Source organism: Leucoraja erinacea, chromosome 31 (assembly GCF_028641065.1).
Source record: "Leucoraja erinacea ecotype New England chromosome 31, Leri_hhj_1, whole genome shotgun sequence".
NCBI lineage: Eukaryota > Metazoa > Chordata > Chondrichthyes > Rajiformes > Rajidae > Leucoraja > Leucoraja erinaceus.
The window spans coordinates 12780494-12852582 of record NC_073407.1 but is presented as its reverse complement, the minus strand read 5'-3'; the positions used below and the strand labels follow the sequence as shown (position 1 = coordinate 12852582).

The window sequence follows — 72089 nt, the reverse complement described above, 5'->3', positions numbered from 1 at the left end:
TGGTTTGGGGCGGAAAAGCAAGAAATTGCAGACGCTGGAAATCTGCAAAAAAAAGCTGAAAATGCTGGAGCATTCGACAGGTCGGGCAGCATTTGTAGAGAGAGAAGCTGGGTAGACACAAAAGATTGCAGATGCTGGAATCTGTCGTGATCGAGGATCTTAACCTGAAACATCGATTGTCCAGTTCCCTCACAGATGCCACTTGACATTTAACACTATCTTACAAACTCTAGGGCCAATTTTTACATTTATAACAAGCCAATTAACCTACAAATTATACATCTTTGGAGTGTGAGAGGAAACTGAAGATCTCGGAGAAAACCCCTGCAGGTCACAGGGAGAATGTACAAATTCCGTACAGCCAGCACCCATAGTCGGGACTAACCCAGGTCTCTGGCGCTGTAAGCACCGTAAGGCAGCAACTCTACTGCAGTGCCACCGTGCCGCCCAAGGATTTGACCTCATCAAAACCTTTGCATGGTGGATTAGGATCAACGCAGTGGACTAATGGAAGCCCTGGACTGTTCCTTGGGCTCCACACGTTATCCAATTATTAAAGACAACAATCGGACTGGCCCAATCAACTTGGAGAGGAAATGGCAGATTAACTTCCCATGTAAATAATTTTGACCAATGTCTTAATTAGCACCTTGAAAGCTACATAAACACGTAGATCAGGTCTCGATAAATCCAGTCTCTCTCCTGAAGGATGTAAACTCCCGTGCAGTCTCCCCGACCACCTGGATTGGAACTTGCTTTGAAAACATCAACCTTCCTGCCCAAAGGGTCAACTACATCTAATATTTATTACACTTTACTTGCAATGTTAACGTTGAGTCATGAAAACAAAGTGAGATTTGCTGTTGAGATACGTTTCATGTTGGAGCATGGAATGAGTGTGGGAAACATTCTGAAGCTGTGTTGCGGCTCTGACTGATTAGGATCTTTCATTTTGTTTAGCCACATAAGTCCTTCATTGTACTAAAGTCCTGTCACGTTTGCCAAGAATTTGCATGCTGATATCAGGATCTCTGGATGATGCAGATGAATGTGGCCAATGTTGTACCATGACCAATGTAAGGGAGACCTCATCAGAGAGAACAGAATGCAATTCCATGAAACAATAGGTACAAATAGATCCCTTTCAATTAGATAGGAATACAAAAAAACACATTGTGCATTACAGGAGACAACAAACATGCTGATATTGCAGAACCTGGTTGTACGTTCCTTAATCAAGGGGGACTGTTTGAAATGTTACACTTTGTAAATGATTATTATTGTAAGTAGTACCATCGTGTGTACTGTTTACTTCATGAACTTCGTGCAAACAAGAAATTTCACTGCACCCTGGTGTGTATGACAGCAAACTGATTAGAATCCCTTGTGACTCCAGCCCATCTTATTAGTTTAGTTTAGTTTACAGATACAGTGTGCAAACAGGCCTTTAGGCCCACCGGGTCCATGCAGACCATACACTAGCTCCATGCAGTGCAAACCTGGGGCAATTTACAGAAGCCAAGTAACCTACAAACCTGCATGTTTTGAAATGTGGAAGGAAACTGGAGCACCTGGAGAAAACCCACATGATCACAGGGAGAAATTACAAACTCCAAGCAGGCAGCACCCATAGTCAGGATCAAACCCGGGTCTCTGCCGCTGTCGGACCGTCGATCTGTCTGCATGGACGCTGCCTGACCTGCTGAGAAATTCCAACATTTTCCGCTCACTTTCTTTCAGCATTGAAAGATGATAGTCATGATAAGTCAGAGAGAGATTCAATGTGGAATCAGGCCCTTCAGCCTACTAGCAAATCAGCAACCACTTATTTTTACGCTAATTCTGTCCTCACACACATTATACTCTCCTATCCTCCCATCAATTCCTACCCCTAACCAATCAAAAGGGACTATTTACAGCAGCCTATTTAATCTACCCACGTGCATGTCTTTGGATTGTGGGGGGAAACCCAAATGCCCAGGAAGAAACCCACGAGGTCACATGGAGAACATGTAAACTCCACACAGTCAGCACTCGAGGCCAGGATTGAACCAAGGTCTCTGGAACTGTGAGGCAACAGCTCTACCAGCTGAACCACTGCTTCCATGGAGCACAGGAGGATAAGGAGTGATCTTATAGAGGCGTGTAAGATTATGAAATAAATAGATTGGGTAAATGCACAGAGTCTTTTAGCCAGACTAGGGGAATCAAGAACCAGCGGACATAGGTTCAAGGTGAGGGGGTAAAAGATTTAAAAGGAACCCAAGGAGCAACCTTTTCACACAAAGGGTGGTGGGTATATGGAACGTGCTGCCAGAGGAAGTAGTTGAGGCAGGTGCTATCAAGATTCAAGATTCAAGAGACATTTATTGTCACATGCACCAACTGGTACAGTGACATTTGGGGTCACCATACAGCCATACGAATAAAAAAAAGAACAAAACATGATAATATTTTAACATAAACATCCCCTGCACAGCGGAATCAAAGTTTCCTACTGTGAGGGAAGGCCCAGTCATCCTCCTCTTTGATGTTCTTTGATGTTCACCCGTGGTCGGGGTCTCCCGAGCCCTCCGCAGTCGCCGCTACGGGTGGCCCGATGCTCAGGCCCTCTCGCCGGGATGATGGAACTCCGACGTCCAAACGGGAGAACAACCTCAGCGGCTTGGACCTCCGAATCGGCCACTTCCTGCCGGAGCCCGCGGCTCCCGAAGTCCACAGGCCACGCCGAGCGGAGACCCATGCTGGCGTCCCTCGGCAAAGGGCCCCGCGCTGTTGAAGACAGCGCCGCCCACACTGGAAGCTCTTCAAACCACAGCCCCGCGATGTTGTTGCAGCAGGCCCAGCACTCCGGAGCTTCAAATGGCGATCCCAGGTGAGGCATCGCCCGCTCCGCGACGGAGGCAGCGCTGCGCCGCCGCTGCTTGTGCTCTGGTCTGGTCCCCGGCAGGAAAGGCCGCGCCAATCTAGTTGGTAGGCCGCGAGGAGGGGGGTGAGGACACGACTCAGAGAATAGCCGCATCCTCGCCAGGAGGTGACTGGCAATGGTATGAAGGTATCCCTCCTACCCTATCCCCTTCCCCCACATAGAAAAACTAAAGAAACCTCCTCAACATGCTTTTAAACAAACTAAAAAATAAAAAAAGATGGAAAAAACGGACAGACTGTCAGCAGAGGCAGCCTTCATGCGGCGCCCCTAGTGGCCGATATAACATTTAAAAGACATTTGGACAGGTTTAGAGGGATATGGTCCAAACATTGTTAGGTGGAACTAGTGTAGGTGGTGCACCTTTGTAAGCGTGGACCAATGGACCTGATTCCATTTTGTATGACCCTATGACTTTATGACTAGACTCTGGAGGGCGACACAGTAGAGGCAATATGGTTCAGCACCAAGTCTGCGGCATCATCAATTAGTTTTATGTTCATAATCATTGAAACGATGGAGCCCATCAGAGAACCTTTGATCTTTACCGATTGCTATGTTTAACAAAGCTTACGTGTATGCCATAAATAAATTAGGCCGTGATTAAAATAATTTATTCTTTGATAGACATCTTTTAAACTCTATTACTTTCCTCTTTCAGTTTTTGTAGTCTATTCATTCATTATAAATTCTGGAAGTACTGAGACAGTGAATCTTTGATCTTTTTTCCATGAATGTTAATGAACTGTGATAAGACTGCATGTGACGTGGACGGAAAAAACCCGAAAGAAGATTGAGTTGGTAATTAGATCAGGAACAATTTGTTTTTCTGCGTAGTCGAGGTTGTGCGTCTGTAGGCGTTGATGGTCACTTCACAACTCAGGTTCTCAGATGCTGGGATCTAGAGGGAAGTGACGTGGTCACAGGCAAGACTACGATGGCCACCCTGTGGGTCTCTACATCTCCAGCTGTCTCTAACACACTCCACACCCAGTCTCACCTCACCCCCATCTGAACCACAGCACACCATCTCTCCTGTTGCAGCTGTGCCCATTTGCCCAGCTGCCTCTGTGTTGCTGTTGTTAATGACTGCCTCAGGATTCAGCCTAGATAGACACAAAGTGCTGGAGTAACTCCACGGGTCAGTCAGTATCTCTGGGGGAAAAGGAACGGTGACGTTTCGGGTGAGGACCCTTCTTCAGACTCGAGAAGGGTCCAGTCCCGAAACGTCACCCATCTTTTATCTCCAGAGATGCTGCGTTACTCCAGCACTTTGTATCTATCTTTGGATTCACCTTCCCTGCATCTCACAGACCTTACTTCTGAAGTAATATTGTTTACAGTCACAGAAAGTAGAACAACAAAGTGGACCTTTTGGCCCAAGTGGTCCAGTTATATTCCATACAAATCTTCCCCAACTACTCTTACTGAGAAACACAATTTCACCTAAAGGTAGAACAAATGGTAGAAGCTGCACCTGAATAGTACAGCTGGGAAAACCTCGATAGGGAGCCAGGTTACAGCAGAGCTTTATCTGCTGTCGGAGGCTCAGAATATCTCTGAATACATTTGACATTCAGAAACATTTGAAAGTGACAAAAATCAATTGAAACAATTTATCAATTTAAAAATAGATCACAAAAAAAATGTCAAGAGTTTTTAATTGTCATACATTTTTAATTATCATACATTTATTAATGCTTACATTAACACTCACTTTTACCAAGTATAACACATGTAATCTCTACTGTCGGGCAGTAATTTTGTCTATATCAAATAAGTGTTCTAAATAAGAAATTAAAATGATGGCAGTGCAATAATGGAATTCTCACTTAATGAAGCAAATGCAACAAATTATAATATGTAATATGTAACTTAAAGTTGTTCTCTCGTTCAAAGCAGTCCTCTCTTTACCCATGAACAGGTTCTGCGTTCCCCAGGGATAGTTCCTGGAGGACCATCTGAAGCATAGAGCCTTATGGTTTAATTCTTATCCCTTATCCAACATGGACACTGGGAATAAAAACTAGCTTTTCTGAGCAGAATCCATTTAACGGGATCGTACTCTCTAATATACTGGGGAGTAGCTGGTTATTAAACCACAAAGGTGCTTTGTTAAATAGAAGGCTTTTCTCTATGTTGTGTTCAGCCCAATGATTCAGCTTCTAGTCATTTTTACATTAAAACTATGCACACTCAGAGAGCAGTTGGTCAATGTTATAACTCGTAAAGTGTTACCAACCAATGTGTTACACTGTAGGTCTACGTTCATGATATATGTGTATCAAAATGGTTGGACTTTTCCCGCTTTAAGAAAGTCAAGTGATTGGGTGAAGAGTTGAACTTGCAGCTTTCATCACCTCAAATCACAGGGTTCCTGTTTGAAGAATATATAGGAACTGCAGATGATGAAATCTTGAGCAAAACACCATTCAGGCAGCATTCACCCCAGAGATGCTGCCTATCCCGCTGAGTTACTCCAGCATTTTGTGTTTATCTTCGGTTCCTTCCTACACAGAGTGCTGAAGGAACACTGCGGGTCAGGCAGTATCTGTGGAGGGAATAGATAGTCTGCTGACTGATAGTCCCAACCTAATACATCGCCTATCCAGTTCCTCGTTGAGGTCAATGTAGGCTTCCACAAATCATGAAGCAGCATGATTATATTTTATGTTTTGGAAACACAGAATACGTCTCTGTGGCAAAAGAGGTAACGGCAGATCGCAATGCATGAGAAAGTCTGTTAATTAGAAAAGCTACCAGAACATGGAGGAAGCAGAAAACAGTGCAGAGGATAAGCAGAGAATATAATGTGATACCACATGCACAAATGTGACACAGAATCAATAAAATCACATTTAATAGGCACCTGAGGGGCAACTTTGTCACACAGAGGGTTGTGGGTACATGGAACAAACTGCCAGTGGAAATAGATGAGGCAGGCTTTATGCAAGAGGCTGATGAATGATCTTATAGAGTTGCATAAAATCACGAGGGGAATAGATTGGGTGATGTAGTGTATAGTATACTGTTAAGCAGTGGGCACACATTAGTCTTTGCACATCTATGGTGATGTGCAAAAGAAAATTTCCTTTGCCATTTAAGAACTGTTATGATTTGGAATGCGCTGCCTGAAAATGCAGTGGAAGCAGATTCAATAGTAGGCTTCCAGAGAGAATGCTTTAGTGTTTGGGTTACAATATTTAGCAGCACCATGCAGAGAGAGTTGCGACAGGCACTGCGAATGAATAGTCTTGTTCTAGGCAGAGTGAATCCAATGAATGGATTATTTCTGCGTCATTTCAACCAGTCTCGCAGTCTATTATGAAAAGGATGCTTTGTTCTCGATTTTTTTTTTTGTTCGGACGAAATTCCTGGATCATCCCATTTAGCTGAGTCTAAAGATTCCACTGAAACTTTGGCAGGCAGGGCCAAAGTGTACTCTGTGCTGAAATATAAACCTGCAAGTTTAATGAAGCTGAGAAATATGTAGAATTCAGCATATTCGGTGATATGTAGAAGGACATGTTGTCAGTGTCCTGTTTAATTTTAGAACCAGTTTTGCAAGATGTTTCCCTGCACAATAATGCCCTTCTGTTCCAACACAGATCTGCACATCCACTGGCTTTACAAAACACTTCTTTAAATGAAACTGATAGGAAATAAATTCTGCTCTGTAGAATTACAAAACATCTGTGAAGCTGCAGAGAGTCTATCTGAATGAGCCACTAATCCGGATGTGCCCAGGTCCATTTTCACTTTTCATGATCCTATCTCCATATGAATCCTTCTTGCTGCTAAAATTAATTCAATTTTAATCATCCAGTAGTTATTAATTCTTATTATTTTTTAATTTTTTTTAAACAAAAATGAGGGAAATGAAGAGAGAAAGAACAAGAGATGGAAAAAGTGAAAAGATAGGACCCCTAGACTACCAACGTAGTGTGGCCAAAGAGTGAATAAAGATATGAGAGAGGAAAAAGAAAAAAAAAAGTAAGATCAATAAAGTGGAGATAAACCTGCCCCTCGTCCAAGAATTCGGTAAAGGGTGGGTGTCCATGTCTTGAAAAATTGATCTGGTTTTTCTGCCAAGACAAGCCTATACAGTTACTAATTCACCCCCAATTCTGCTACATTCCCATGTACATCCGTGTGTACATGTACATAATGTGCAACCGTGATGGTTTACTCATAACAATGTATGGCACTGAAGATGGCCCTTCACCCCATTAGGTGAATACTATCTCCAGAGGAACAATCTCATCAGTCCCATTTCCGTCCCCTTTCTTCCCTACACTCCTGCAACCTGTTCTCTTTTCCACTTGCTCTTCAACTTTCCTATGATTATTTTTAACACTTAGGGGATAATTCCCAGCATCCAATTAACCTATTGGCCAATTCTCCGTTACTTTTGTTCCATGGGAACTTTCGATTTTACTCCCTCCTCTTACGACCCAATTTGAAATTTTATCTGATAATTCAAGTGAAGCTCTTTGGTGCAGTTTGATTCAGAGGCAGCCATTAATTGATATTAATTGATGTGTTTGGCAAGTGGCTTGACAATTCATAAGTGTGTATACAATAAGTTAAGATGACGAAATGGAAAAGTTGTACTCAAATACATTTCTTACTGCTGTCTGCAGTTAATTCATTGACCTGATTCTAGTAATTTTAATAGTGTAAGGGTGGTCAGGAAATTACGAGGGATAAATGTGTGAAGTGCATTGGATGTGTCTTGCAGCAGCCTTTGTGTAGATGCTGGCCATGAATGTACACGTGTTAACTCCTCCTGTATTACACATTCCACGCTCCTTGCTGCTTGCAGCTAGAAGCTTGTGACTAGGACAAGTGGGGTTAGGGGCTTTGGAATGGAGTTGGCAGGAACATGGCCAGGGGCAGGAGCAGCAATAGGTGTAGGGACAAGGGACTGGGCAGAGACATGGGCCACACAATTTGTATTCAATCTGAAAATAATTAAAGCAACATCTCCCAATGGCTCAGTGGAATGGTCTCATTTGAGTTGACTAATCTTGGCCAGGAGGAAAGTTGGGATAGTGCTCCACATCTGACAGGAGCAGATTTTCTGATGTTCAATTGATCCAGATATGACTGGGCCCCAGCATAGAGACCAGAGACAAGGTCCCAGCACAGAGCCCGGGCCCAGCATGGAGACCAGGTCCCTGAATTGAGAATATGCCCCAGCACAGAGATCAGGTCCCAGAATTGAGAATAGGCTCCAGCACAGAGACTAGGTCCCAGCACAGAGACCGGAGACCAGGCCCCAGTATCAGAGATCTAGTCCTAGCAAGGATACTTCGTCCCAGCCCTGGTACTGATCACCAGCCCCAGCAGGGAGACCAGGTTTCAACACTGGAGATCAGGCCCCAGCACATTCAAGGCCTTGTCACTGGAGCGCAGAATGATGTGATATAAAACTTGACAGTTACTTCCAGGAGGAGGATTAGCCAAATGAACTTGAACAAATCAACATGGTGACCAAACTCATTTCCACGTTTTATATGCAACCCTTTCTGTGTCAGACAACTGGGAGGATGCTGTTAGAAAGAGCGACAAAGAGCGCTATAGAGAGAGAGCACAGAGACCGCGAGAGACGGAGAGCTTGAGAGATAGAGAGTGGGAGAGACAGAGAGAGAGTGCGAGAGACAGACAGTGTGAGACAGAGAGCGGGAGAGAGAGAGAGCAGGAGAGAGAGAGCAGGAAGCACAGAGAGCGGCAGAGACAGAGAGAGAGTGCGAGACAGAGAGCGTGAGACAGAGAGCAGGAAATACAAAGACAGAGAAAGCAAGAAAAGAGTGCGAGTGGAACAGAGCGAAAGGCTGGGATAGCAAACACAAAGAAGCATAGAGAAAAAGGTCACATTATTGATATCTCTCCCCGTTGGATTGCAACCTTGTCGTATTGGGGAGCTTGTGTGTCTCAGTGACCCCCAGAGCTATGCCAGTGGGAGATTCGTTTCCTGTTAGGGTCTCCCATGCTGGACATGTCGAAGGGTAGAGGCTAGACGAAGAGCGATCCACTGGTCCTCCAGGTTGGAGATTGAGCACAGGGCTAACAACCCTGTCTCGTAAAACAAATATGTTACAGAAACAGCAACTGAAGGAATCAACACTACTGAGTGGAGGACCTTCGTTGCTGCCCTACACGCAAGGAGGCATAATAGGCAGTAAGTAAAAAGTAAGTATTAGGCAGTAAGTAAAAATTTAGGCCCAGTCTGAAGAAGGGTTTCGGCCCAAAACGTTGCCTATTTCCTTCGCTCCATAGATGCTGCTGCACCCGCTGAGTTTCTCCAGCATTTTTGTGTACCTTCGATTTTCCAGCATCTGCAGTTCCTTCTTAAACAAGTAAGTATTTATATCTGGTGGTGAAAGCATAGGTGAAGATAACTTCATGGTTATGTGATGTGACACTGTGGAAACGGCGCAGAAAAGATAAGGTGTCGATAATGGCAATTTTGCAAAGGGACTACATGATGAGTAGGAAAATATGAACAAACAAAATTCCAATTAAGAGCTCTCTAGTTGATATTGGCAAGAAGATGCTTTGTTTATTCAGTCCTTAGATGAGGAAAATTACACAAAAGAATAGACAATGGACGCAACAACTTGCGTGCAACCTTCGCATGAAAGGAGGGCCCTTAGTTTGAAGCTCAGAGACTGCCAAGCTAACAACAGACTGAATTGGGTCAATTTGTTCACTTGGGTAGTATTTGAGTCCATGCCACGAGTCTTGTGAGTTGGTGTAAGAAGTGATAAGCTGGAACAGTAAATCAAATGAGAAGTTAGTAGGTCAGTGGTTTGCATGCATGCTTCAATAATCGAGTGCTAATAAAGATTAAGTTGTACTCAGTCTTTTGTTCAGCACATTGGTCATTCCCCAATTAAAAAAATGTAGTTGAAAGAGTTCACAAGCCTTAATCTCCCCCACAGCCATACACACCCCATTCATGGCAAGATCTGGTACAGGAGCCAAATGCAGGTTCCAGCATCAATGCTGGGAATCACAGCATGACGGATTCAGGGAAAGAGCAGCAGGGAAATTGTAGGCAGTGTTCTGCCTGCTTGTTCAGGCCTTCTGCATTCTCTCAGAGACCCCGGATCTCATCAGTACCTGCCCTGAAATTTGCCAGGGTGACTGTGTGGAACTGGTGACAAAATCCAGACCAATATTTTAATACAATTGTTATCCCAAAATTAGTTAAAACTGCAGCAGCAAAGAACTTCAGACAAGAATGTCGGAGTCAGGATTATGTACCTAATAGTTGGTGCACACCACACAGGTTCACTTAACTAGGAAAAAATAAGAAACTTCAATGTTATTTGGAGCGGCACGGTGGTGCAGCGGTAGAGTTGCTGCCTTACAGTGTCAGACACCAGGGTTTGATCCTGATTACGGGTGCTGTCTGTGCAGAGTTTTTACGTTCTCCCCGTGACTGGCGTGGGTTTTCTCTGAGATCTTCGGTTTCCCTCCACACTCCATAGACGTACAGGGTTGTAGGTTAATTGGCTTGGTATCAATGTAAAATTGGCTCTAGTGCGTGTAGGATAGTGTTAATGTGCGGGTCTGCGTGGACTCGGTGCTGTATTTCTAAACGAAACTAAACTTGCGGCTGATATGATTTTCACATGGGCTGAATACCAAATTATATAATTCACTGAGCAAGACTCCAGTGTGGCAGGAGATATTAAACCAGGTCATTCTGAGGAACTGATGACTGACACAAAATGCAGGAGTAAGTCAGCGGGTCAGGCAGCAAACCTGAAGAAAAGGAATAGGTGATGATTCGGGTCAAGACCCTTCAGGCTGAAGGAGGAACAATCACAGTAAGTCTAACGAAGACACAAGGGACTGCAGATGCTGGAATCTTGAACAAAAAGCACAAAGTGCTGGAGGAGCCCAGTGGGCCAGGCAGCATCTCTGCAGAACATGGATAGGCGATGCTTCGGGTTGGGACATTAAGGTCCTGACCCAAAATGTTGCAGATCCACTTTCTCCAGAAATGCTCGCTGAGTTACTCCTGCTTTTTGTGCCTTTATGTCAAGTCTCATTCCTGATCCCCTGTCCTTCAAGCTCCACGTGGCTTTTCAGGTTACCAATTTCCCACTCACTGCCATGACGCCAACCAGACCTCCACAAAATGCGGATCTTCAGCCAGTCGATAATTTTATCCAAGACACCCACTCCAGGTAAACTCACCTAGGCCCTGATCAGGGCTTCAACCACTGTTCCACACCCCTCCCCTCCTCACTCATCTTCACCAATGCCCACAGGAAGCCCGCAAGAGAGAGAACTGGCACACTAGTAAGCCTTTTATGGTGGATGATGCACATCCAATTTTAAATATTTTAATGTAATTGTGTTAAATGAAGTGTGTCCTAAATGGACAGTACCCCAACCAATACAATTTCAACTTCCATCAGAACCTGTTTTCTTTTGTCAGGGTAGGGAATAACTAGAATTCGTAGAGAAATTAGTTTATTTGTAAGGAATGTTAATGGAAGTCTGGCGAGTCCGATAGTGCTTTACGTATACGCACTGTTGGTGTATCATTACAACAACGATTAATAATACACATGAATCATTCTCAATGACTTTGGTATAATAAGAAACTGCAGGTTCATTTAACCTTCGTAATGAGCTTTGAGGACTAGTAGCTTGAATCGTGGCCATCATTTTTTCAATGCTTATGATACATGGTTGCTCTAGGCAACTACTTGATAATGAGACAACCAGTGCCAGTTTCAGAAGGTTGAATTATATTATGGCTAATTCATTTCAAAGGCGTCCCTGGTAGTTCTGAAAGGTTTTAAGAGTTGCTCATTGGATTTTAAATGTTTCTGCAATGGCTTTGTGCTGTCCAGGCAGCCAAGTAAATTGAAGAGGAGTTTTAGAACTGTTAACAAATCCAGATCTGACAGAGGTGGTCTCAGCTAAATTCTTCCTGCTCCCCTCTCTGGTGGAAAGGTACCCTTGCTAAGATGCATCATTCTTTTTCCCATTGTTCTGAGATTGTCTCAGGCATTTGCTATTTCTTCTGGAATTTCATCCATCAGCTTTAATCTAGCTATGACAGCCAGATGAGTGGAGAGAGATGGTCACCCTAATGCTGCAGATGATTTTAAAATCTTGCTCACAGTGGCATAAGCATCAGATTTTTACTCCGCCCATATATGCAGACACATAAATTATCTGGGGTGGGAGATTGCAACCTTCACGTGGTCTGCCGTTTCCACGAATGCAATCAACCTTGTGTGCACAATTTATTAAGATCAAATAGAACATGTTGTCCTCCAACTTAAGGCTGTGCATGCCATACGCAAGAAGACAAATTATCTTTCAATTGTTGGAATGCCACTATTTAGTTTTGAACACTGTCGGACAATACACACCCATCTTATTGATTTTTATTTATGATGTTTATGCATTTTTATGCCGTTTATTCATTGCCAGGATGCAGGCATCACTAACAAGCCAGCATTTATTGCCCATCCCTAAACATCTTTGGAAGATGGTGATGAGGGAACTTCTTGGACCACTGCATTCCTTCTGAAGAAGAGTCCCACAGTGCTGTTGGACAGGGGGTTCCCAAATGTTAGTCCTGCCATAAGAACAGTAATCTAACTCTAAATGAAGATGGGGATGAAACTGGAAAGGGAATAATGGTGATGTTCTCGAGTTCCCTATGTTTCTATCTTTCGTGGTAGGAGAGACCACAGATTTTGGAAATGCTAACTCAGTAGTGTATATTTCTGTTTTGGCTGTCCTTATTATCAGCAGTTTCTCAGTGTATTTACTTCCTTTCAGATATTGCTCTCAGATTTAAAAACAAAATCTAAATGTTTAATTGCCTTTGCAATGGAAGCCATTAACGTGCTGAAAAATGGCCCAGATCACCTCTTCTGAAGACCATTACTTCTTCTAAAGACTCTCAATGGAATCGCCGTCCCATACAACTAAACCTTAATGGGAACTAATGGGTATCTAAGATGGTTCATGGCCCGAAGAAATATGCTCACTTATGTTTTCTCTTCTTAGCTCCATTAATCTTTACAAAATTGTACATTAGGGTTTTATTGGCACTGCTAGAATCAGACCAGTTGGGAATGATGAAACACAAGCTTTCTTTATTTAAAATACACACACTGATGAACATATGTGATTTTGCTCAAACCCTAACCAAGTGTTTGGTTGCATAGAAACAATCCACATTTTTTGATCCAGCATAAACCATTTAGTGAACCTGTGCATTCTGGGTCAATTGTTTTGGAACCCATCCAACTCCCTGGTTGGTGTCGTACCAAGTTTTGCTTTTAACTTACTCAACAAAACCATGGTTACAAAAATGGTGTTGTGTTTCCTTTATCAATTTAATATTTGCTCATCTAGTCACAGTGAAGTCAATTGCCTTTCTCGATCTGCTTACAATGAACTCTGATGTAGTTTCCAGAAACCAGTTGGATGGTATGAAGATCATGCAAATTCAGGCAGCAATTCAAACAGCAGGCAGCAGTGATAGAACTGAAAGTCTCGGACTTTGGAAAATGACTGCCATTACTCTACTTTCATAACAATGAACCATGGAAGTTATGTTTCCTGTCTGCCTGATAATGTAGAATGGTCAACATGATAATTGGCACTACACAAAAGCTTATTTGATATATGTGAAGATTTGGAAATTTAAAAAAGAGCTGGAAACACTTAGCAGGCCCAGTAAAGTATGTTGAGAAAGAAAGGGTTAATACCTCAAAGCATTTTTGAAGGTCACCAACCTGAATCACTATTCCTCTCTCTGACCCAATGCATTTCCGATATTTCCAGCATCTTTTATCTTTGTTTTATGGAATAGTATTTTACCCCCTCTGCCAAATTGTTTTTCCACCCACAGAATGTTGTTTTATGTTGGGCTCTCAAGGTTGTCATCGCTGCAGAATCAAAGGCGACATCTATTACCATGTTTATTAAAGACCAGTGTGTCATCCTCAATAGAACTTTCTTATTAAAGGTGTCCATGAATTCAGTACAATGCTTTGTCTCTGCCAAGGATTCCAATGGTTCACTAAATTTGCTGGAAAGTCTTTAAACTAATGCCCTCCATTCCCAATGTAGCCGATAAAATACGTTTTAATCATTTTTTGAACAATATCTGTAATTAGACATTGGAATATGTTCCTCCCAGAATGCTTAGTATCTACACAATAAAAGTAAACATTGTAAATTTAATCTGAACTTGTGATAAATATGCAAAATACAAATTTAAAATAATTCACAGTACAGTAGCACACTTCCACTTAAGAACAGAGATCATAAATACCACCTTGCTTTTCCTAAACTGTCAATTTAAAACCAACCATTATTTTCTTCTCCAAGTAGACAACGGTCACAGATGCCAGGTTATAATTTTTATAAATGTTTTAGAGAAATCTTCCACTCTATAAGCAGCCACTTCCCCTTCAACCCCAGACCTTCTGTGGTCAAAAGAGATAAGGAAGGAAAGTAACACATCCAAGAACGGCTGGAGCAGTTGCTGAGACAAAGGCAGTTTAAAAAAATGGCGGGCACAGAGCCGGTTTCTTTAAAACTTCAGTGACTAAGGTTTGCCCATTCACAACTGCACCATGACAGAAGCATACAAATCAGGTAAGGCAGTAGGCCTTTTCACACTCGGGTTAACCTTATACTGGAAATTTGAGGAAAAACACAAAGTACTGGAGGAACTCAAAGGGTCAGGCAGCATCTGTAGAGGGAAATAAACAGATAACATTTCAGGTTGGGATCCATCAGTTTGAAGAAGGATCCTCACCTGAAATGATGTCTGCCCACTCGACTCTATAGATGCTGCCCGACATGCCAAGTTCCTCCAGCACTTTTTTGCTCAAGATTCCAGCACCCGCAATCTCTTGTTTCGACTGTACAGAGAACTCCAGTTGTGGTCTCACCAATGCTCTGTTCCACTGAAGCATAACTTCCCTACTTCAGTTCTTCAAGTTAATAATTTGTCTTAAGATACTTTTAATATTGTGGAGGAAAGCCTTGATTTTTGCAGTTATCCTACACATCTTCACCATTTCCAAAAGAAGGTTGTTTGATGATTCATAAAGTGTCACATTGAAAATGAAAGAAGTGCACGAGGTCTATGAGAAGGTCAGGTAACTGAACTTCCCAATAGAAAGGAAGTCTATAATGCCGCATGGAAGATTCTCATTTCCTTCTGGAGTAATATCATATATGTCAGTGAGAAGGCTCTTCATTTTCCTTAGAAGGTCACAAGTCTTTGCACTCTCCTCGTCCAAGCGCAGTGGAAGGAGCATCAGAATACTTTTGGACAGACATAGATAAGGGAGTGGGGACAGGTTACTGGGGAAGGCAGGAGATGAGGTTGCAATCAGTTCAGTGATTATCTTATTGAATGGCAGAGCTAGATCAAGGGTCCTCCTGCATTCATGAGTGAGAAATGGATTTTGGATGGCGATCGCTGCCAGAAACATTTCTATGACAGACCTGAAATTTACAATGGCTATATTTCCATTGATAATTTTAAAGAGTCATAGAGTCAAAGATATGCAGCATGGGAACAGGCCCTTTGGCCCTTCAAGTCGGCACTGACCATCAATCTTTATCCCTTTGTACTATTCCAATATTGTGGTGGGAGATTGCAACCTTCACATGGTCCACCCTGTTTCGACAAATGCAATCAACCTGGCGTGTACAAACGGAAGATCAAACAGAACAAGTTGTCTTACAATTTTAAGCTATGCACGCCATACACAAGAAGAAGTTTCCAATATTAATCCCATTTATTTATTCTCCAGAGGTAAATTGGATTCTTGATACTCACTAGTTACCATGAACGGCTTCACCTTTGCAGTAAATAAACAAAATGTAAAAATGCAACATACTTTTCAGTTAAACTTTATTGTTTTAAAGCTATTATACGTGTCGAAGGGGTGACTAGCCCATCGCAGTCCTTGCCTACTGCCTCTACTTGAATTTTTTTTTTAAGTAACTAAGGCTGCAAACTAATATTTATCTTAACAAAATATACATGATTAAGCATTTTTCATAACGTGCATCAACAAGCTCAAGGTTTTAACTGCACAAGACAAACGCAAGCTAAAAAGCAGTTGCTTGAACAAGTTCAGATCTCTATAACAGTTTCCAATATTTTAGCACCATCTAAAAACCAGCAGATATTGATCAAACCACATGCTTTAATCAGAAAGCATTCATATTATCTATATACACCATCTGTCATTGCCCTGTACATTGTGTAGAAAAATGCAGCATTCACTCATTGAAAAAGTACCAAAAATAACCTCATAACTATAAATAAATGTAACATGAAAAAGAGAATAAAATTAAATGTGTGATTAAACTCTTTAAGATAAGTAACAAAAGCACATACTGACTACTTGGCATACAGAAAGAACAATGGAGTTAAATACTCTTGAAATCAAATCTGTAAAGCGCAAAGAATGTAGCACTTTAATGCTCCACACTCCTACTCCTTCAACCAGTTTTGCGGTTCTTCCTAAACTAGTTTCTGATAGGTCTTAAGGCATCTTATGCATAGAAATGTTGTCATTTTCTCATATATTTAGGTTCTTTATGGCTGGACTTTAAAACCATCCAATGATGGTTTTTAAGGCTCAGACAGATTCCATGTTAAAAAGAAGCTCCCTATGTTAATTTTAGATTTGCAGTTAGTATCCATTAAAGCTTTAAAAAAATGGTCCCTACTGGTATTAATTTTCTCACTGAGGCAGCAGATACAAAATATTTCTGTCTCTGTTGGTGCTGAGTCAGCCGATAAAAGGGCACAAGGTCAACTCAAAGAGCCTTTCCTGGATGTTTTTTTGAATTTCCCCACCATCTTGGGTATAAAGGGCCCAGGTTCTATGAAGCAAGTTGCTTCAACTATTCAATCTAACCAAGGAAACAAACATTGTCGTGGGGCAATGCAGAACACACAAAGTCCAATGCCCACCAGCACCGGTTATCCATGAGGTAATGCCTCTGCTGATATTTTAAACAAATCAGCTGCGAGTTCTTTTTAAAAATGTGCTCTGCAATATTTCCCCTAATCAGTCTGACACACATGAAAATGGTTCTGTTGCACATGAAATTATATCTGAGTAACTCTGAATTGTTCGGCCTCAAAGTGAAACGACATGCAGAAAATACCTGCTGCAATTAAGAAATATGTTGTTTCTCTCCATTTTTCAAATACTTCATAAGGGCCAAGTCCTGCACTATGTATTTGAATACTACAAATTTACTTTTCCAATCAACATTAGAAATATCCAAGAACATTTAATTTGCATATGTGCTGTGATGAATAGCATAAGAGGGATAAAAAAAATCAATAGTCAAAAGTGTTAAATGAGAGTTGCTTCTGGAACTGGAGAATAACTATTTCTGTTCTTTACTTTCCACGGTTAGATTTGTCCAGTGTCAGTCATGAAAAACAGTGTGTTATCCATCCAGTGATCACAATAGGAACACAGGCACAATCCAACAGTGGCAAAGGTTTTGCGCCATTTGAAATGTTGAATCCAGAAAATTGGGCCATCAAAGTGACACCAGGCCATTCAACGTCCATCTGCATTCTGCACAAAATGCCCACCACTTTGCTGAGGCATCTTGTGACATAGCTTGAACAGATCCCATGAAGGTCATTAACTCAGTTGTTCACTCGGTGGTTGTTTGATGGTAACTGATCTCCAACTGATGGTAATCTTAAAATATTAGCAGTGCTTATCATCACCCCTACCTTGTCCTCTCGAGAAGCTGAAATATGCCTGCTCCGTGCGCACGGTTCCTGCTGGCTGCTCTACATATCTCCATTGAGTGTTGCCATTTGTGTCATTCTGACATTGATTGTTCACAGCACCTTGTTCAAACCCAGTGCTGCCCTTGCTCAGGTCACTCGTGCACTTCAAGCAGCCTGGCCTCTATAACCTCAGGTGGGAAGCTTGTTGTTTTGCTCCCTTCCTAGCTCAAAGTTGCCAAAGCTATTAACACCATCAATTTAAACTATATTAACTAATATGGCCCAGGCCTAAGGATTTCAAATGGCAATACCCTTCAGTCCATTTTCTTGCCACTACTTCTCCCTCAAACAACATTTATCTTCTAAAACAATTATCTAGCTATTATGCCTACAAAGCTTTCTGATGTGCAAAGGAGAGAACTCATTTTTCCATGGAGAGTCTACATTTCAAACTATACTTAAGGGCTTTGGGGCTTTCTGCAGTCACAGAGTTGCTAGTTTTTAAATAACCAAGCATGGCAGAAGATTCTCCCCTTGACTTCAGCATATCGCTGCCATATTCAACTGAACCACAAGATTACATTTGGACTGCGAGAAATTGATGGATCAATTGAAGTCAATATTAATCACTTGTCATAATTTATCAATACTAGTGATCAGCCAATTAATATGGTAGGCCAATGCCATATTTTCACATAATTAGTTTCCAAAATATATGCGTAACAGTGGGCTGTCAGTTTGATACACTAATGAACTGTCCTTTCATTGAAAACCAGACACATTTCATCACAATGACTACTCTCTTTGAAGCACATTGTAAATTTTGACTTGGGAATATTTTCTTCTACTCATTCATCTGTAGGGCACAATGTTACCTACTTCAGCTCACATCCACCAGGAAGGACAAGGCATAGCTTGTTAAGGCAACACGGGTAAACAGTATTGGATTCTAAAGTTGAATCCACTAGCATTCAACCATTCCAGGGTGATGTTCCCAAAGTTGGCTTGAATGGGGTTCAGATCATATCTCCAGGCACCTGACTGATAGACCCATGTGGAAATTCAAACCCACTGAAATGTTCCACGAACAATTGATTATGGGTGAAGCACTTTCTTAGACAAGAACCGGATTTGAGTTTAATGTGCTAAGATGGACAAAAATACAACTCTATTGCTACACCTTGGTAGAGATTCTGTTTTGAACAAAACAGATTTTCAGGACATGTTGCCTGTGTAATGTCTGATCTTGCTACATATTCTGATTCGAGGTTGAAATTATTCAAAATAAGCAGCTCTAATGAAGAACTATTGTAGGTGATTTGATTAGAGTCCATACTAAGATATTTGCACAGTAAATTCACCAACACTAAAGATTAGTCAATTCTCAAAAGTTGTCTTCGGTATGAGAACAGTATAAACGATGCACATATCGGCCTGACAGGTGCGTTGCAATGAATGAAAACACTTACCTGCCCAGTAACCCAGAATGAAAATTTACATTGGCATTTTTCTTTAAATGACTGCTATTGTCTGAATTATGTTACAAATGTACTTACATGAAATTATGATGATATGGATTTTAGGTAACAGTGTAAATCACACAATAGCAAAGTGGTTGCACATTATACATCTCCTTTCAATTTAGTTTCCAGTGAGGAAGAGATGCCCAAGGACAGCTAAGTCAGCAACATAATTCCTGGAGTCTGGATTTCTCCCCCGTGATGGCTCACAGACTGATGTTGTGCGCTTTCATTATTATCCAAAAGTCAGCCCTTTCAAATACTTCTCCAATTCCGGTAGAACACAGATCCATTTTTCCTCTAGTTAATATTTCCTCCTGCTATCACTCACATAAGGCCTTGTGGCCGAGTTAAGCACGGACAGATTCACACAGGGATCTGAACGTCTTTGTTTGCTTCCAAACTTTCGGCTACATCCTCAAGTTGGTCCAGTAACTCGGTGAAGGACGGCCTCTTAAAGGCATCGATCTGCAGGGGATGAGAGCAGAGGGCATGGTCTGAATTGTCTTTTCTTTATTGGACACATATTTACATTTCCTTTACATACACTATCCTGATACATCCGGTGCTCAAGCCCTCCCTTGGGGTCCAGGATGACTCCCCTCCACCCCATTTCTGAACGAGTGGAAAGGGGCTACAAAGTGGCGCAGCTGGTCGACATGCTGCCTCACTGCGCCAGCGACCTGGGTTCGATCCTGACCTTGGGTGCTAAATGTGTGGAATTTGCACTTTCTCTTTGTAACCACGTGGGTTTCCTCCAGTTGTTCCGGTTTCCTCCCACATCCCAAAGCCTCCCGGGTTTGTAAATTGCCCCCAGTGGGTAAGGAGTGGATGGGAAAGTGGGATAACATGGAACTAGTGGGAACAGGTGATCGAGAGCTGGCGTGAACTCGGTGAGGCGAAGGGCCTGTTTCCATGCTGTATCCCTAAGCGGAACTAATCCCCGTGCATGAATTAAAGAGTGGGATGGCCAGTGCACAACAACCAACACATGGCCTGACAGGCTGAGGTCTTAGTGCAAAGACAAGGCAAGGAAGCCTACGACCAAACGAGACCACACACAAACGCACATGGACACGCAGATAATCTGGGCAAGCTTGCAGACACAAGTAATAATACACAATTTTGGCACACAACCTTCGTAAACCACCGTTGTGGTCCCTCCCTAGGTATACTGATGTGAAAAGATGCTGTACAAAGCCAAAAGAGATCATACATGACCTCCTTGCTGAAACTCTTTGCAGCATTTTAAAAATGATTATTTGGGGCCACTTTCTTCACAGTGCAATCTATTGATGCACAAGTCATGGACAGTGACATATTTGTCCTTTTATTGAAGCCTATATTCCAAATCCATGGATAGGAATAGATGGGAAAAGTAACACACACCATCTGACCTTCCTAACAGTCTGAAAAAGGGTCTTGACCCGAAACGTCACCGATTCCTTCACTCCATAGATGCTGCCTCACCCGCTGAGTTTCTCCAGTATTTTTGTCTACCTTCCTAAAATTCATGTTTCTCTGCCCCTTCATCTGCAGCCACGTTGGATTGAGAAGAACAGCGTCAAGCCTCATCACAGAATAAATAATACTCGTTGCTGTAAATTATCTCCATGATACCGCCTACAATTGGAATAATGCCTTCATTGAGGGGGATCTTTGTTTAACGATTTACAAAAGTTTGTCCTTTTATTTGAATCCATTTGGCTTGCTGATGTTGCACACTAAAAGGGGATTATAAATGGTCTAAACCACTTATTACAGACTGCAGGATAAAATATCCATCTGTACCATTCACCTTCCTTTCACCTGTGCATGTTCATTGAGGATATGGAACTGTCAAGAATATTGAACAATATGTTTTAAACTTTCCCTGTGAAACACAACTCTTGACAATGATAAGTGCATCATCAGTGAGACACAGAAAAACTACTCCTCAGCAGTGGCTGCATGTTCGAGATCAACGCAAGTGATGTTCAGAAGTGGAGCAAAATGCTGACAAATGATAAATTACACACACCCTGCAGCAGTTAACAGTTAGTTCCAGCACCCGCTTTGGACAGCCGTTCACCATCTCCTGGAATGCTTCAGCATTAAGCCCATAATCCTAGACAACAAAATTACAAATAAAACAATTAAAGATTGACGTACGGGTTAACTAAACATCACTAAGCCATTTATAAATACGTGGTGTCAATATTTTACTGTTTATGCAATGATTTTTAATTGCTTCACTGATTATGAATTTGCCTTTGCCATACCATTATTAAATGCGTTTTTCAATACTGTTAATTGCACTAAATCAATGTTATTTATATATATTTGATTATGCAATAATTACAGTGTAATTTATAGTACTTATAATTCTGAAAACAATTTGGCATTCACTCCCGATCCTCTATCACCACTCCTCTCAGCATCCCCCAAGTTGCACAGCACAAAAATGGGGCATTCGGCCCACCACATCCATGGCAACCTTTTTGCTCATCTGGACTGATCCCATTTGCCTGTTTTAGGTCAGTTTCCTTCTTCAAATTTCTGTCTAAATGTCTCTTAAACATAGCAACTGTCGTTAAGACCTCCTCTGGGAGTGATTTCCAGACAATAAGAACTGTGTACACAAATCATTTGCCTTCAGACCATAAAGCTATGCCTTCGTGTTTTTGATATTCCTACCATGGACAAAAGGATTCTGACTATCTATCCCATGTATGCATCTACCTCCATCAGGAGATAGCTCACCTCGGCTCCTTTGCTCCAGGGAAAACAAACAAATCTGATCCAATCTCTCCCCATAGCTACTTCCTCCAATCCTGGCAACATAACTGGTGAGTATCCACTGCACTCTCTCCAGCACAACCATATCCTTCCCCCTGTGTTACGAACAGAACTACACATAGGTCTCCAAGTGTTGTCTAACCAGTGTATTCTAAAGTTGCAATATAATGTCCCAACTTCTATATTCTATGCCCTGACCAATGAAAGCAAGCATGCTGCACACTGCCTCCACCATCCTATCGACCTAGCGCCATGCTCAGGGAATTATGGATGAACTACACAAAGTCCCTCTGTTTATCAACATTTCCTTATTTGATTTCCCAAAACCCATCAACTTGAAGTTGTTTGGAATTAAATTCTAATAGCCAATGCTCTACCCAACTATTCATCCGATCTATATCCTGTTGTAGCCTTAGACAATTTTCCTCACTATGCACAAGACCTCAAATATGTCATCTGCATCTATAATACTATAATGCCAGAACATAAATTCCACATTCAGGTATTTTCCTCTTTGCACTGCCTGTTGTACTTGTGTATGACTTGATTGTATTCATGTATAGTATGATTTGACTGGATAGGATGCAAACAAAGCTTTTCACTCTATTTGGAGACAAAATAAACTTACTAACCATATAGAATCAGAGATATAATCCATGCCAAACAAGATGCCCCATCTAGTTAGTCCCATTTGTCTGCGTATGGCAAATGCCTCGAAATCTTTCCTTTCCATGTACCAGTCCAAATGTCTTTTAATTGTTGTTATTGTACCTCCATCAACTAGTGTCACCGGCAGTAGCTCGTTCCATGTACCCACCACCCTGTGTGTGGCAATGTTCCCCCTCGGGTTCTATTCAATCTTTCTCCCCTCAGCATAGACCCATGTTCTCTGGTTCTTGATCCCCCTACATTGCATTCACCCCATCTACCCACCTCAGGATTTTATATACCTCAATAAAATCACCACTTAATCTCGTGCTCCGGGGAATGAAATCCTAGCCTGCCCAACCTCTCCTTTTAGCTCTGGCCCTTGACTCTGGGCAACATCCTCTAAAATCTTCCCTGCACTCTTTTCCAGCAAAATGATGTTCTTTCTATAGCAGGGTGACCAAAACTGAACACTACTTTCCAAATGCACTCTCACCAATGTCTTGTACAACTGTAACATAACATCCCAACTTCTATACTCAGTACCTTGACTGAGAAAGGCTAATGTACCAAAAGGCTTCTTGACTTCCCTATCTACCCGTGATGCCACTTTCAGATAATTATGTACCTGTACTTTGAGATCCCTCTGCTCTGCAACATTCCACAGTGCCCCACCATTCACTGCGAAGGTCCTGTCCTGGTTTGACTTCCCCAAAATCCAACACCTCACACTTATCTGCATTAAATTGCATTTGCCATTCCTCAGCCCACTTGCCTAGCTGATTAATATCCTGCAGAAATTTTTTGATAACCATCTTCACTTTCTACGATACCGCCCACTTTAGTGTTATCTGCAAGATCACTATCTGTGCCTTGTGCATTCTTATCCAAATCTTTAATATAAACTGTAAACAGCAATGGGCCCAGCACCACCTGCCCAGTTTCATTTATTAAGACAAGTGAAACACATGCATATATATTATATTTATGAGCACATGATATGCTTAATAATTACAGGAGTACAATTTCCCACATTGAGCTTAAGCAACTTCATTTATTTGAATCTAATCAGTTGCAAGATTCTGATCAAAATCAGCCTAAAATTTAGAACAAGTGCACTTAGCCTACATCCATCTCCTCCCCCCCCCCCCCCCCCCCCCCCCCCGCCCCGGTTCACTATCTTATATCAAAATGAACTAAAGCAAGCCACTTTAACGGAAATACATCTAAATAAATTTTGCATGTATGGGGCGTGGATGGAACGACAGTAGTATAAAGCTGTCTGTGACAGCATGTACAGTACAATGTCAAACTCAGGAAGGATTTCCAACAAAATAAGATTAAAAATCTTTTGAGCCCTGCTTTCACAATCTAGTTTCAGAGAAATGATCTTATCAGGCAAAAACAGTGGAATCATTGTACTGTTTCAATTATGCCAATCCCAAATTTACAACCAAATATTCTGCCAGCAATTCCATTGCTCTGAAAATGCCTGCAGCTACTGCTTGAAAACGCCATGGTGCTAGTGTTAATCACTCCGTTATAGCTACCTGCGTTCTGGGCAGAATTTCAGGATCAGCCGGAACTCTGCCAAGTATTTCACATAATACTATTCCAAAGGAGAAAACATCAACCTGGAAGATATACAATGGTTAAGAACAATTGTCAGCACAATGCTTCATTTGATGCCAGGCATTAACATACCTTTGCAAAGAGTCAAGCTTGTAGATAAATCAGATAATGGCATTTATAGCAATCAGCAATGTAACTTTGTGCCACAGAACATTCACCACTCTAGATTTATCGAACATAAAAACCTGGGCAAAGGCAATATTTATTCAACTGCTGCTAAAAAAATAAATCATTCTGAACATGTGTATTTCCAATTCCAAGTTATGTATTCCTAAACTTATTACTGAAATGGAACCTCCTCAGAGCTCTGGTTATGTTATTAAGATGGTACACTCTCCTGTTCCTGGTGAGGATTATATAATTTGAAAGCAATATAGATTGAAAATGTCCAACAGGTTTTCAAAAGGGGATGTGAAGCGGGTTTAGTTTGTATTGAAAGTGCGCGTCAAATCTCTGCCTAGATCTGGAAAAACTTGCCAAAATGTAGAAAGTTTATGGTAAACACTCCTAACCTTTAAGAACTTATTAAGCCACTTTGTAATCTACAACGAGAGATCATTCACTTGTGGATGGGAACTGAAGCATAATACATAAAATCAATTAATTGTATCAAAATCCTTCAGGATTCATTGGAACAAGAGCAGAGAAAGAGAACAAAAATGGGAGGATAGGAAGGAGAGCAAAAGAGAACACGATAGAGGGTAGGGTTACTTTCAACTGAAAAATTCAATGTTCATACCATTGGGTTCATAGTAACTACACACATATCAGTACCATGATCTGAAAGAATACAGAATCATAGAAGGCACTCCAAACACGATTCACTGGACTAATTCCTGGGATACAAGGATTGTGCTAACAAGAGAAGCCAGACAGCTTGGAGCTAGTAGCTTAGAAGAATGGGAGAGACTTCTTTCAAACATACAAGATCATAATGGGGATACGCCAAGGTAAATGTTGAGATGCATGCACTAATGGAAGAGTCACGAACAAGGGGACACAGCTACAAATTAAGGGCCGGGCTATTTAAAGCTGAAGTGTATAGACATTTCTTCTCTCAGACAGTAGTGAATCTCTGGAATGTGGAGGAGGCTGGATCTTTAGAAATATGTTTTGATGCAAGTTGATGGATATTTGGAAGATTGAAGAATTGGAAGTAATGGGGAAGTGGCGCAGAAGAGGAGTTGAAGCCAGCATTGATCAGTCATACAGAACAAAGCTGATAGCCTACTCCTGGTCGTGGTTTATGTTCTTGTGTGTTCTTAACTGGCTCGAATGGGAGAAATTAGGGATCCTGAGAATGGGTGCTTGTCTGTTCGGAGTTTGTACTTTCTCCCCATGACCTGCATGGGTTTTCTCCAAGATTTTCGGTTTCCTCCCACACTCCAAAGACATACAGGGTTTATAGGTTCATTGGCTTGGTATAAATGTAAATTGTCCCTAGTGTGTGTGGGATTGTGCTAATGTGTGCAGATCGCTGTGAAGCGGGTTTAGTTTGTATTGAAGTCCTTCAAAAATGCAGATCCGTGGAAAATTCAAAAACAGATCAGATCGCTGATCTGGAAAAAAACTATGTAGAAAGTGTTGGTAAACAAACCTTTAAGAACTTATTAAGCCACTTTGTTGGTGCTGACTTAGTGGGCCATAGTTTCCTGTATCCATGCTGTATTTCTAAACTAAACGTTTTACGTTTTTTTGTACCTTTTCCTCAAGCTACGCATCAAAAGACTGTACCATCTTATTGCAAGCACAATGTGAACCACTGGGACTTGACCCTTGCTTAGAGGGAGAACAGCAATTACCTTCCTGTCATACGGTTCACCTCGCAACATTTCCGGAGCCATCCAGAATGCAGATCCCACCAAAGACAACTTGCGGTCAAAGCCCTTTGTGGGCAGCTCGACCACTTCCCGCCAGTCCGAAGTCATATAACCAAGCTGACCCCTTGAGGGGTCTTCTCTCCCACGGCTCGCATGGGAGAAATTAGACGGGTGCTTGTCTGTTCGGACCCGAATCCCCATGACCTGCTGGGTTTTCTCCACGATTTTCGGTTTCCTCCCAAAAAGTACAATAGGTTCATTGGCTTGGTATAAATGTAAATTGTCCCTAGTGTGTGTGGGATTGTGCTAATGTGTGCAGATCGCTGGTTGGTGCTGACTTAGTGGGCCATAGTTTCCTGTATCCATGCTGTATTTCTAAACTAAACGTTTAACCTTTTCCTCAAAGTACGCATCAGTCCTGTACCATCTTATTGCAAGCTTCTCCCTTGCCAGCACGTGACCTCGCAACATTTCCGGAGCCCCAGAATGCAGAACAATTCTGATGAAAAAAGTCCGAATCACGTGACGTTAAAATCAAAAATTCTGTGAAAAATAAATTAATTAATTGAAATAATTATAGGATCACAGGGCCCCGAGGAGGAAAACTTCGTCCCACAAATCTCTTCATGCCATTTAATGAGATAATGAATTAAGGAATTACTATAAAATGTGTCAAAAAATAATTCTGTGAGATAGATTTATAAAATGAGAACAGAAATGCCGCCACAGTGGATGTCAGAGCAGGTAGAGCTACTGCCTCACAACGTCAGAGACCCGGGTTCAATCCTGACTTCAAATGCTGACTGTGTGGAGTTTGCACATTCTCTCATGTGACCACGTGGGTTTCCTCCGGATGCTCCGGTTTCCTCCAACATCACAAAGTCGTACAAATTTGTAGGTTAATTGGCTTCTGTAAATTGTCCCAAAATGTGTAGGGAATGAATGTGAATGTGGGATAACGTAGAACTAGTGTGAATGAGTGAACGTTGGTGGTCATGGATTGTGTGTCAAAGGGCCCAATTTCATGCTGCATTTCTAAACTTTTGAATGAAAGTATGCAGATAAAACTCGTTCAATCAAGTTGAAAATTATATTTGAAAATTAAAGTGAAGCAAATCAACAGTGAAGTAACTTAAAATTTTTGAGTGTTTGATAGTCCAAGTGAGCCAGGTGACATCAAGGTGTTTGTCAACATCTTTGTTGCGAGGCTTATTCTGGCAACACTCACTCGCCCCCTCAAAACATTGTGCAACAAAAGGTATTTGGACACTTGGGCCTCATCGCAGGGCATCGAGCCGATCCTTCATTGCAACCTCTAATACTTCGGATCACTCCATCTAAGTTTGTACTTTATTCAAATGTGAAAAGCAAACATAGGCAGCTCACTGCAGATCCTGCCGCACTATAATTATTGCTCACGACGTTTCATCAGAGACGATGGCTTAGAAAGTCAGCCCAGTTGATAGCACGGAATACATGATATGGTAGTCAATATGTACCATTCTTCTTTGAGATGTGTTCCATTGAAGGCAGTGTAATGAATTTCAGAGCAAAGCGTAAAACATTGATCAAAGTATAATACATTGATTGTGTTATTAGCCAGAGTTGGTGATGCCAAAGGGGCAAAAATTTCTACACTACGTTTAACGTTAAATAAACACAAATTCCAGGAAGACAACATCTAGTTCAAGGCTTCACGTAAATTAAAACACAATCACATACTATTTGTTATTTAAAGAAAAGGTATTTGTAAACTTAAATTATTAAAGAAAGAACAATTGATGGCAGTGCGTTCCAGGCACCCATCACCCTCGATGTAAAAACATTTACCCAAACATCTCCTTTAAACTTTGCTCCTCTCTCACCTTACATCTATTCCCTACAGTATTTGATTCTTCCATCCTGGCAAAAAGGTTGTCTATCCTATCTATGCCTCTCATCATTTTATTTATTTCTATCGGGTCTCCCCACAACCTCCAACATTCCAGAGAAAACAATCCAAGTCTCTCCAACCTCTCCCTGTAGCTAATATCCTCTAATTCAGGCATCATTCTGGTAAACCTGCTCAGCATCCTTCTTATAATGTGGCGACCAGAACTGCATGCAATACTCCAAAAGAGGCCTAACCAAAGTACAATAAAGCTGCACCATAGACCTCATGTTTGCTAAGTAGCAAACGTGGCATGCAAGGACCAGTGCCAAGTGATCTCAGATGCACCAGAAAAGAGAGAGGTAGATTGTTTGCAGGAACAACAAACGCCTGAATAACAGGGCGAGCCTATGTTGGTGGGGTCCAGCCTGACGGTGTGAAACACAAGGCTGGAGGAGTCCCAACCATGTTCACACAGAATCTCAGCTTTACAATGAGATTCACACAGAACCAATCTTTGGTTAATTCAGTTTCCTGCTAGTGATCTTAAAAAAACAACTGAGAGTAATGAATAGTGCAAAGGCTATGGGGCCTTTAATAGATCAGCCTATTTGTGTTTCTGTGCTCTAGGACCAGACATGTTCCACTATATTGTTAACACTCTCATCGATCCTGACAATGTATAAAAATGTACCATGGCATATTCTGTTCACAAAAAAAAACAGGACAAACCCAATACAGCTTACCATCACTGGTCAGCCTACTCCTGGTCATCAGCAATGTGATTGGAAATGGTCATCAACAGTGCTTTCAAGGAGCCTCCTCATTAATAACCTAGTCACTGATGCCCAATCCAAGTTTCACCAAGGTCACTTGGCTCCAATTCGAATCACAGCCTTAAACCCAAGAGATGAATTCCAGAAGTAAAGTGAGGGCTATTGCCCTCGACAACAAAGCAATGAGGCATATCAAGATGCCCAGGCAAAACTAATGGAGAGCAAAGGGAAAACACTCCAGTGGCGGAGTCATTCCAGGCACAAGGAAAAAAGATTGTAGTTTTTTGGGAGTTCAATCATTTCAGCCATAGATCATCACTGAGGAACCATTTTCAATTGCTTTATCAATATGCTTCCTTCCCTCATAAGGTTGGAAAAAGTGATGTTCATTGATGATTGCGCAATGTTCAAAATTCCATTTGGACAAGTGGAAGAGTTTCCTGCCATCAACATCCTAGGGATCATCAATGGCCATAAACCTTGACCAGGCCAGCCACATAAATACTGTGCCTACAAGAGCAGGACGGAGGCTGGATATTCCGTGACAGTCCAATGTCTTTCCATAATTTACAAGGCACAAGTGGAGTGAGATGGAATACTCTCCATTCGCCTCGATGAGTGCAGCTCTGACAATTCTCAAAGAACTCAACACCATCCAGATCAAACAAGAAAACTTAGCTGACACCCCAACACCACAAGCAGGGAAGACCAACTGCAAGCTCCAAATTCAAAGGACAACACGTTCTTGATTTGGAAAGATATCCCGATCATTCATTGTGAACACTGCCGTGGTGCACAATAACTGTGCGAATATCTTCACTGGAAGGACTGTAGTGGTTCAATGAGGCAGCTTATCACCAACTTCTTAAGGGCAATTAGGAATGGGCAATAAATGGCCTTGCCAGTGACATCCAGATTCTGAAAAATGAATGCATAACCAGATGCATAATGCCAAATGCAAAATTAAATCAGATTAATAAATAGATTTCATATCATGTAGAAGAATAAACAACACCTAAAGTTTAAATGTGGAATTTACTGATTTTCTTTTAAGAATTAAAGATGAGATCCAATTACATTTTTTTTTTTTAATTAGCTTGGTATTTGCACCTCTTGTCAGCTCGGTGACTTAATGTTCTTGTGCAGTGATCTAAGGAAGTTCAAGAAACGTTAAGAAGTCCTGTCTCATTAAAGCTCGTTGCCTAACATACTAACTCTCGCATTATAAAGGTAATCATACACTATGGATATTTTTGCCACTTCTCGTTTTTTTTTACTTTTTCCGTTGACAGTCGTTCATAAAATATCAAATGAATTTTATCATGAATTCAAAATGGTCTTCTCAATTTATATTTCTTTGATATGTTCAAGTGGCTGAATAGCATGCAAACAGAAGCATTTCACTGTACCTCAGTACACATGACAATAATAAATTATACATAAGTGATTGTTGTGTTTATCTCATTATCATTTTAATCACTCCCACCAACAACTTTAATCTATTATTGGGCTTGAGTTACTCAAAATTCCTAACAATTTATCCCCATTATATTGGGGGAAAACCATGTTCTTTCCCTCTGCACCCTCTCCTGTATCTATTGTTGGTAATAGTGGGCTGCACTTTATTCATTTTTCAGATTGTGCACATAGCTGGCAAGGTTCGCATTTACTACACATCATGATTTGCTTTTAAGATGGCAGCACATCACTTTCTAAACAGTGGAAATCCATCTTGTTAAGATGCTCCCACGTTGTTTTGTGCAAGGCATTTCAGGAATTAGACCCATCATCAATGAAGGAGTTATAATACTTTTCTACGCCAGGATGGCTTCTGACTTGCAGGTACATAGCAGGCAGTGGCATTCCCTCCCATCTGCTGCCTTTATCCTTCTTGAAGGCATGGATTGGGAGGTGCTGCTTGATTGGCCTAGAGATTGACTGCAGTGCAATTTGCAGGTGGTGAATACCACAGCAATGGGCCTACAGTCAGCAACCAGGATGTATTCATTGAGAACAAGGGGTAGGCCACTTAGAATGGAGACAAATATAACATTTTTTCATGACGAGGGTAGTAAACCATTTAGGTTTTGGCGGCATAGCGGTAGAGTTGCTGCCTTGCAGCACCAGAGTCCCAGGTTCAATCCTGCCTAAGGGTGTCTCGGTACAGAGTTTATACATTTACCCTGTGACCACGCGGGTTTTCAACGGGTGCTCCGGTTTCCTCCCACCACTCTAAAGACGTGCATGTTTGTAGGTTAATTAGCTTTGGTTAAAATTGTAAATTGTCCCTCTTGTGCAAGATGGTGCTAGTGTACGAGGTGATTGCTGGTTGACGCAGATTCAGTGGGCCGAAGAGCCTGTTTCTGCGCTGTATCTCTAAAGTCTAAAGTAAAGTCTAAAGAGTGTAAGGGAGCACTGTATAATTTGGAAGAGGGTATTGTTTTCGTGGAGAATGATTTAACAATCTTTTATAACATCACATGAAGGCAAGTGGGCGTTTGCGATATCAGAAGCTATCAATCCTCAGAGCACAAAGCCATTCAAATAATACCTTTCAAATAAAACAGAGATGGAGAATGAATAAAAGCAGCTCAATTGTGGAAAACTGAAATGTGAATCCTTTCACATGCCGCCCACACAATACATAATAAAAAGGAAATAGTCTTTATCAGACTCAATGGAGCACATTATTCATTTATAGCTAAATGAGAATTGAACAGAATGTTTATAAATATTTTACAGGAAGCTTATTAATATTTAAATATGTTCACTTTTTAGTAATGATTAGTTATATTTGGGCAACTATCCTTTTATCGCTTTGAACAAAATGTCTGTTCAACATCCCACAATGTTTCCATTCAGAAATTGCACTCATATTAAACTTTTAATTCATTCTACATTTGAAAGAAGGCATAATGCCTTGACAATTTCCATTTTTTATCAGATTTCCAGCAAGCCCAGTTAATTCCATCCAATTGCGTAGGAGGGAACTCCGGATGCTGGTTTTGACCGAAGATAAACACAAAAAGCTGGAGTAGTTCAGCAGGCCAAGCAGCATCTCTGGAGACCAGGAATGGATGACTTTTCGGATCAAGACGGAAGAAGGGTATCGACTCGAAACGTCACCCATTCCTTCTCTCCAGAGAGGCTGCTTGTCCAGCTTTTTGTGACTATATTCAATTCCACCCAATAAGTTTTATTATTGTACTTGCGTTGTTGCTGTAAATTCATGTTTATGCCTTCATACACAAAATAGCAAAGTAATTTTGAGACAAATGCATTTAACCCCAGAATATGACAATAAACAATCTCATTGCCTGTTATTTATTTGCAATATTAAATGGAATTTTATTAAAAACTCTCACATGCTGATTGAATAATGATGTTTCCATTCCCTCAGCAGCATCTGAGGTCCAAGTCAAATATTTGACTCTGAACTTTGAAGAATGAACATTGCCTAAACTACAAACTACTTTGAGACCATCCAATCACTTTGGACTAATACATCCAAAAGACAATATTGTTGCTTAGATTCAAACCTCAGTCCCTGAAATGAAATAACAATAAAATCAACCATGCTGCCAAATCATTCTTTTAAAGCAACTGTGAAATAGGAACTTTACTTTAAAAAAAAGTTCTCAATTGTTTTTCTGATAATTAATAACCTTCAAAACAATGATGAAAAACCTTGGCTCCAAATTTCAACTAAATAACCAGAAATTGTGCACACAGCTGCCTGCTTTTACCTGTGTAACTGCGCAAAGGTTTGAGACATAGAACATGGTACAGCACAAGAACAGGCCATGACTCGCAATGTCTGTAGCAAACAGGATGTCAAGTGCAACTCTTATATATGTAAGAAAGAACTGCAGGTGCTGGTTTAAATCGAAGGTAGACACAAAATGCTGGAGTAACTCAGCAGGTGAGGCATCATCTCTGGAGAGAAGGAATGGGTGATGATTTGGGTCGAGACCCTTCTTCAGACTGATGTCAGGGGAGGGGGCGGGACAAAGATAGAATGTAGACAGAAACAGTAAGACTAGTGGGAGAACTGGGAAAGAAAAGTAATGGAGAGAGAAAGCAAGGGCTATTTGAAGTTCGAGAAGTCAATGTTCATACCGTTGGGGTGTAAACTACCCAAGTGAAATATGAGGTGCTGTTCCTCCAATTTGCGCTGGGCCTCACTCTGACAATGGAGGGGGCCCAGGACAGAAAAGTCACATTGGGAATGGGAGGGGGAGTTGAAGTGCTGAGCCACTGGGAGATTAGGTAGCTTAAGACGGACTGAGCGGAGGTGTTCAGCGAAACGATCGCTGAGCCTGCGCTTGGTCTCGCCACTGTCGAGAAGTTGACCCCTGGAACGGCGGATACAGTAGATGAAGTTGGAGGAGGAGTTGCAAGTGAACCTCTGCCTCACCTGGAAAGACTGTTTAGGTCCTTGGATGGAGTCGAGGGGGGGGGTATAGGGACAGGTGTTGCATCTCCTGCAGTTGCAGGGGAAAGTGCCTGGGGAGAGGGTGGTTTGGGTGGGAAGTGATGAGTTGACCAGGGAATTTCGGAGGGAACGGTCTCTGTGGAAAGCAGAAAGGGGAGGAGATGCGAAGATGTGGCCAGAAGTGGGATCTCGTTGGATGTGGCAAAATTGTTGGAGGATTATATGCCTGCATGCAATCCATAACCCTCTATTCCCTGCATATCCATATGCCTTAAATAAGTTTCTTAAATGCCACAATCTTACCTGCCTTAACCACCACCCAAGCAGCATGGTCCAGGCACTCACCACCCTCCATGTAAAAAACATACCCTGCATATGTCTTTCAAAAGTTGTCTCTCTAACCTTAAAGTTATGCCCTTTAATATTTGATTTTTCTACCTTGGAAGAAAGGTTCCGACTATCTACCCTATCTATGCCTCTCATAATTTTATATACTTCTATCAGGTTTCCCCGCAAGCTCCGGCATTCCGGAGAAAACAATCCTAGTCTTTCCAACCTCTCACTGTAGCTAATACTCCCTAATCCAAGCATTATTCTGGTAAATCTCCTCTGAAACCTTTGTAAAGCCTCCACATCCCTTCTATAATTGGACAACCAAAAATGCCTGCAATACTCCAAATGCAGCCAAACCAGCCCTAAAAAGCTGCATCGTGTCTTCCTGGCTCTTATTCTCAAGATGCCCAGGCAATCTGCAACCTTCCATGCAGCTGAGTACTGTGCCAACCTGAGCATAATCAACACTGCATTTTCCCAGCACTTAAAGGGCCTGTCCCACTTGGGCATGCATTACGCGCGCATGGTGCGTGATGAGACGTGGCGGTGTAGATAGTGATGCGCGGTAGCGCGCGGCTCCCCAGGATTTTTGGATTCTCAAAATCCTCGCACACCACCTGCGTGACACGCAAATGACGCCCAAGTGGGACAGGCCCTTGGCCCTTAAGTTACACAGGCAAAGCTGCCTATTGAAACAGCACAAGGTTGGACCTGGTGCAGGTTCAGCAATTCCAGCCATTCCATGAAAGGGAATGGCTTTGATGGAGAAAGGTATGCTAAGTGTAATCTAAAATTGCTTCAGTGTCCTCTGCGGTTTTGTTTAACATTTTGAAATATTTCTGGGAATATATTTTTACTCCTATTAAAGTTCAGCCTGTCACATATGTGAACTGAGTGTAACATTGAAACTGATGGAAATGAATTGCAATGAGGGTACTAAGCTGCTGAGTGTTCAACATATTATATTATACAAAGTTGAATATCCACTTCCACGTTTTCACCCAGAGAGTTGTGAATCTGTGGAATTCTCTACCACAGAAGGCAGTGGAGGCCAATTCAAGAGAGAGTTAGATTTAGCTCTTAAGGCTAAAGGAATCAAAGGATATGGGGAAAAAGCAGGAATGGGGTACTGATTTTGAATGATCAGCCATGATCGATTGGCTCGACAGACCGAATGGCCTACTCCTGCACCTATTTTTCTATGTTTCAATCTGCATCTTACCTTGGAGTTTAAGTCTCTATGATAGATATTCTTTGAGTGGAGGTACACCATTCCTCGTGTAATGTCTGATGCAAGGTCCACTTTATCCTTCCAGGTCAGGTTAACTTCTTTATTGGCCAGCAGTTCTTCCAGGCATCCACCATTAATGTACTGTGAATCAGGGCATTTGCAAACATTTACAAATATAAATGAACCAATTTGCATTGGAGTTTTGAAATAAATAAATATTTACCTCAAGCATAGGATAGAGTTTATCTTCTTTAACACACACCCCGAGGTATCTGAAAAAGTCAACAGAAAATGTATTTTATACAGTAGATTGCTTCACATACTTGTGACAAGTTACACCTTAATGTCCCAACGTTTGTACTCTATCCCATAACCTTTGAAGGTAAGCATACCCAAATGCCTTCCTCACCACGCTATTCCATTATCAGGGAACTATGCATTTCGATCCCCAGCTTTCCCTTTATCATCATTCCTTGGTGCTCTATGGTGCACTCTTCATCTGGGTTCCTGATACAGCTGCAACTTTCCAATGTTTGTGCATGTTATTTAGTGGCTGCACACCAGTATCTAGCTCAACTATGAAATCTTAGATGGAAATTCAGACTGTTCACTTAGGCTCTATACTTGATTGGTTCCTTGGCAATGCCAGTCAGGGAGATTTTTCCAAGGCAAAGAAAACAAAGTTATTAGATTTGTTTATTCGAATCAGGAACAGAGAATCATTCAACAAATAAAGAGCAAATTCAAAGCATACAAGTTTTAAAATGTTGCTTTTAAACGTCTGAATATCATTTTGATGTGATAGTTTGCGTTAAAAGCTCTGCAAGAAGGTTAGCAATTACATTGCCAAATGGGGAATCCTAGTTACAAAGGGGATCACTCAAGTCACCTGCAAGCCTCAACCCTCCATTTCACAGTCACGTAGTCTTTCTTTTTACAGTTACAGTATATCAGGCAAGGATCCTGTTCCCTATTGATCAATCTCCTGGAGGTGAAATATTTAAATGGTCTTGCTTAGAGGTGTTTATGTTCTTTCCTAAGCAACTTAATGAGCTTTCACCATGTTGTGGGTGTCCTGGTTACTTTGGTACCATAATGTCATATAAAGGAATTTGTAATGATTTTAAAAGTGCAATATTCAATCAGAGAAAATGATTTGGTTAGAGAGATTGGTTTTAAAAGACTAGTCATTTGCAATTGAATACCCATTTGTTACTAATACAACATTCTTAGTCTCTGCAGTTTCAAATCACAATTCCATTAATCCACTGATATTTCACTCTGGGCACAGTTCCAAACACGAGAAATTTTAGGTCAAAGGATTAACATGAAAATTGACATCTCATATGCTCAGCTGCCTGTTTGGAAAGTCGTGAATAAGTACTGGCATTGCATTACTTTTAAGTTATTTTGCAAAAGGGCTGTAAAATTACCAGATCCATCAGAATTGCCACTTCATGGAGTATGATGTATTTTACATCAATGCTATTTTCTACAATGTTATTATGTGTGTGATGATATACACATCTATCACTAAGTTTATAAAGTGTCAAGTTTTCCATCTATGTGTCAGCTTGCTATGGCTTCACAAGAAAAATCGTTTTTTTCATTGAACAGGGACAATAGCAACTGCCAGCCTTTAAAACTCACATTCAGCTTTTTAACCATATATCATTTTAATAGGATTTCTAAACAAAAGTTATCTTCTTACTGTTGGGACAAGGGATTTCCATTTGTTATTCAACTCAGATATGATGGAAGGTAAAACTGAAGCCTGTCTGAACCAACCATAATGGCTGGAGAGTTAGATTCTCAACATTAGTGGTGAGAAAGTTACTGGAGGGGAATCTGAGAAACTCAATCGATCTGCATCTGGAAAGGCAAAGACTGATTAGGGAGAGCCAGTACGGGTTTGTGCGTGGGATAACAAATAAATAAAATTGTGTCTCACAAATATAGCATCGACTATATATATATACACATAAATAACCAGATAAAGTGCAAAAGTGATGGCGAGTTTAATAGCCTGATGGCTGTGGGGAAGAAGCTGTTCATGAACCCGGATGTAACAGATTTCAGGATCCTGTACCTTCTACCTGATGGCAGCGGAGAGATGAGTTTGTGGCCAGGATGGTGTGGGTCCTTGATGAGGCTGGTAGCCTTTTTGAGGCAGCGACTGCGATAGATCCCTTCGATGGTGGGAAGGTCAGAGCCGATGATGGACTGGGCAGTGGTCACAACTTTCTGCATTCTTTTCCGCTCCTGGACGCTCAACCAAGCCACGATGCAACCAGTCAGCATGCTCTCTACTGTGCACCTGTAGAAGTTTGAGAGAGTCCTCTTTGACATACCGACTCTCCGTAATCTTCTCAGGAAGTAGATGCGCTGATGTACTTTCTTTATAATTGCATCAGTGTGCTGGAACCAGGAAAGATCTTTGGAAATATCTTTGGAAACACCCAGGAATTTGAAGTTCTTGACCCTTTCCACCATCGTTGATATAAACAGGATTGTGGGTCCCTATCCTACCCCTTCCAAAGTCCACAATCAGTTCCATGGTTTTGCTGGTGTAGAGAGCCAGGTTATTGTGCTGGCACCATTTGGTCAATCGGTCGATCTCACTTCTATACTCTGACTCGTCCCCATCAGTGATTTGTACCACAACAATGGTGAACTTGATGATGGAGTTCGTACTATGTCCAGCTACGCAGTCATGAGTACAGAGTGAGCATGCAGCCTTGAGGTGCTCCCGTGCTGATTGCTATCGAGGATGACACATTTCCACCAATACAGACAGACTGTGGTCTGTGGATGAGGAAGTCGAGGAACCAATTGCAGAGGGATGCGCAGAGACCCAGATCTCAAAGCTTGGTAACCTAAAGAACTGATTAGGTCAGGGCAGTAGATATTGTGTACATAGACGTTAGCAAAACCTTTGACCAGGAGTGCCGCATGGTAGGCTGGTTTTGGTTAGACCACATTGGGTCCAGTTTGAGCGAGTTAATTGGACACACAATTGACTTGATGGTAAGAGTCAGATGGCGGTACTGGAGGTTGTTTTGCAGATTGGAGGCCTGTGACAAGTGGTGTGCCACAGGGATTGGTTTTGGGTCTCCTGTTGTTTTCATACACACACACACCCACATGTATATATAGTAAGTAGCATGATTAGTAAGTTTGCGATCAACACCAGCATTGGTAGTATGATGGACAGTGAAGGTTGTCTAAAGTTACAACGTGCTCTAGACTAACTGTGAAAGCAGGCAAAGAAATGACAGATGGAATTCAACTCAGACTAGTTTTAAGTTAAACCAGCACTGGATATGATAACGAATGGGAAGGCCCTGGGAGTGTGGAAGAAAAGAGAGACCAAGTGGTACAGGTTCATGGTTCCTTGAAAGTGGCAACACACGGTAATTAGAGAGGTGGTGGCAGTGTGTGGTAAACCTGCCTTTATTGGTGGGATATAGAGTACAAAAAGTGGAATGTCATGTTACAGCTGTAGGAGATTTTGCTGACACTCGGAGTATTATGTGCAGTCCTGGACACTGCTAAAGGAAGGATGTGGTTAAGAGAGGATGCAAAAGAGATTTACAATTATGGTAGCCATGACAGGAGAGCTTAAGTTACAAGGAGAGATTGGAAAATGATCTGACTGTTTTCCCTGGAGTGAAGGAAGCTGAAGGACAATGTTATTGATCTTTATAAAATTATGTGCATAGGAAGAGACGATAAGTGTAATTTGTTTCTAAGGTTAGGGGAGTCTAAAACTAGAGCTTAAGGTAAGAAGGGAAAGATTAAAAGGGGACCCAAGGGGAAAACAAGGTTTGAGGGCACGGGGAACAAGCTGCCATGGAAATGTTGGAGGTGGGAACAATTACAATGTTTTAAACAATATTTGGACAGGAAATATTTCAAGAAAAATGGGTCCAATGCAGGCAAATGGGATTAGTTCAGGTAGGCACCTTGGTTGGCAAGGTCAAGTTGGGCCGAAGGGCCTGTTTTCTTGTTGTATAACACTATGATTACATGGCCTCAAGAAGACCCTGTAGACCAGCAAAAAAAAAAGAAAAACTCCCCCTTCTTAAACTACAAACCATTTACAATAACTTAAAAGATGTGATAAGCAGAATTTGAGCAAGCACCTAATAACAAGAAGTTGAATACATCATATTTTATTCTACAAAGTTCACAATCCCCTTCAAAAATTCTTAATCTCTTCACTTCTGGAAAAAAATATGTATATCTGAACACTTTAGGTTATAATTCGTGCAGTATATAAATGACAAATTTCAGGTACATCCTATTAAAATCCAATTGCATGTCAACGACAGTAGGAATTTTCTATAAATGAGCATGCATCTGCCAAGGGAGGTGGCTTTTACAATCAGGATCAGAAAACACCAATGTTAAGTAATCATTCCACCTTTGTTACTTTGGAATTATGTAATAAGCACAAGAGATATACATCTGTACTGATTGAAGGCGTGTAGAAATTGAAAAGATAATTATAAAGGAGAAAACTGCAGTTGCTGGAAAAAAAGTCTGAAACAAAAGCAGAAAATTCTAAAAATATTAAATCTGATTAAAGGTCACTGACTTGAAATACCAACTTTGTTTTCCTCGCTCCACGGCATTGCCTGACCTGCTGAAGGTTTCTAACATTTTCTGCTTTATAAGACTCCGAGATATTAAGAAGATGGTAATAATGTTACTCTGTAAATTAATCAGCATATTGCGAAATTAGGTGCAATAAATAACTAGTGTTCTTCAGGAAAAGGAGCCTGTCAATAATTTCCAGTTTAAATTAGTTTAGTTTACTTTTATTATTGTCATGTGTACCGAGGTATAATGAAAGGCTTTTTGTTGTGTGCTATCTAGTCAAAGAAAAGCCTATGCATGAATACACTCAAACCGTCCATAGTGCACAGACACTGGACAGTATAACGTTTAGAGCAAGATAAAGTCCAATAATGTCTGATTAAAGATAGTTTGAAGGTCTAATGAGGTAGATTGGAGGGCGGGACCGCACTCTAGCTGGTGAGAAGGGAAGCCTGATAACAGCTGGGAAATAATTGTCCCTGAATCTTAAATACCGACTCCTTAAAATCCACTCAATTGGTCCCACAAGCTTACAGGTTGTATGTAAATATCTGCTACAGCAACTGAACATGAGCAATTTTCAACATCATCAATAATATAACAACTTAAAAACAAATGAAATCCAATTATGTTTGTTTAGCAACTTCTGAGACAAGCAGATTTGATTGCATTAAAAAGATGGCAATTATAAAATTCAATCTCCATTACTAAACTTTGTAATAAATCATCAGGATAGTTGCAAAAAAAATTAACACACTTTTACCTGACAATGTTAGGATGAGAGAGTTTCTGGAGAAGACTAATCTCGCGTACAATGACATCTTGGTCAACGTCCTTCTTGTAAATTTTTACCACCATTATTTTTTGAGTTGTGTTGTGAGTCACCTGTTGTACAATGAGATAAAACTTATAAGATAGGTCCCACTAAAGAAATAAGAGTTGATTGACAAAGTACTTTATACCCATGTTTTTCGATGCCTGGGACAGACACTCATTGGCATGTTCACTGGACATGAACATTCTTCTGTATTGTTTTTAACCTTGTTACTCAGCAACACAGTTGTGGTGAAAGATGGTTTTGGTTAAAAGCCAGCATCCCCTGCAGGGAATCTACACCTGCAAGAATATGGGAAACAAACTTGCAACTCTTGAACCTGTCAGACTGAAAAATCCTTGTTCTAGTAAGCAAAGTGTGAATGAAGAAGAGCAAGTTTGAATGCTTCACTTTATTACTGAATAATGTTCTGTAAGTGAGGGAAAACAAAGGTAGTACTTTGGATCTGAAAGGAGAGGAGGGAAAATGTGAAAACAATATTTAGATATTTTAATTTTAAAAGATTATTTTATTGGTAACCAGTCAAATTAAGAAGTCCAAATATGCTGTCATTTTGAAACATGTTGAGTGTAAATAAATATAATTAGTGGCCTAGTTGTTTTGTTCTTATCATCAAACCTTGGAATGGCTGTAAAAAAAGAACATGCTGCAAAAATACAGATCAAGCTTCTGAGGTAGAGAAAGAGTTAACATTTCAGGTCAATAACATTTTATTGGAATTGATGATCAAGATACAGTAGGGATGTTTTAAATATTTATTATGTTAGGGGTTAATGGTGCTTCCAGATTGAAAGCTATTCAACTTTTATTTTCATTAGCAACAAGCACTCACAGCTTGAAATAAAGAGCATTTTAACAGCCTCAATAAGAAACTATTGACATATGCACAGAAGAGACCCCATTCTAAATTAATCACAAATGCTTCTACCAGCTGCTCCAGCAATCCTGTGGTTTCTCTTAATAACATCATTAAATTGTCATAATTTATTTAAGGAATTAAAGACAGTGGTGAAAGGAGACTCTCTGCTCCATCAACCGGTTGGATGGGACCCTAAATTAATATGCCATCAAATTCCCCATTCTGTTCACATGTTGAGTTTATTTCTATTAAGAGGATACTTACACTTGTTCAAAGATTGTGACATAACTTCATGAATTTCAAGTCAGCCAGTCCTTCTTCCATTCTCCGTTAACTTCTACCTCCATACAGAATTTCCACATCATCTTCACAATCATTTGTTTGATCTTCCCATCTCACAAAAATGGTAAGGCCACTTTTGGAAGCTTTGCAACCATGTTCCCTTTCCCCCCCCCAACAACTACTTCCTTCTCTGTCTGCTCTCAGTTAAATGGAGGTCATTTGAAATCTCACTGCCACTAACTCCCTTCATGTCCCATCTATTTACCAATATTGGCTTTTAGCTCAACCACACCTCAGTTTTAAAAGTTTAAACGATATTTTCAAAACCCATTATAGGTTCATAATCTCATACCTCAGTAATCATCTCCAGCCCTTCAACTTGTTTGCATTTGCTCTCGTCCAATTCTGGCCTTGACTATTCCTAAATGTAATCACTCCAGCATGGTATGGCCGTGGCTTCACCTACCAAGACTGCCTGCCCCTTTTCCGGGGTTACGCCTGCGCCCCGGTGGTACTACGCACTGTCTACGGGCACCCTGGGGGATTTCTGGGACCACTGGGCACCGTGGGGAGTGGAATAGAAACATATAAAATAGGTGCAGGAGGAGGTCATTCGGCCTTTCGAGCCAGCACCGCCATTCATTGTGATCATGACTGATCGTCCCCTATCAATAACCCGTGCCTGCCTTCTCCCCATATCCCTTCACTCCACTAGCCCCTAGAGCTCTATCTAACTCTCTCTTAAATCCGTCCAGCGACTTGGCCTCCACTGCCCTCTGTGGCAGGGAATTCCATAAATTCACAACTCTCTGGGTGGAAACGTTTTTTCTCACCTCAGTCTTAAATGACCTCCCCTTTATTCTAATGCATCCTTAATAAGGATGGGGAAACAGTAATTTAATAATATTTGTTTTCCTTGTACTATGGCGATGGGATTTGTTTTGAATTATTTAGTATTGTACATAGTATTGTAAATACTTGAATAAATCTGTTTTTGGTTAAAAGAAAACTCAATCTCTGTGCCTCTCTTCTTTCTATACTGCTTGTTTGAAAAGATTTTGTTTAAACACATTCCCCTGGAATACTTTCAGACATATAAAAACATATGGTCTAGATTCTAGACTCAAGGACTAGATTCACTGACGAGCTGTAAGAGATTCCTACTCCTGAAAGCAATTCCTCGCACTATGAGAGTCAGCGTACAATTTTCCTTCTTATCTGTACTTGCATGCTTAATTTCATTTACCCTTTCCCCATCTCACAATATTCGGATGTTAAATAATCAGCCTGGGTAAAGCTTGCATTTAACTACATTATACTACATCTACCATTTACCCACTCATACAGCCTGGTTAAATCACTCGGGACTCTCCTCACAGCTCACACTCCCAACCACCATTGTGACGTCTGCAAATATTAAGATATTACATTTGATGTCTTCATTTCAATCATGAATGTATATTGTGATATATAGTAAAAAAAACATGAGTACAACCATTTGCACATATTACAGGAGTGCAAAGAGAAGAAATAACCGAGTGCAGATTGCTGTGATGTGCTACAGTGTTACAATTCTAGAGAAAGTGCAGATAAAAAAAAGAAAACAAATGTAAGGTCCACAAAGAGGTATATTGGGAGATCGGGACTAATCTCTTTGCTTAGGAGAGTTCCCTTCAGTAGTCTGATAACAGTGGGGAAGAAGCCATTTTGGAATCTGGCTGTATGTGCTTTCAAACTTTTGTATCTCCTGCCTAATGTGAGAGAGAAGTGGGAGTGACTCAGTTAAAGTGATCCTTTATTATGTTAGCCCTTTTCTTGAGGCAGTGTGAAGTGGAGATGGAGTCAATGGGTGGGGGTGGGGAGAGGCTGGTTTAATGGACTGGGCTACATCCACAACTCTCTGCATTTGCATTCTTGGGTTGAACAATTGCCAATAGGATGCTTTTCATGGTGCATTAGAGCAGAATTTGGCCGCACAATTGTGAGCGTATAGTAAATAATGGGCTGGGAACACATCCTTGAGGTGCATCAGTGTTGAGAATTATCGTGGTGAATGTTTTATCACTTATTATTGTGGTCCATGGGTCAGGAAGCCGAGGGTCCAATTTCAAAGCGGGATGCTAACACCTAGGTCCATAATTGGGATTTGGGATCCATCAAAAAGGAAATGAAAGGGTACAGAATTGACACGCAAACATTCCCCGAAATACTGAAAACCTTTGTTCTGCAGATAAAACACAGGTTTCAGGCACTAGCAGACATCAAGCTCAATGAGGGGAAATGCAGATGAGGAGATCAACACAAAGTAGATCAAAGTGGCAACAATTTTTTAAAAAGAGCAGTGAATCCTTAGACATCAGACTGAAGAATCAAAGGGAATAATTGCTGAAACATAGAAGCCAGATGGGCACCGAGAATAGGTTTCTGCTTACAAAAACCAAGAGTTTAAAGGCTCAGTAGCATCATATAAAAAAATAACTGCAAATGGAGGACATCTGGAATAAGAATAAACAGTGCTGGACAAACTCAGCATGTTTATTATTGTCACGTGGACCATGGAAGAGTAGAAAGCTTTTATATTGCGTGCTATCCAGTCAATGAGAAGACTATACGTGATTACAATCAAGCTGTCAACAGTGTACAAATAAAGGATAACGGGTATATTATTTAGTGTAAGATAAAGTCGAATAATCAGGCAGCATCCAATGGAAAGATAAACAGAGTTCATGTTTCAGGTCAAAACATCACTTGACAGGCAGTGGTAGAAATTAAAAATTAACTGCGTGAAATTAGAACATGTGTGATTCGGGGAATATACTGACTACCAATAACTGGTTGACAAGATAGGAAACAGAGTGTGAATAAATGGATCATTTTTCAGGTGGCAACCATGACTAGAGTGGTGCTGCATGGATAGGTACTTGAGCTGTGGCTGTTCGGTATTAACAATGACTTGGATATGAGAACTAAATGCCATATCTCTGGGTTTGCAGATGACATACAAGGAGAGATTGGGTCGGTTAAGTCTAGGTTTATGGGAAATCAAAAGAAGAAACTATTTCATAGAAACCAACTATGTTTTAACAAGACCAGATAGAATTGATACAAGGAGGATGCTCACGGTCACTGGAGAGTTCAGAACCAGGGGGTCAGAGTTCTAGGATGCAGACTGTCTAATTAGGGACCATGCTTTGGGCACATTTCTTCATCCACAGGAGATGGACAGCTTAATAATGAGGGGATCACAGGATACGGGGAGAGGCAGGAACAGGGAACTGACGTGGACTGTCAGCTGTGATTGAGCCAAAACATGAAACAGGCACAAAAGGCCAAATGATCCATTCCTGCTGCTGTTTTCTATAATATTTTATGTTGCACATGTCCAAACTATACTTGCAACTGAAACAACTATCTGTTAAGCCTAAGGTAGCAAATGTTTAAATTCCACTGATACTAATTTTATAATCTGCAGCCAAAGAGCAAATTTGTCCTCATTGATAATTTTTGCAATAAATTTCAAAAACAAAATGTATCCAATGACCGTTTGAACAATCCATCAACACAAGGACAGAAATGCAAATCAATAGTTTTTTCCAGATTTTAAAATATAAGCTACATAATTGTATTTTCAATTCAATGGCAGTTAAGAGGATGGTCTGAAAAGTCCCTCTTTTGTTTATAAATCTTTTTTTAATCAGCATTATAATGAAGTCAGCTTTCAATGAGTATACAATCTGTTGTCCAGGATAGGAAAACACCATGGATATTGTTAGCAATCAACAAAAAGTTAAACTTACGAGCACACAGAATTATTTGTGTTTGCTGCTTATTTTAATTTCCGATTCCATTGTGAAATATTAGCCTGTCTACAGGAATACAATATGCAAGTATATCTGTACGTAGCAGTAAATTCACTCTCCAGGGGAGTAGTGCAGATTGAATCTCCTGGAAAAAATTCACATTTACAAAATTTTTAGAGGGTGTACTGTTACATCTCATCTTTGAATCTGAATAGGAAATATTGGTAATAAAAGGATACATTTTCTTTGGTCTAAAAAACTATTAGCGATTAGACAGCTATTATTTCATTTCCTTGAAAAGAAGCTTCCGCTTTTCAAGGCTCTTGTATAGCATATAGATTATTAACGAATGGCTGTGTACCAATACCAGATCACACTTAACAATTATGATGTCAAATCAAGTCAAGTTTATTTGTCACAGAGGGATGAAGGGCCATTGAGCAAAAGCATGGAAACAAGGGATACAGTTTAAGTATATAAGGAACTATAGCGCGGATATGGATCACTAATCACATGCAATAGACCAGTGGTTCTTAACCTGGGGGTCGTTTGGGGCTTTTCCGGGGTCATGAAGGGGACACAAATAACATATCAATTTGTTGAGCCCATGTTTAGGAACCTAACAAAAGTACACACCACATACAGTATTTTGTTTGCGTATGCGCGTACTGGTGCCAAAAAGGTTAAGAACCACTGCAATAGACCAATGAACCTCAGCCCAAAGTTTCTTGTTGATTGCAACATTGGATGCAGCCATATTTGCAAATCTCAAGGGATTTTTACTGAGATCTGTACACCCAACTGCTTGGGGCAATGGCTATATGCATGGAACGTATTAGTGACATTGAGAGCATTCAAGGTTAGTGGGATTCCAAACAAGGATAATAATTTTAAACTGAAGTAATGGTGGATCAGGAACCAATGAAGGTCAGCAAACCATTTGGACATATCTCTGCTGGTCTTAACTCTAAGAGAGCTTGGAGCAATAAAATATCCGCCAGGATATCTTGGTAATAATTGAGAGTACATAACTGTGTTTACGGTTTCAGAAGATGATGACGACGTGAAGCAACAGTAGGAGACAGGAGGTGTCAAATAGGATTAACTGGAAGATGTATCCACTTATCCAGGAACAAGCTGTCTACAATATCAAGCGCAATAGAGGGGTTGAATAAGGTGACTGTGCAAGCAGTTAGTCCTCAGTGTACATGTGGAACCAGATTTATTTTTGTGAGGGCCAGATAGGGGATTACAGAGTAGCACAGTGGCGCAGCAATAGAGTTGCTGCCTTACAGTGCCAGAGACCCAGGTTTGATCTTGGCTACAGGTGCTGTCTGTACAGAGTTTGCATGTACTCCCTGCAACCGCATGAGTTTTTCTTAGGAGCTCTGGTCCCCTCCCTCACTCTAAAGACGTAGAGGTTTGTAGGTTAATTGGCTTTGGTAAAATTGTACCTAGTGTGTAAGATAGTGCTAATGTACGGGGATTTCTGGTCGGTGTGGACTCAGTGGGCCGAAGGTCCTATTTCCGCACTGTATCTCTAAAGTTACTGTACATAGGTGGTTGTTTCCCATACCCCAGTGCTTTAACTAGAAGGAATAAGGTGGTATTCAAAACAAAGTTTGCACTCACCAGGTCAGGTAGTATCTGTGATGCTGGCCTGTTCGGAATATTGGTTTTATTTCAGAGTTATCTGCAGTACGTTGCTTTTAGTGTTGGTATATTTATTGTCACATGTACCTAGATGCACTGAAAAATTGAATTTGCGTGCTATCGAGTCAAATCATATTATATGCGATTACAATCAAGTTAGACACAAGTACACCAGGTAGTGCAAAGAGAAAAACACCAGAGGACAGAATATAGTGTTGCAGCGATACAGTGGGTTCAGTAGCAGCAATACACTGGGTTCAGTAGCTTTTAATAAGAACATAATGAACTGCAGACCAAGTCACATTACTCAATTCGTCAAGCTTACTTGTCCACAAATTATTTTCAATCAGCTATGTTATGGATATGGTTAAACTAATTTAGTTGCAAACGTAAAATAATCCGGAAGCCTGGGCTATTTAAGAGAAATTTAAATGCCAGTTTGGGAATTTAAAATTTGGTTAAATTGATAAATTATTTGTAAGTAAAAATCTATCAGCTTAATTGAAGAAAAAATGGCTGCCAAAGTGATTCTAGACTCAGTTAGTTAACTGTTAACTACATTTCTAAATGATCCTGCAAGCCACTCGGTTCAAAGACATTTAGAAATGGCTTCTAGCCTGAGCTGTCACAGAAATACTCATAGCCCATGAAGGCAATATATAACTCTTGCAAATGCTCCAGTAGACGCAAAATGCTGGAGTAACTCAGCGGGTCAGGCAGTGTCTCTGGAGAAAGGAATGGGTGACATTTTGGGTCGAGACCCTTGCAAATGCTTTCCTGCCTCAAGGGTGTATTCTGTGGAATTATCTAAAAATAAAACTCTTGCTTGGTACCCAATTTCATGTTTCTCAGCTCATGCCCATAGCCTCCCAGAATAAATCCCTTGAGAAACTGCAAATATGACTGCAGCCAATATTTCAATCAACAAGAAACTTTGGGCTGAGGTTCATTTGTCTATTGCATGCGATTAGTGATCCATCTCCTCTCCATAGTTCCTGATATAGCCACACTGTGTGGCAGCCAGTAAGGTGATTAACACTGGATTAAACAGGAGTCGAACTGTCAACAGGCGTGCTGTATAAAGCACCAAGATGGTTTGCAAAACACAAACTGCTGGAGGAACCAGTGGGTCAGGCAGCATCTGTGGAGGGAATGGTTAGATGATATTTCGGATTCAGAACCTTCCGTCAGACTCAGCCTTAACCCAAAATGCATTTAGTCCATTCCCTCCCCAGTTTCTCCCTGACCGACTGCCATCCTCCAGCGCTTTTTACAATCTGGGTGTCCTTCGATTATATGAGGTTTTTTAGTGTCATTTTTATTCCATTTTCAATACTCATACTTCAATTTAAACCTCAAATTTCAAGCTGTAGGTCTCCTGCCAAAAATCTCGTTGGGACAAGCAGTCCGCCAAAGAATATTACACTCATGGTTTCTCATAACAATCCCGCCAAAACAAATAAACCTCTGCACAAATTAAAATAAATTCAACCATGCTGTTTCTCATCATATAGGGCACAGAATCATGGAGAGATCTGACCATTCAGAGCAGTGAGCAAGCTCCTAATTATTTAAAATTTTAAATTTTCATATTTTCGAATGAAAAGGCCATTTGGCCCATCAAGATCATGCCAGGTCTCAGAAGCAAACCACCTTTTCACTCCGCTGCATATTTCCTCATAATCTAATGCTTTTTCCCATGCCCCTTAACTCCCCCTAATTCTCCTGCCACCCACCTATACAAGAAGCAATGTACAGTGACTAAGTAATTAATTAATCTCATCCCCAAGTACTTTCCCCTGCAACAACAGGAAATGCACCACATGTCCCAACATCCATCCAGGGACCCCTGCAGCCCTTTCAGGTGAGACAGATATTTACATGCACCGCCTTCAATCTGGTTTACTGCATTGGCCTCCTTTACATCAATGAGATCAAGTGTAGACTAGGCGACCATTTCTACTCCATCAGTCTGAAGAAGGGTCCAGACCTGAAATGTCATCTGTCTATTCTTTCCACAGATGCCGTCTGATGCGCCAACTTTCTCCAACACTTTGATTAGTTTAGTTTAGAGATACAGCATGGAAGCAGGCCCTTTGGCCCATTGAGTCTGTGCCGCCCAGAGATCACCCATACACTAGTTCTATCCTACACACAAGGGACAATTTACAGAAGCCTATTAATTTACAAACCTGGATGTCTTTGGAATGTGGGAGGAAACCAGCACAAAGAGAAAAACTGCATGGTTACAGGAAGAAGGTACAAACTCTGTGTATACAGCACCCAAAGTGAGGAACCGTGTCTCTGGCATTGTTATGGGCCTGTCCCACTGAAGTGATTTTTTCCGATGCGACTGCTGGCGACTGTCATAATCAAAGCAGGTCGCCGAAAAACCAGCGATTGGACCCCCCTACGACAATGTCTACAACAACCTACCAGCTAGTCGATGTCAAGCTACCGACAATCGGCAACCCATTAGGACGTCCACCTACGACCACACCTACGACAACCTATGTCCACCCGCGACAAGCTACGACCATGTCGGCGACAACTGAAGACAACTTAAGACAATTCAGTCACCGGTTGCCGTAGGTAGTCGCCAATGGAATTCACCAAAGTCAGCACTGGCGACAACTTACGTCACCTGCCTACAACCTACGTCATCATTCTGCACTCTTTCCAGCTTCATGATAGTTTTCGTACAGCAGGGTGACCAAAACCACATAGAATATTCCAAGTGCAACCTCACCCATGTATTGTACAACCATAATATAACCTCAGATTCTATACTCAACCTGAATATATCAATACATTAACAATACGATAGAACTTTATTTATCCCAGGAGGGAAATTGATCTGACAACAGTCATAAAACACAAAATACATGAAACGATTAAGGCACAAAGAGGAAAATGATTTTAAATTGGTCCAGGTATCAAATCTAGAAAATAGAGAAGAAAATATAGAATGCTGGAAGAGCTCAGTAGGACAAGCAGCTTATGTGGAGGCAAAAGGTGTATGTTGACATTTTGGGTCAAAACCTTGCAACAGGCATGAATGTGAACTTGTCGAACACATCCTTTCACATCACAAAGACATGCAGGTTTGTAGGTTAATTGGAGTCTGTAAATTACCCCTACAGTGTAGGGAGTGAATAAGTATGTGACTTAACCAACACCTACTGTGAATGAGTGACCGATGGTCAGCGTGGACTCAGTGAGCTGAAGAGCCTGTTTCCATGATGTATTTCTAAACTAAACTAAACAAAACATGAGGTCTGCAACACTCTTCCACAACAATATTTGGTCAACTGTAAATTTCTGATGGATTGCTGGGAATGAAAGATACTGTGGAAAGATGAGCCAAACATGCCATGAAGCTACAGTGCCCTCCATAATGTTTGGGACAAAGAGCCATCATTTGTTTATTTGCTGCTGTATACCACAATTTGAGATTTGCAATAGAAAAAAAAAATCACATGTGGTTTCATAAAGGCCATTTTTATACATTTTGGTTTCACCATGTAAAAATTTCAGCAGTGTTTATACATAGTCCCGCTATTTCAAGACTCCTCCGTCATTAGGAACATTTTTTCGTGCATCTAGCTTACGTTTCTATAAGACGTATTTCTATTTAGGTACAAGGAACAAATGTAATTGGCATTTTCTATGGTGTAAGGCTCATTATCACACTCAATGGTCGTGCACCTGTAATGATTTTCAAACTGCTCCCTGGTTACGCCTTCACGCTGTTCATTTCCACCGCATTAAACCGATTTACAAAAGAGATCAGCAAACACAATATAAAGTGCGTACTTACGAAGGGTGTTCAGATGGGGATGTGGGGGTGGGCAGAGTTTCTCTTACCTTGTACACTTTGGAAAAGAAGCCACTGCCTGCCAATTCGGAGCTGAAGTTTTCCCAGAACTCCAGCTTTCTGACAGCAGTCCGCAGTTTCTGCCAGCGATCTACGCGGTAGTAAGAGTCAGACGTCTCCCCGTAGTAAGGCGACGTTGGACTGGTGGGTTCATTGGACATTATTTCTGTATCACACATGACGGTAAGGTCTAGAATGGCGAGGGGGGGGGGAAACAACAAAACATTTAACGCGTACACCAAAGGGCATTGAAGTACCATTTAAAAAAAAAAGGCAAAACGTGTAATGTTAGCACCTATCATCATGACTTCAGGAGACCCCCACGTATCTACGAGTCAGGTGTGTCTGAGTTCTGCCGGCCCCGGCCACACTTGCTCCGAGTAATGTCGATACCGCGCTTGCTCTGTCCGCACTCGGATAGGTAATCTCTCTAGCTCTGCTTATCCAACAGCCAAGCGGCGACAGTCTCCGTGACCTCAGGTATTTCAGCAGCGTGACTGACACAGGTGGGTAGGTGGGTGGGCCGGGTAGGAGCTACCCTGGAAATGCTGACTGACGACAGAGCACGCCCTCTGCTCCGAGTCCAGTCAGAGAATTCTCATGCTTCGGAGTATCTCTGACATTTAGAAACATTAAAAAAAAAACAAAACAAGTAACGTTTACTTTCATTGGAAAAAAAAATCCCCTGGAGCATTCTTCCTCTTAGCTGTACAATCTCTCAGGAAATAAGCGAGAAATGCTGTGCCAAGTGAAACCTCATCTCAGAATAGATTCCCCCGGTGGAAATTTGGGACAATTCCAGTAGGATCTTGTTCTGCAGGGCCATGGCAGGACTGGCATGGGAGTGCCAATCTCGCTGGTTCTTACGAAGATAAATGTTAACATTGATGCACAGAACTGTCAACAGTTTCTGGGCCACTGGCTCTCTGAAAAGTAAACACTTGTAGTCAGCTTGGCTTCTAATGTGTGCACAGCAAACTCCCAGAAGCGACAATGAAAGAAGTGAAGAGTTGTTGGTCAAAGTGATGAACTCCACTGGGTGTACTCCACTCGAGCTACGCCACAAGATATTTTACATTCACCTGAAATAGCAGGAAAGCTACAGCTTGAAATAATACATGAAATACCACACCAGTGGCAACGCAGCACTCTAACGATTGACCTAGATTATCTGTTCAGCTCTAGGGTGCAGGATTTCATTCCACAACCTTCTGACTTGGTGGTGCTCCTTTTGACCCACACAGGACATCTTGTAATCATCTGCAGAATCACTGGAAAATGAACTCCTGATCCCTTTCAATCACTTGTGCATCTTCTTTGCTCCTGAATGTTTATTCTCAACATTCTCATTGAGTATAGTTCATTATGGTCACGTGTACCGTAGTGCAGCAAAAAAATCTTTTGTTGCATGTTATACAGTCAAAGAAAAGTCTATACATGATTACAATCAAGCCATCCAGTGTACAGGTAAAGAACAGAGAGTATCACAAGTAAAACACTGTAGTGGGAGACAGAGGGGTGGTGGTAGGGTGTTGTTTTGCAGATTTGCCTCAAGTATTGTTGCTTGGACCACTGATGTCAGGTATTTATATTAACGATTTAGATATGAATGCCAGTGTCATGATTAGTACGTTTGTGGAAATTGTTGGTATAGTGGACAATGAAGGTCATCTAAGATTACAATGGGATCTTGATCAATTGGGTCAATGATATGAGGAATGGCAGACTGAGTTTAACTCAGCTATGAAGTTTATATTTGGCTAGAACAAACCAGGGGAGGATTTACAGTTAATGTTAGGGATCTGAACAATATTGTAGAACAGAGATATATAACCATGAAAGTGGCAACACTGACAGGTGGTGAAGTAGGTGTTTGACATGCTTGTTTTCATCAGTTAGAATAGGTCTAATTCTGCTTCTACATCGTATGGTTTTTGATACCAGCATGTTTCTCTGGTATCAGACTTCAGTCAAGTGCATATGTTCATATTCTAAGGGATCAACATTTTTCTGAAAGTTTGTTTACGACATAAATATTCTAATTGAGGGACTATTGATCTGTCATGTCATGCAGTGAATGAATTAAAGGATTTGCAAATACACTGATAGATTACGTGACTGTTAATGAAAATTAGTTACCTTCAGAGTCTGAGAATTGTTAGTTTAATTTTGTTGAGCTTATCTAAAAATCAGACAAAGAAGGGTGTGGGGAGGGGGGGGCTAGGTGAAACTTCCTAGTTGCACTGTTAAGAAGTGTTATTTTTGTTTTGATATAAAATGAACAGCATAACTGGTAAAATTGTTCTGAAAGTAATCTCGGGCAACAATTCTCATTTACTTCCAGTTTGAAACAATCTGCAAATAGTATCATATTCTAACAAACTTTATATTTTATGTATACTATCAGCAGAATCATAAATTCATTAATTTTAACAGTGAAGGATAATTGTCAGAAGCGTTCTTGATTTTTTTCTTGATGAGCGTCTTCATCTCTTTTTTCAACTTGAGACTAGTAAGAAGCTGATTCGTATTAGTTTATTGTCCTTGACACCAGGACGCAATGAAATTCATGCCGCATGAAGCTTGTAAAGTGTATACATGGTGATGGAAGTTACAATAAATATGACAGATGTTCAGTGGCAGAATGGTACAAAGATTGTACTGCAATCTGAAGTAGTGTAGGAAAAAACACAAAATATAAAAATTGAATAATCAAATGAGAGATTATATGGCAACATCTTCAGGAAGAGGATGTGAAAGAGTTCATAGCTTACTCAAACCTATATGTAAATTGCGAAACTGAAAGTGTCTACGTTCCATGTCAGGTACAAGTATGAATCAAAGATGGTCATCAAGAGATCTCAGCAAATGTAATTTGAAATATCAAATTGAAGCAAAGAATATGGAGAATAGACAATAGCTTTTCTAAAATTCAATTTTCCTGATTTGGTATTGTTGGCAAAGCCTATAGTTATTGTTCATCACAAACTTCTTTTGAGAAAGTGTTGGAAGGCTTTCCTCTTAAACTATTGCAATCCTACTGGTGGAGGTTGTCTAAAAGTACTGTTAGGCATATGTCCTGGATTTAGACCCTGCCATCTGCAATATATTTCCAAGTCATGGTCTTGTGTGATATGGAGGAGAAACTGCTTATGTTCCATGTGCCTGTTAACCTTGTCCTTCTTAGTGGTACAAGACCTAGGCTTGGGAGGCTCTTTTGACACTGGATGGAAAGGATTGCCAATCAAGACCTGGATGGTGTTGTATTTCTTGAGAGTTGTTGGTACTGCACTCATCGAGGCGAGTGGAGTATATTCCATCACAAGTTTGACTTGTGCCTTGTTGATGGTAGACAGAGTGTGGAGTGTTGTTTGGTACTGAGCAGAAATACTCATACCCATGGCATTTATATATCTTATATTATAGTTGAGTTTCTGGTCAATAGAGGCCCACATGACAATAGTTATTCATCCAATATCCACATACAATAATGTTATTTTCCACTTCTCAGTTCATGACTGGATATTGTCCACATCTTGCTGAATGCAGGCACAGAGTTCTTTACTTGCAGAGTGATGAATGGGAAATGAACGTGCTACAATCATCAGTGAATATCCCACCTGACCTTATGATGAAAGGACAGTCTTTGATAAATGAGATAAATGTTTGGGCCAAGGACTGTCCTGAGGAATTCCTGCAGTGTTGTCCTGGGGCTAGGATAGTTGAACACTGGTAACCCAACTATATTCTTTTATGTAAATGACTACTCCCACCACAACACTACAAGTTACTTGTGATTCCAATTACTTCGCCTTTACCAGAGCTACTTGATGCCAAAACAGTCGAATACTGCCTTGAAATCAAGAGGAATCACTGTCATCTCACCTGCTGCCAAAGGAGACGTGTCTACCGTGTACACTTAATCCATCAACTCTCCTGTTGCTGTGGGTTCAACAACCCTCTGCCAGGCATGCCTTCCTGATCTCCCTTTCACAGCTCCTACATTCTGTTTATGTTCTCACTCTTCAACAGCTCCCATTCATTCATTGACCAGTTAACCTTGTTAACAACTTATCCCCATGGTCACTGTGGTATTACCCTTTCAGAGACATGGTCAGCCCCACTCTCCCTACTGTTTAACAAGCTTCTTTTGTCTCCTTCCCAATTCTGATGAAGGGTCTTCGACCTGGAACTGATGATATTTCTCTTCTCATGCAGATGCAAGATGATGTGCCGAATGTTTGCTGAATTCTCTGGTTTTAGTTCAGATTTGTAGATTTTACTTTGAATTCGACAACAAGCCCCCTGAATGTGTGGGAACTGCCAGATAACCAAAGTGTTAAGTTTCACACAGATGCTGACCTTTGAGAGACAAACAATTCTTACATTGCTGTGATTGAAAACACTGTGATACATTTCACAACTTGCCCTTGCTCCATGTGTTGTGAACCCTTTCATAAGCTGTACAATTGGAGCTGTAACCTAGGCAGCCACAGCTCAGAGTCAAACTTTATTAGCTAAGCAAATATGTTCAGAAAATAGATTAGAATCTCATTGCTCCGAACCGCGTCAGGAGTAGCTAACCTTCTGAAGGTCAATCACTGGGAAATGAAGATATTGTCGACAAAGATCCATGAGGTTCAAGTCTAGTTTATGTTACATATCAGATAACTTCATTGATTCTGTGTGCACCTTACATGACTTCTTGAAAACCAGGCTATCTACGTGCCTTGTATCTCCTATCACACATTGTGCCTGACTCAGATCACACTTACTACAATATTTCTTCTTATTTCTATTTTAACCCTTGACTGATTAATTTTTACCAGCTTCATCTTCTCACTGGATTATATATATATATATTTTTTTTAAATCTTAGTTTTGAACACCTTCATAATTTGAAGCAACTTCATTGCATCCATCCCATCAGTCCCCTCTTAAATGTATGGATCATCGTCGAGAGAAAAATGTCCTATCATGTTATTATTTTTATGATAGCTACATTCTCTCTTCAGGTTTGTAGGTATTTTTTTGAACATTCCCTTTTGTTTCTTAAGCCACCTTGCTACTAAGGCAAGAATTATATCCATTGCTCCTAATGTAGGTTAACCATGGCTAACCATAACATTTATTTCCACTGAGATCTCAATGCACCAGCTGGCGGATTTGCCTGTAACTGGAATTTTCCAAGTAAAGGCTGTGACATAATCACCTATCAATGGTTCAATGGCACTTTATTGTCATGTGTAAGTACAGTGAAATTCAGTGACAATCCTACTGTACGTTAGACACACTCATACTAAGACCAAGAGTGTAAGATAGTAGACCACACCAAGTCAGTACACAAGAGATGTCGTGCTTCAGATGCCATCTTGTACCCTTCCAATCTGAAATATTAAAAAACTATTGAGTTTTAACTTGGCCATAAAGCCCTGTGGTCTTTGCAGTGGCACAGAGTTGGCGTTGCAGGTGTCGTCCTGGCCAGAGGATGAGTCGATGTCCTCTAAGCAAAACCTACTCTGCAAAGTGCTGACTGCGGGACACACGTGCTGTGTCAATGAAGTCCTCATGAAATCCAGATCTGCATTCCAGCAGGTTTTGCTGCTCTGTTTGGGAAACCTATCCTGAACGTATGCCAGTGTTAACCTGTCACAAGCGCAGCAGACCCACTGAAATAAACGGGAGAAATCAGCTGCCAAGGGAAAGGTAAGTAAAGCTTTTCATCTTGTCTGATTTAATTAATTGAAGTGCCTTTAATTATTTTTAAATGTATGTGTTTTTAGTCCTTAAACTTTCATTTCATATTAAGCTTTTTAAGGTTATCTTTATTTTTTGTTTATAATAATAATAATAATTTTATTTATAGAGCACTTTAAAAACAAACATAGCTGCAACAAAGTGCTGTACATCACTAATCATTGACAAAAAAGTTAATACACACCAAAAATAACAATCAAAAGAAATAGTAGGAAAAGACATGTAAAATAAAGAAACATCAAAAACACCACAAACAGAAGCAAAGCCTCAGGCATGGTCAAAAGCCAGGGAGTACAAATGTGTTTTAACACTGGATTTGAAGATGGACAGTGAGGGGGCCTGTCTGATGTGCAACGGCAGGGTGTTCCAGAGTGCCGGAGCAGCAACAGAGAAGGCTCTATCCCCTCTGAGCCCCCGACTAGACCTCGGTACCTCCAGGAGCAGCTGACCAACTGACCTGAGGGACCGGGCAGGAGCGTATGGGTGGAGCAGCTCAGAGAGGTAAGGCGGGGCGAGCCCATTCAGAGATTTAAAAACAAATAACAGTATCTTAAAATGAACTCAAAAGTGCACCGGGAGCCAGTGTAGGGAGGCCAGAATTGGCGATATGTGCTCCCTCTTTCGAGTCCCTGTTAAAAGGCGAGCAGCAGCATTCTGAACCAACTGGAGACGAGCCAGTGAAGAACGAGCAACACCAAAATAGAGCGCGTTACAGTAATCCAGCCTAGATATAATAAAGGCATGGATTACTGTCTCAAAATGCTGCCGCTCGAGAATGGGCTTCACCTTCGCCAGCTTCCTTAGGTGAAAGAAGCTGGACTTAACCACCGCGCATATTTGGCGATCTAATTTAAAGTCACCGTCCATCCTAAAACCCAGGTTCACAACTGTTGGCTTCACTGTTTGCCTTGACAATGTACCTTGACAATGTTTGCATGTCCTAGGTAATTTTGAAGTTATGTCTCTGTAAAAAAACAACATATGTGCATTTGATGTTATCTACAAGGATTTTATCAAGATTTGTAGAAACAAAATGGGAACTAGCTAGAAAAATAAAAATCTATTGGTTTTGAATTTAAGCGACAGGTTAGGTCACAAATTGACATAGTGGCTCAAAACAAAGAGTGATGGTGAACTGTAGCTTTAATGACCTGTAAATGAAAATAAAAAAACTCCAGATGCTGGAGGTATGATAAAACTATAAAAATCATGGTAATAACACAGATTGAGAAGAGAACCGAAAAAGTAAAACAAAAACACAGAGGTTCATTTCTAGGGAGACAAATTGAAAAGCAGTCAATGGGTTGGGTCTTCAGAGATCACCAGACGTCTGCACCGTTTCTCTGAGCACAATGCAATGCAGTCTTTCACTGGTATGGCACATTGGCAGGGTCCTGGGCAATTCGCGGAGGCAGATAGGCATCAACCTTGGCAGTACGGTTTTGTCAGCCAGACCTTGATCTCAGGGTTACCAGCCGTCAAAGCTGCTATTGCATGTTGGCAAATTACATTGTCCCAATTTGTTTCTACAAATCTTGATACAATCTATATAGCTAAATGCACATACATTTTAAAAAAAATGTAAATGTAAGATCAAATGCACATTTTTTTTTTTAATAGTGATATAACTTTCTTTTTTATAGAATCATTTAGAAACTTTCTTCACTTCTTTTGCTGTATATTTTTGTAATTTCCCCTCTTCCCTCATCTCTCTTGGTTTTATGTTTCAGATGCTTCTTGCCTTTTTCATTCCCAGTTCTTCATTTTCTCTTTGCTTGGTTCTTGTTCGCCTATTAATTCCATCTGAATGTGTTTCCTCTTCTCTTTCCCTTTTTGCTCCCTTTTCATTCTGTTTCTCATTCAAGTTGCGAGATCTTGTTTTAGCTGACAGCTTTACCTTAGACTCCATCACTCCTCACTCAAACTTCACACAGTTCAAACAACACCGATTGCCTTTTTTTTCCCAGTACAAATTAACAAGAAAAAGATTTGTACTTTGAACATTGTAAAGGTAAAAGTGTGTGCCCGATGATATTGATAAGAAGGTAGAGTTCATTAAGGTGACCCATGAGTTTTCATTTGAAGCATGGCCAAACAACCAGGTAATCCAAGGAGATTGCACTTGGAAATTTCAACAGCTTAATCACCAGTGCAGCCTAATCAAAATCGATAAGGGTTGAAGGATGAGGAATGTAGATGGAGGAGGTAGTTCATTGTGAGGAAGCAAAGATGTGGAGATAGATCAACAATGAGTGGAGTGACTTTTGAGGGGACTAATTAATGCATTGGTTTTCAAACATCATCCAAGTAAAGTTTTTTGGAGCGGCCATTAGTGGTCATTTGAAATTCCCTTGTTGAAGCCATCCTTTGCACATGTCCAAAAAATAAAGTGCTGGTGGAACTCAAAGTGTCAGGCAGCATCTGCAGAGGGAATGGACAGACAACATTTCAGGTCCAGAACCTTCGTCAGACCAACAATCTGGCTTGCAATGTTATCTGTCCATTCCCATCAAAGATTTTGCGGGAGCTGCTGTGTTCCTCCAGCACTTTTTTTGCTCAAGATTCCAGCAATGGTTTGGACATTTTTTACGTATTGTACAACTCTATGCACTTTCATGTATCTACCTTGCACATGTCCAGCGGGCAAGATTTATTCATGACAAACTAACCCCAATGTAAGTGGGGTCCTATGCACAATAAGACCCTAACTTACACAATTTGTCTGCTTACAACAGGTTCCAAGACAGTCCATGTGAAGGGGCAATTAATTTGAAATGTCCCTTGGACAAAGTAATACAGGGCCAAAGGTTCAGGCTGAAATCGTCCCATCTGTCAGGTTCGGACTTCCGTTGGACAGTTCATTCTCAGCTTCCAATGGGCACCATTCCATTTAATTTGTCGCCTTTCAGTGTTACATTCGTGAAAAGTATTAGGTTTAAGTTAAGCTTTATACACCCAGTGGGAGAGGAATCAACAGGGATGAGATTTTTTTTTTAAATGCTGCAGATTTTGGAAATTTGAAACAAAAACAGAAAATTGCTGGAAATTCGCAGCGTCAAGCAGCATCTTTGACCTGAGGCATTAAGTAGTATTGGGGTTATTAATTTATTGAATTTTAGTTTATTACATATTATCCATGTATATTGTGTTTACAGTCATACACAACTACGTAGTTTCATTGTTCTGTTGTTGGACATGACAATTAACAACTCTTGACTAGCTCTGTTTCTCTTTCCACAGCTAATACCTTACGTGCTAAGTGTCTCCAGCGTGTTCTGTTTGTTTCAGAAACAAGGATGTATCCTGTTCTGAATCCATATGTACATACATAAAGAGATCTTGATATTAAAGGCAAAAAATAAACTTCTGCCTTGAAGAATAATATTTATGCGTCATTTAAAATACATGTTGCAAACCTATGCGATAATTGAACATTTATCCACAATGTCATTTATGATAACTGATTACATTGTAGCTTAATCGTTATCATCCAATCATTCATAATGTCACCTGGAAAAGGTATACTATAATCACTTAATCTCATTCTATTTGGTTAAGTTTGTTGACACTGAAATTATACACTGAATTTGGGGTGACAAATATCAACAAAGCCATTACCAGTCACCATTATAACTGAGATAATCAGAGAACAAATTCTTGAGTACACATCTTTACAGTTAAGCACGTAAGTGGCACAATGGTGCAGTGCCAGAAACCTAGGTTTGATCCTGATTATGGGTGCTGTCTGTGTGGAGTTTGCACTTTGCTCCCTGTGACCACGTGGGTTTTCTCCGGTGCTCCGGTTTCTTCCTCCATCCCAAAGCCGTGCAGGTTTTAGGTTAATTGGCATTTCTGTAAATTGCCCCCCAGTGTGTAGGATACAAAAGTGGGATAACATAGAACTAGTGTACAGGTGATCAATCTTCAGAATGGACTCAATAGGCCAAAGGGACAGTTTTCACGCGGTATCTCTAAACTAAACATAAATCTATGGTTGCTGAAACCAATTACTTGTTTCTTGAAGAGAGTGGTGTTTGAAATGTTTTTTGATCAATATAATCTGCAGAAATCAGTAAACTGTAAAGCAGTGCTGGTATTTCTGAACTACACTTTCTGTAAAAAAAAAGCCTTGAAGCACGACACTGTGTTGGCTGGGGTTCAAGTGACGATTTAATGATACACAAGCCCTAATCACCCTTTAACAACTGTACTGCCAGTTTCTTTCACACAAAAGAAAATGGACCATCTGGGGATAAAGCTGGATTCAGGATTGGAAGGGTGAACAGAAACCAAACAGAGTTCCAACTAGGACCTGGATGGTACTGCGGAGAAAGAGGAACCAGGTAGTATCTTTGGGGACTGGTAAACCAATGGGCTTTCAAGCTGTGGTCAGGGCTTGGTGCTGTTCAACCAATGGGTAGGATCAGAGCCTGAGGAAAGGGGATGGGTGTAGCTGACGAGTGATGGGCACCTTCCCTGGGTGTTCAGGTGCTTGGTGATACGTAGTTTTAAAGGAGGCAATTCCAGATTTGTGTGTCAGCATTGGGGAATTCAGAGGAATTGTGAAATGAGAGTTTAGCAGTGTGGGTGCTGGACTGGGGGATTAGCAATTAGTTTTGGAAGAGTCTGCAACTGAGGAGTCAGGGACAGAGATGGTTAGGGGCTGTGGGCAGGATAAAGGGTGGGGTGTTGTACAATAATGAAATCAGAGATTTTTGGCTCAATATGTTTTGCATCTCAAGCTGTGAAATTTAAGTTTTAAATAAAATTTGACTGAGCTGAGAAACAAATAATGACCTGGAAACTATAAACTGTTAGAGCAAAGATCTTTATTAACATCCTGCAGGTGAGGAATTTAGATTCACTTGCCACTTCAGTCCCACTCTGTGTTTGATTTCTGACACTCTCTTAAGTGACTTTTGAAGCTGTGTAGTTATTAAAACAAAAAAAAACCTTCATGAAGTAATAAGGCAATGTTAGTTTCTTCTTGTAGCAATTGGCCATGGCAGTCAGTATCCATAAAGGGAAAAGTTGTGCCTTGGCACGCAATGCCACCCAACAGTACAACAGTGGAATTAATTCTGAAATGGACATCAATAATGACAAGAAACTCCACATCTGAAAGGAAAAGTATTTTGATGCTTTAGAGGTTGCACCTAAATCATTTGTGTAAACCAGTTTCTGCGCTGCATCTCTAAACTAAACTACATTTAATTGTTACATTCTGATCATCAGTTAAAACAGCAAATTATTTCACTTTTATCATTTGTATAGAATCTACATAGTTTCTATAATCACCAGCAGATAAAGCTGAATAGAACTTAGTTTAACATTTTTGAAAAGTTACTCATTACCCAATGTCCAGAAAATGTGAGTATGATCTAATTTCACGATTAGATTTGGGCTAGTTTTTTTTATTAATCTTTTAGGGATTTTATTTGTGCATTATGTAAACACCAGATTGTAAAGGATAAATGCCACATATCTACGCCATTTTAAGGGGGAAAACAGCAACGTGTCAAGTGTACATACTGCAGCTTATGTATGATATTTACTGATCCTGAGGCTGATGAGTGTGTGCTTTCCTTTGTTGGTGATTGTAGAACATGCAGGGTCAGCTGGGGTCATTGTTCAAAAATAAAGGGTCATCCATTTAATACATAGATAAGGTGAAATGTCTTTCTCAAAGGACAGCCAATAATTTATTGGACTGAATTATAAAGATTGTTGATAAGCAAGAGGTTGAAAATTCACCTGGGATGATGAGAATGCAAAACTAGGGTTATAATCAGACCAGCCATTAAGTTGTTGAATGGTAGAGCATTGCAAGGTCCACTCCTGCTCTTAATTCATGTCCGTATGCTCATAACAGGATATAGCACTGTTCTGCTTCAAGTTTCAGAAAAATAACTTGAACCTCTATTTGATGCAACTGTTAATACAATAGATTAACTAACCAGATTGTGCGTTGCAAAAAAATTGCAAAAAACAAATTTCTTAATTTTCTGCAGTATGTTTACAATTATGACATTATATAAGATGCAGAAAAATATATTTAGAATAAGAAAGATGTGCAACATTCATTTTGTTGGCCCTCAATGAAGATATGTACAGTGCAGGAAGGTTAAATTTTATGTAGCTTTTGCTGTGACATTTATCTACTATAATGCATTTTGTCTCTTAGCATCGTTGGCAATCAGAACAGTATTACGCACTGGACTTCACCTATTCTCAATTAAATTCTTCTTGCTCATTAAAAAAAGACTTGCAGTCCTGTATGACCTCGTGATATCCTGAAGCAAAAAGGCAGTGAGTCAATTTTGGAGTGCAGTCATTGTTGTTAATCTACAATATTAAGATTCATAAAGGTGGTGAATCTCTTTAAAGCAAACAACAATACTTGTAGAACAACATTATTTAACTATTCTGTTAACTACAACAGCAATATATAACAAACTGATATTCATGGCAGGTCCTTAACTTATTCCCAAGGATTAAACTATAATAATCCTTACTAATTGATTGCTTTCCTAAAGGAACTTCATTGGCGTGATATTAAAAAAAAACATTATTTACAAACTATAACAAGGAATTGTTTGCTTTTTTGTCAAGTTTTCTACCTTCACTGATTGACAAAGTAAATACTATGGAGACTAAACAGCTGAAAGAACTACAATAATAAGTCCATAAATTTGAAGAATGCAGAGTTTCAAGTAAACTGCCAACTCTTATGCTAAATGGTAAAATAAAATGTTGTCATTTCTGTGGTTTTATTCATAAATATAAAAATCTCACAGTTCTACGAGTTTTCTTGATGCAATGTTTCTGTCAGCAATTACTTAATCAGTCCTCGATGCAGAATATACAGTTCTTTTCTCCATTACAATGTTTCATGCCAAACACAGACTTGAATTTATAGACAAAATTAAAAGAATATATCTCATAATCATGAATTGTACTCAATGTCCGTACTTTTTCTCTAATCTAAATAAAATCCAATGTAATACATTTCACAAATTTTGCTGGATGCCAACCTTCAATAAAACATGTAAATAATTCACTTGAACAATTCTAGTTTGCTTCTGGAAATTAATATTTTTTGCTCTCTGAAACAAAAGTTCTGGGAACAGCCTGGCAACAATCATAGAAACAAATTAGTACATTAGACAATATCTCTACTTGTAGGAAGGAAATGCAAATGCTGATTTCCATCAAAGTCTCAAAATGCTGGAGTAATTCCATGGGACAGGCAGCATCTCTGGAGAAAAGGGTTAGGTGATGTTTTGGGTCGAGACCCTCCTTCAGACTGAGAGGCATGGGATAATAATGGCCAAGGAAAGGTGGAGCCCACAATGGGCTGTGGAAGAGGTGATAACGAAGGGATACGGGCAGTCAGCTTGGTTCAGTTCATTATCAATGTATATATTCAGGATCAATCAGTGGACATAGAAGCAATGGATGCGATGTAATTTAGTTAGGAACGGGTACGATAATTATATTTACGAAGATAAACTGTAAAACTAAGTTGGCAGCTTCTCGCATTCCTGTGTAATGTATCCTGTAACCAATCAGTGCATTTTAAAGAGAACACTGGCTTCCATTCAATAATTGTAATTAAAATGCAAACTTGTTTACAAAGTGAGTAATCCAATCTGCTTGCCAGTGAATGGAAGAAAATATATTTCCCCATCCCAAATGCGCTCCATCCCACGTGCATTTCAGAAGCTGCAACAACTAAGAGCTGCTGAAAAGTTGTCATTCTCTACACTAGGTAACACGTGCACTACAGGAAGGATTCTTGCTATTGAGGGAGTGCAGCGTAGGTTTACAAGGTTAATTCCCGGGATGGCAGGACTGTCATATGCTCAGAGAATGGAGCAGCTGGGCTTGTACTCTCTGGAGTTTAGAAGGATGAGAGGATTCTCTCATTGAAACATATAAGATAGTTAAGGGCTTGGACACACTAGAGGTAGGAATCATGTTCCGAATGTTGGGGGAGTCCAGAACCAGGGGCCACAGTTTAAGAATAAGGAGTAAGCCATTTAGAACGGAGACGAGGAAACACTTTTTCTCACTGAGAGTGGTGAGTCTGTGGAATTCTCTGCCTCAGGGTCTCTGGAGGCTTTCAAGAGAGAGCTAGATGGGGCTCTTAAAAATAAGGGATATGGGGAGAAGGCAGGAACGGGGTACTGATTGGGGATGATCAGCCATGATCAAATTGAATGGCGGTGCTGGCTCAAAGGGCCAAATGGCCTGCTCCTGCACCTATTGTCTATTGTCTATTGATAAGAAATCTAGAGAAAGCCTTTAAAATAATTGCATGCATATAATTCCAGAAGTATTCCACCTGGGTTACAGCTTTAAATTATTTTCTCTCCACCATTTGCATTATTGCAGAACATTTTTGACAACCATCTTCGCCATCTATACCGCCCACTTTACTGTAATCTGCAAACTTATTAATTATGCCGTTTACATTTTTATCCAAATCATTGATATAAACCACACACAGCATAGAGCCCAGTATTGATCACTGAGGTACACCATTAGTCACAAGCTTCCAATCTGAAAAACAAACTTCCACCCTTTGCTTCCGTCCATTAAGCCAATTTCCATGAAGCCAATTCTCTATTCAGTCCCACATCCTGCAGGAGGAACATTGTACCATTCTACCTGCCATCACTACTGCACTAAAACCAAAATTTAAAAAACACAACACATGCAAGAAACCGCCAATGGTATCCTTACCTCGTTCCCCTCTGCGCAGCTTTTGCACAGCCTACTCATCGAAGCCTCTTGAGTCAAACCCTCACATGACACTTAAGCTTCTTGAGCCAAAGCTTCACATTTACTGTCCACACAGCACTTCCCCTCAACGCAGCCTATCTCCCAACACAGCTGCTCTAAATCGGCTGCTCCACCTCACCTTGTCTTCTTTTTATTTGCTGCTCTGTTTTGATCACTCAACCAAAACAATGGCTGCCTTTTGAAATCTCCTGCTGCCGCTCCAACACTGAAATAGACTGACTCCAACTGAGAGTCTTGCTGTGCATGTCACTGTCTTCTGCTCAGATCACTGCCGCTCACAGAACGATGAGCTTTTGAACTGGCTTTGGGTTCAGTATCCAATAGCATAAAATCAAGGACATTCTCATTCATAACAGGAGACACAAAAAAGACCAAGGATGTGCAGTTGGAGAAAATAAGAGACTGCTGAAGGTGCTCAGCAGGTCAGGCAGCATCGGTGGTGGGAAACTAAGTCAAGATCCTTCATCTGGACCGAAAGAATGGGAGATAGGCAAGGAGGGTGAATCCACCTATCATGTATCAGCTCTTGCCCCACTCCGCACCTCTTTATACTGGCTCTCTCCCCTTCACTCTTTCAGTCCTGAGGAAGGGTCTGAACCGAAACATCGACTGTTCATTTCCCTCCACAGATGCTGCCAGACCCGCTGAGTTATTCCAACTATCTTTACTTTGATCCTTCATTACAGGTCTCACAGATCCTTAGTTCCCTTTGCTACGTCAAATTCCCTGAAGGTGCTGAGAATATTCCATTGTGTAGCTGAGGTGCACACCAAAAACAGAAGGCAGTTCGTATGCAGGGGGAAATCAGGAATGTGGGTGGGTGTCTCTTTTAATTGCAGGAAATACCATGCTCATCAAGTATGCAAGCTTCTCTAGGTCTTACTGTCATGACACAGGTCTGGCCCATACAATGCTTCTATGCTGCACCAGTCAACCAAACTATTTTCATTTTATTACATACGAAAGGAATGTGACGTTTAAACCTTCAGAGACAGACGTGGGATGGGGAGAGGTTGGTCAGAAATAAGAGAGTCATAGTCATACAGTGTGGAAACAGGCCCTTCGACCCAACTTGCCCACATTGGCCAACATGTTCCAGCTACACTAGTGCCATCTGCCTGTGTTTGGTCCATATCCCTCCAAAACTGTCCTATCCATGTACTTGTTTCTTAAACGATATATTCCCAGCCTCAACTACCTCTTCTGGGTAGCTTGTTCCATACACCCACCACCTTTTGTGTGAAAAAGTTATCCCTTAGATTCTTATTAAATCTTTTCCTCTTCACCTTAAACCTATGTCCTCTGGTCCTCGATTCATCTACTCTGGGCAGGGACAATGTGCATCTACCCGATCTATTCCTCTCAATATTTTATATACCTCTATAAGATCACCCCTCGTCCTCCTGCGCATCAGGGAATAGAGTCCCAGCCTAAACTTTTCCCTATAGCTCAGACCCTCTAGACCTGGCAACATCCTCATAAATATTCTCTGTATCCATTCCAGCTTGACATCTTTCCTATAACATAGTGCCCATAACTGAACACAAAACTCTAAATGCACTACCTGCCCTTCCACCTATTTTCGTAACATCCGCAAACTTAGCCAAAAAGCCTTCAATCCCCTCATCCAAATCATTAATATATAACGTGAAGAATAGCTTCCCCAGCACCGACCCCTGTGGAACTCCATTAGTCACTGGCAGCAAACAAGAAAAATACCCCTTTATTGCTGCTTTGCCTTCTGCCGTCCAGCCTACCTGCTATCCAAAGGACAAAGGCCATTTATTGTCCCATACAGCAATTGATGCAGTGAAATTTGAGTTGCCATTGCAGCACACAAATAAAATAAACACAACATTATAGAATTTAACATTAAACATAAAAAAACATCTCCCCACAACGGGATAAATGTTTCTCACTGTGAGGGAAAGCAGCAAAGATCAATCCTCTTCCTCTATGTTCACCCATGGTTGGGGCCTATTTGAGGCCTCTGCAGTCGCCACTACGGCAGCCAGATGTTTCAGGCCCTCTCGCCAGATGATGGAACTCCAGTGTCGGAACAGAAGACCACTCTCAGCGGCTTGGAGTTCCGAAACGGCCGCTTCCTCCCGGAGACCGCGGCTCCCGAAGTCCACAGGCTGCGCTGGGCGGAGCTCCAACACTGGCGTCTTCAGCGAGAGATCCGAGGCTCCGCGTTGATAAAGTCAGCCTGTGGCTGGAACTCTGCAGACCACAGCTCCACGATGTCTGCAGGCTAAGTCGGCAGGCCCAGCACTCCGGAGCTCCAACACGGCGACCCGGGTAAGGCATCGCCCCGCTCCGCGATGGTACCTCAGTGTTAAGCTGCAGCTCGAAGCTCTATCCGGCCTCCGACAGGAAAGGTCGCGCCAATCCAGGTGGTTGGCCGCAAGGAGGGGAGCAAAGATGCGGCTCGGAGGAAGGACGCATCCTCGCCCCAGGTAGGGACTGGAGAAAACGGTTTCCCCCTTCCCCCCCCCCCCCCCCCCCCCCCCCCCCCCCCCCCCCCCCCCCCCCCCACCCACTAAAAGGCCTCCAGAACAAAACTTTTTGACAAACTAAAAATAAAAAAAGGGTGAAAAACAAACAGCTGCAGGCAAGGCTGCCACACTCTATGGCGCCACCACTCGAATCCATACTAGTATTTGCCCTTTGATACCGTGGGCTTTCATCTTCCTAAGCAGCCTCACATGTGGCACCTTATCAAAGGCTTTTTGAAAATCTAGGAAAACAACCTCCCTTGATTCTCCTTTGTCTGTCCTACTATTTACTTCTTCAAAGAATTCTAGCAGATTCGTCAGGCAAGTTCGCCCTTTCACAAAACTCTGATGACTTCGGCCTATTTTATCATGAACTTCTAAGCACTCCATGACCTCATCCTTTATAATGGACTCTAAAATCTTACCAACCACTGAAATCAGACTAACTGGTCTATGGTTCCCACTCCTCTGCTTTGCTCCCTTCTTGCACAGCAGGTTATTATTGCCAATTTTCCTGTTAATTCCAGGCCTGGCTCAGTCCAAGTGGCTTGACTCATGGAATAATTTTACAGCCATAGTAAGGCAGCTTCCAAAAATTATTATTTCTGGAAGTTTACACATTCCCACTTTATTAAGATTCTGTAAGCATACAAGCACTAGTGCAAAGATGTCTTGTAACCGTATCCTTGAGCCTTTTGTACACTAGATTGTTAGTCCACCCCAAAGCTTTTTCTCCTATTGGAAGTAGTGCCTTTAATGAAAAGAGTTCAGAGAGCGTCTATTATCATTCATTTTGTCTGCACTGATTCAAAGTGGCAGCTGCTATCAATGCAGGGCTTTGACAGTTGAGCCAATTTTCAATTCATCAGGTTTTATGTGATAGAAGGAACTGCAGATGCTGGTTAAACTGAAGATAAGACACAAAATGCTGGAGTAACTCAGCGGGGCAGGCAGCATCTCTGGAAAGAAGGAATGAATGACGTTCTCAGACTTTATGTGAAGCTGTGTTTTATTTGCACAGATAACCAAATATATCTTGTTCCATCTTATGTTCAGAATTTTTTAATCAAAGATTCATAAGCTTTCTGAACAAACAAAACACTTTCTTCAGTTGGAATCTCATTATCCTTATAAGAGTCAACACAAATTGTCGAAAATGTGTTTTAACTGTAAAATTCTTCCAAATTTGAACAGCATATTTTGCAGATGAGTCACTAGCAGATTACTTGCGGTAATCTTTATTTTGATGTTTCAGAGTTGTTAAAAATGACATTATTAGATTTAATTGCACCTGAACTTCTCGGCTGCTAAGTTTTGCTATCTCAAATTAAAGTAACATTTCAGTTGTCTCCATGGTAATGGTGAAGAGGAGCTGTGTATAACAATTGCCTTTTTTTCCTGCCACCTCACATACTAAAGAGTTGTGCATGGCCATTGAGAAATCAGATGCAACAATATAAATTTGGATGTAAATGAAAGAGAAATACAATGCATAAATCTATATTTTGTGCTACAGAAATAATTAATCGGATTTCTTTTCATCCCTCACCCAATTTTCTCCCTTCTGTTCTAGGCACTGCTCAGTATGGTTCAGTCACATTCTCACATTTCATCTATCCATTACTCAATGTGCTTTTTACATAGGAATAATGCTGCCGTGATTGATCGATTCTTTATCATTTACATTTTCTAGCAGCAGTCACCAATGGTAGCAGCTGATTTATTCCCTGTATTAGCCCGGAGTAAGGAAATATTGCTGGTACTTGTTCATCTTAGATTTACTAACCAAAACAGGGATAGCAGGAAAGGGCTCCTGTGATGTGGAAGTTCCTGCATAGTTCCTATTGAAAATTGCATGATAAAAACACATGCGCCACTGATGAAAGTGTGTTAGGGGCTAGTGTTAGAGACTTGCAAGAACAAATCATTTTTTTGTTCCCAACAGGATTTGCAAAAATAACGGCCTCTTTAATAGCTATAAGTTTATTTTTGTTACTAAAATCTAAAAATAGCAAAGGCTTTATATTACATTGTTCAATAGATTCATATTGCATGTATCAATAAAAGCGACTGCTTGTCAATTTTACTGGTCATCTGCAGTGAAACTGACAGACTTACAGTAACTCTAAAAGACAATAGTGCCTGATTACTTTGGGGAGGTACATGGACATTTTTTTTTCCTCCTAGACTTTCTTTCCAAGGGTAGTATTTATTTCTGCTTGTCATTTCCAAAGTGACTTTTAGCTTGTTTTCTAGTACCCGATCAAAATAGTATTATAACCAATTAGGACCTACTGTGATCCATAGTTCATCAAGCAAGTATTCACCCAATTGGTGTGTGGAAATGCATGTTATAGCAGAGGTTGTACTGAATTCGGTATGGAAATTGATGTCAGAGATTTATTTTATTTTTTGCTTAACAAAAATCTATTTTTGCATTCAGGCTTAATTATTTGTCTCATATTCCAATGTTTCTCTACTTCTCTTTATTGTTCCCACTTTTCCTGACTGAACCTTATTCACTTTCCATGGTAAAGAGATGCAGTGGTCCTGTCTAATAATAAAAGCGTGTCACGACTCGTCCAATTTCAAATATTATTGCTTTCACGAATTAATAATGAACAGTGGAAAGCTGACTGGATTTTACATGGAAGAACATCAACATTATTAAACAAAAACTTTGATTCTAGTTAGGCGGCACAGTATTTCAATTGCCATGCACCAATGCCAATTAACGGGGTGAGTGCAGTAATAAGCCACATGTTGGATGAATGCAGAAGATGCCCCTCACAATCATTCTCGCACCATCACAAGCAGCATAATTAGAGAGTGAAGAACTTGATTAATAAGCAGATCCTTTGGACTATTAACTGATCAGAAGCCACAATTTGTAATATTAAGCTCTAGTGCACCAATGGCAAATATGGGCAGCCCTCTTTTTTACGGTATAACTATATAGTTGGATGTCTCAGCAAAAAAACAATGTCGAGGCTTTGTTGAGGTTATCTTATTCATATAGCTCATAGTAAAAATAAAAAGGGGATATCTCCGCTAAATACGATTGATGCAGGCTTTTCAGTGATTGTATCTGAAACAGCTGACAAATCCTTGAACCCAGTGCTAAAACCTATCCATGAGCAAATATTAAAAGGACAATCAAAATATTCATGTGATCAGAACCACAACCATTGCAATAAGTTATCGTGTGAGCAGTGTTGCATCAAGTGGAATTATAGACTGTGATACTGAGAAATGGTGTCAGTCTTTTTTGTTTTGTTACTCTGAACCCTCTCTCTCATTCCAGTAGAGATGGACCCCTGGCTATTTTTTGTTCTTGCCTGTGCAGCATGACGCTTTTAGTCTTTCTACTGCTCCCTCTTAGAGATTAGGTAACTCAGCAGACTATTCCAAATTTTTATGGTTCAGTAATATTCTGCAGGCTGCTCACTTATTGAAACATATGAACATTTACCTCCAGTTGGTTGGCCATGTAATATATTCAATGTGGGTTTGGCTTCTTTACTTTCCATTACTGCTAATGTAATCCCCTTGGTCTGACTGTAAACTCTAAATGAGTTATTAATTAAATTCACACTGGAAATGACCAGCATGGTAGTTTCTTCCAGCAGTCCATCTGACTTCAAAAATCGTTAAGAAATCTTATCCTAATTAATCTATTAAAAATTAAAATGAATGAACCCATAGGTATTATGACGTAATGGAAAAACAAGTGAATTAAAGTGATATTCTTGGGAAAAGTCATTAATTGACTTCCGGTTCTCTCTGCAGAACATTTGCTTCAACATTCGATGAGATTTAAATTTTGATTTAATCGTAGTCTTATATCAGTGGGAAGTTCCTGTGTAGAAACTGTTCATAGATATCACCAGTGAGATCATCTGTAACATTTTCTATACCCCCCTTTTGCTTTCACATCTCTTTTGTTTGCTATTGCTGAATGCAGAGTCTGTAATTCAAAACAATGTTGTCTTTGTACTGCAGTTAAAATTCTAGTCTGCCTACAATATCTGAGTGTGTATTTCCATTCACTATCATCTTTCTCTCATAACTTTTAACTGACAAGAAAAAATGGCTTCATATTGTTGCCAGTTCTGAAATAGTCCTGTATAAAGTGATTCATAAAAAATAATTCGTCATATCTACCATTTAGGGATTTAAGTTTATTATCTGACGTTTCAAGCATAGAACTTGCTTGGTTTTTGATGGCACCCCTCGTTTCATGTTATTTGAAATATCTGTTTTCTCCGAATTAACAAATTACTTTAATTACCACTCTGCTTCCTGGTATCTCATTCCATATTGGCAAGTCTAACTACAACATAATGGTCATATCTGTGCAT

General features: G+C 40.7%; 1 protein-coding gene across 1 annotated transcript; it reads right to left on the bottom strand.

The window, feature by feature from the left end:
* Nucleotides 1-15840: 15840 nt before the first annotated feature.
* On the bottom strand, nt 15841-51191 carry LOC129711795 (dual specificity testis-specific protein kinase 1-like). The gene is made up of 9 exons (XM_055659730.1): nt 50961-51191; nt 50656-50855; nt 40123-40244; nt 34981-35029; nt 34599-34898; nt 26095-26316; nt 24211-24294; nt 21255-21341; nt 15841-19702 (listed from the first exon to the last, which is right to left on the bottom strand). The coding sequence occupies exons 1-9, from the start codon at nt 50968-50970 to the stop codon at nt 19601-19603; spliced, it is 1176 nt and encodes a 391-aa protein (XP_055515705.1). The 5' UTR covers nt 50971-51191; the 3' UTR covers nt 15841-19600.
* Between the last annotated feature and the right edge of the window lie 20898 nt (nt 51192-72089).

What these genes read in the sequence shown, in the direction of transcription:
- LOC129711795 (XM_055659730.1), bottom strand. An exon ending in AACTCTATCCTATGCTTGAG is followed by an intron (nt 34,899 to 34,980) that starts GTAAATATTTAT and finishes CCTGATTCACAG; the next exon opens with TACATTAATGGTGGATGCCT. An exon ending in GTGAACCGTATGACAGGAAG is followed by an intron (nt 24,295 to 26,094) that starts GTAATTGCTGTT and finishes TATATCTTCCAG; the next exon opens with GTTGATGTTTTCTCCTTTGG.